General features: G+C 43.4%; 2 protein-coding genes across 5 annotated transcripts in view; one reads left to right on the top strand and one right to left on the bottom strand.

Annotated features, from left to right (window-relative positions):
- Window positions 1-7,698: 7,698 nt before the first annotated feature.
- On the bottom strand, window positions 7,699-45,393 carry LOC137005401 (NXPE family member 3-like). 4 transcript variants are annotated; one of them, XR_010892242.1, is made up of 9 exons: window positions 45,249-45,393; window positions 42,444-42,514; window positions 30,861-31,253; window positions 29,321-29,736; window positions 29,154-29,230; window positions 28,805-29,008; window positions 28,390-28,727; window positions 19,172-19,285; window positions 18,948-18,964 (listed from the first exon to the last, which is right to left on the bottom strand). XR_010892242.1 is itself a non-coding variant. In XM_067366264.1 (8 exons), the coding sequence occupies exons 1-8, from the start codon at window positions 45,289-45,291 to the stop codon at window positions 18,770-18,772; spliced, it is 1,737 nt and encodes a 578-aa protein (XP_067222365.1). In that variant the 5' UTR covers window positions 45,292-45,393; the 3' UTR covers window positions 7,699-18,769. The 4 variants fall into 4 exon arrangements, 3 of the variants coding, with proteins under 3 accessions (XP_067222365.1, XP_067222366.1, XP_067222367.1); XM_067366264.1 differs by lacking the exon at window positions 19,172-19,285 and having other exon boundaries at window positions 7,699-18,964; XM_067366265.1 differs by lacking the exons at window positions 19,172-19,285; window positions 45,249-45,393 and adding an exon at window positions 43,556-44,246 and having other exon boundaries at window positions 7,699-18,964.
- Window positions 45,394-60,091: 14,698 nt separating this feature from the next.
- Window positions 60,092-60,948, top strand: part of c4 (complement component 4) — a 26,571-nt gene continuing 25,714 nt past the window's right edge. The window contains exons 1-2 of the mRNA XM_067366424.1: window positions 60,092-60,251; window positions 60,715-60,907. Of these exons, the coding sequence (XP_067222525.1) occupies window positions 60,190-60,251; window positions 60,715-60,907 (255 nt within the window). The 5' untranslated portion in view covers window positions 60,092-60,189. The remainder of the gene's footprint in view (window positions 60,252-60,714; window positions 60,908-60,948) is intronic.

Genomic DNA, 60,948 nt, shown 5'->3' with positions numbered 1-60,948 from the left:
TCAGCCTAATACGGGTGGCCCCCTTTTGGCCAACCAGAATATGGTTCTCGGACCTAGTGTCCCTATTAGACGGCTCCCCAATGGAGCTTCCCCTCAGACAGGACCTCCTGTCACAAGCGGGCGGTCTGATAATACATCCCCGCCCAGAATTATGGAAACTATGGGCCTGGCCTCTGAGGGGGCCAGGTTCGTAGATGCTGGTCTCCCAACCGAGGTTGTGGAAACCATATTAAACTCCAGAGCTCCCGCCACGAGGAAGCTTTATTCATACAAGTGGAATCTGTTTTCTGCCTGGTGCAGACGCATTAATGTGGACCCTGTCCACGCTTCTGTTAGCCACGTGCTTACATTTCTCCAAGAAAAGTTATCGGAGGGCTTATACCCTTCAACATTGAAGGTTTACGTTGCGGCTATGTCTGCCTTTCATATTCCCCTTGTAGGTGGCCTCTCGGTGGGTCGAGACCCCCTGGTCACTCGCTTCCTCCGTGGCACACTGAGGTTGAGGCCTCCAGTGCGCACAAGGGTTCCGGTCTGGGACCTGGCCGTGGTTTTACAAGGGTTGGCTGAGGCGCCCTTTGAACCACTAGAGGAGGTCCCTGAGAGGTTCCTCACTCTAAATCTTTTTACTTGCTATCACTTCTTTGAAAAGGATAGGAGATTTACAAGCACTGTCAGTTGCTCCTTCATACCTCGAATTTGCCCCAGGAATGGTGAAAGCATTCCTGCATCCTAGACCGGCCTATGTCCCTAAGGTCCCTACCCACGTTCCAGGTCCCATTGTGCTCCAGGCTTTCTATCCTCCTCCCTTTAAATCCTTGGATCAGGAAAGACTGAATCTGCTCTGCCCTGTAAGGGCTTTGGATACTTGCGTCCACAGAGCTGCCCTGTGGCGTAAGTCTGATCAGCTTTTTGTCTGTTATGGGTCCCCTAAGAAAGGGGGCCCTGCATCTAAGCAGAGGATGAGCAAGTGGGTGGTCGAGGCCATCACACTTGCATATGATGCGGCCGGACAGCCTTCTCCTTTAAATGTTCGTGCTCATTCTACGTGGGGTATGGCGGCATCAAAAGCTTTGATGTCAGGTGTCTCCATCGGTGACTTCTGTGACGCGGCTGGCTGGTCATGCCAGCACACGTTTGTAAGGTTTTATAACCTTGATGTCGGCTCCACTCCGGGGTCATCAGTTCTGTCAAGATAACTTGGCAAGTATTTGCCGCTACGGCACAGTTGGGATAGCGTTCCCAATGCGTTACCACGCAGCGTCGACAGTTCTCACGAAAGGGAACGTCTCAGGTTACAGATGTAACCCTGGTTCCCATTCAGTCGGTCACGTTCGACGTACGTCGGACAGACCGACGAATAGGAATCTCGCTAGAGAGGCCAATCCACTTCGAGTGTAACTAAAACGAGCCAATGCACATTGGCATGCAATCATATGCATCAGCTGCTCGCCTCGCAGCGCGGGTATATAATGAGCAGCAGGTGCGTTGCATCTTCAGCTTTTCGCTTCGGATCCGAACAGTGTTTGTTCCTGTTCTCTGCAAGCGAGTGTCTGCTAGAAGACGAGTCAAGCTTTTTGGTTGAACTTCTCTTTTTTTCCGAGTGCGGGCGAACAGCACAGCAGCGGGGTCGAAGTCCTCTCTTTTTCTGTTTTTGTTTCGTTTGCCGTTTTTGAGCAAATAGCTGTTTGACAGCGTCAGAAGGCTGTTCTCACGGCCGGTACGGTGCGCTTTTGAGCGCTGAAAAGCCGTTTTTACGGCTGGTAAGAGTGAGCGCCTTCAAAGAGAGAGAAAGCACATGACAGGCTGCACAATCCCTGTCTGTGTTGCGGTGGCCGTTCCCCTGCGTGCTTCAGCACTTCTAAAAGAGTAAAGTCCCTGAAAGAGCTTACACAAGTAGATTCGCGTCTTTTTAAAGACGACATCCTACTTGTGTTTCTGGATGCGATCGTTCCTGTCCTCACTGACGGCCACGATCACCGTTTCGCATGTCTGGGCGCGTGCTGAAATGATGTTCGTGGGTGTTCATGTTTTCATATGAGAACATGATCACGTCGACACGCCGGTCGTGACTCTTCTTTCTCCGGGAAGCTTGAGTCCCCTCTGTTGTTGGCCAGCTGCCGCTTGTGTGTAATAGCACAGCCGCGGGTCTGCCGACACTCTGGGAGACCGTGGAGATCAGCGAGAGCAAACCTCTCGCTCCTCTGCGTGTCGTGTGCCGTCGAGCTGCCGGGCTGCAGTGCGGGTTGTCACGGCAACCCAGCGCTCGCTCGGCGCTCTAGATGCGCGGTTCCCTTGCGTAATCTCCATTGTAGCGCCCTCTCTGGTGCACCAGAAGAGGTCTACTTTGCTGATATGGCTTGGGTGACATGAGGTTGAGGGGTTCCTTCGGGGAACCAACCCCCTAGGGCCCCTCCCTCTCTAGCGCATTGCAAGCTGTGCAGTTTCTGGATTGGATTGCTGGTCCTTTTTCATAGGGGAACCTAGCATTTCATTCAGAGCTCCAGCTGAGGGACAGACGTCGATTGCAGCATCGGAGAGAGTGCTGTTATGCTCTGGAAATGAGGGTGACGCTGCCCACTGTAATGGTGTGTGCTTATGCTGACTCAGATTCAGAGTTTACAGCCATGCTTTCCTGGGTCTTCCAGATGTGCATGGAAAACTTGGCAGTATGGGGGTATATTGGTGCCATAAATATGGAATGCCAAAGGTGCCAATCTGCATAAGTTTTTCCTCTCTCACTACCCTCTTGGATGGGGTGGCTGTACACAGACCACACCCACCCTGCATGTGAGGCCAAGGCACTCTTTTTGCATGAGGGTAGTTCTGTGCTGGGGTTGAGCTGCGCTTGTTGACTAACCGTGATCAAAGTCACGGCGCAGGCCCTCAGCCAGACGATGTCCACCTCCGTGGTCCGGAAGTGCCCCCTGGCTTACCTTGTGAGGTGTGAGAGGTTGTCAAGCTAAATGCTTTCTCAATGCTCCCATCTTACGAGGTGGCCTTTCGGTGACACTGTCGAGGACTGAGCCCAGCAGTTCTCCTCAGTTAGTAGCGGATCGGGGAGCTTCCCATGACAAACCATTGAGTTCCTCTTGGGTCGCCCCTCAGTCTGCTCGTCGCCAAGGGTGTCGTCCCCTGCAAGAAACTCCGGCCCAGCAGGCTCTGCTGTATCCATTGCGGGGAGATGACGCCTCCCGTCTCTGCAGCTGTTTAACTGGTTGGTGAGAATCACCCCTGAGACGGGCGACCCAGAGATGGGTGGGGCTGCTCTTCCACCCCTGGAGGAGGGCCAGGTGGTAAATCCTTTATTGGGTTTGTTTCTGTTCCGCCACTGACCCAAGAGGCAGCGGTACCCAAATTTCAAAGAGCAGTTCCTCCATTTCCAGGTCTGAAGAGGGTTTGGAGAGCAGTGGGAGGAGAAAAACCTCACCACTCTCATCCCCCTCTTCTGTCGCCAGCGGACAGCAGCGAGCAGCGGGCAGCCAAAGCCTCGACTGCTCCCTCTGTCCATCCGTGGAGCCAGGTAAGTGTTGCCTAGCACACTGTGACGCCGCTTCGGGCCGCCTCACAAAGAGAGCCCCCCGAGCCGCGTCCCTGTGTTCCACCTCGCTGCCCTGCTGCGGGTACACCGGTGGTCCCTTTGGTCCTGCTTGTACGGTCTCTGCGAGCCGGGTTAGCGCTCCCCAGTCCGTCTCGCTGGCTCCTTCGGACCATCAGGGTCGGCTTTGCGATTCAGTTCGCCCGGCTCCCCCCCCAAGTTCAGGGACGTCCTCTTCACTACAGTGAAAGATGCCGATGCCCCTGTCCTGCGTGCGGAGATCGCAGTCCTACTGGCGAAGGACGCGATAGAGCCGGTCCCTCCAGCCGATTTGAGGTCGGGGTTCTACAGCCCCTACTTCATTGTACCCAAGAAAAGCGGCGGGTTACGACCGATCTTGGACCTGCGAGTTTTGAATCGGAGCCTCCACAAGCTACCATTCAAAATGCTCACGCAGAAACGCATTTTCGAGTGCATCCGTCCCCGAGATTGGTTTGCAGCGATTGACCTGAAGGACGCGTACTTCCATGTTTCAATTCTTCCGCGACACAGGCCATTCCTGAGATTCGCGTTCGAAGGTCGAGCATATCAGTACAGAGTCCTACCCTTCGGGCTGGCCCTGTCTCCCCGCGTCTTCACGAAAGTCGTGGAGGGAGCCCTTGTTCCCATGAGAGAACAGGGTGTTCGCATTCTCAACTATCTCGACGACCCGGGATCAGTTGTGCAAACACAGGGATTTGGTGCTCAGACACCTCAGCCAGTTGGGGCTTCAGGTCAACTGGGAAAAGAGCAAACTCGCCCCGGTGCAGAGGATCTCTTTTCTCGGTATGGAGTTGGATTCGGTCGAGCACATAGCACGCCTCACAGAGGAACGTGCTCGGTCGGTGTTGAACTGCCTGAATACATTCAATGGCAGGACAGCGGTCCCACTGAAGTTCTTTCAGAGGCTCCTGGGGCATATGGCGGCTGCTGCGGCTGTAACACCGCTCGGTCTGCTTCATATGAGACCGCTTCAGCACTGGCTTCACGGCCGAGTCCCGAGATGGGCGTGGCAGCACGGCACGTTCCGGGTGCCAATCACTCAGGAGTGCCGCCAAACCTTCAGTCCGTGGTCGGACCCCTTGTTTCTTCGGGCAGGAGTGCCCCTAGAACAGGTATCTCGGCATGCTGTGGTGTTCACAGATGCTTCTGCCACCGGCTGGGGTGCCACGTAATACGGGCATGCAGTCTCAGGGGTTTGGACGGGACCCCATCTGCATTGGCACATCAATTGCCTCCAGTTGCCGGCAGTACGCCTTGCTCTGAGCCGCCTCAAAGGCCTGCTTCAGGGCAAGCATGTACTGGTCCGTATGGACAACACTGCGACCGTTGCGTACATCAACCGTCAAGGTGGTCTACGCTCCCGTCGCATGTCGCAACTCGCCCGCCATCTCCTCCTGTGGAGTCGGAAGCATCTGAGGTCGCTCCGCGCCATTCATGTCTCCGGTGTGCTCAACCGTGTGGCCGACGAGCTATCACGAGCTACGCTGCCAGGAGAGTGGCGACTCCACCCCCAGGTGGTTCAGCTGATCTGGAGAGAATTCGGAGAGGCTCAGGTAGACCTGTTTGCCTCACCAGAAACCTCCCACTGCCAGTTGTTTTACTCTCTGACCGAGGGGACACTCGGGACAGATGCACTGGCTCACAGCTGGCCCCGGGGCCTGCGTAAATATGCGTTTCCCCCAGTGAGCCTACTTGCACAGACCCTGTGCAAAGTCAGGGAGGACGAGGAGCAGGTCTTGTTAGTTGCGCCTTACTGGCCCAACCGGACCTGGTTCCCAGAACTCTCACTCCTCGCGACAGCCCCTCCCTGGCCCATCCCTCTGAGGAAAGACCTTCTTTCTCAGAGACGGGGCACTCTTTGGCACCCGCGTCCAGACCTCTGGAAACTCCATGTCTGGTCCCTTGGACGGGATGCGGAGGTTCTTGGTGACTTACCCCCTGAGGTACTTAACACCATCACTTCGGCACGTGCACTGTCTATGAGACGTGCTTACGCCTCAAAGTGGAACCTGTTCGTCGAGTGGTGCTCTTCTCGACGGGAAGACCCCCGAAGATGCTCGATCAGAGTCGTGCTTTCCTTCTTACAGTAGGGTTGGAGCGTAGGCTGTCCCCCCTCCACCCTCAAAGTCCATACTGATGCTATATCCGCTTACCACGACCACTTAGATGGCAAATCTGTTGGTCAGCACGACCTGGTCATCAGGTTCCTTAGGGGGGCGAGACGGTTAAATCCTTCTCGTCCCCTCTCCATACCCTCTTGGGACCTCACTCTGGTGCTGAGAGCACTTCAGATTGCTCCCTTTGAGCCTTTGCTGTCAGCAGACTTAAAGATTCTGTCTATGAAGACTTTGCTGCTGGTGGCATTGGCCTCCATCAAGAGGGTAGGGGACCTGCAGTCATTTTCGGTCGACGAATCGTGCCTGGAGTTCGGGCCGGGTGATAGCCACGTGGTACTAAGACCCCGGCCTGGCTATGTGCCCAAGGTTCCTACCACTCCCTTCAGGGACCAGGTGGTGAGCCTGCAAGCGCTGCCCTCGGAGGAGGCAGACCCAGCCCTGGCTTTACTCTGTCCAGTCCGCGCTTTGCGACTGTACATAGACAGAACCTAAAGCCTCAGGACCTCAGACCAGCTCTTGTCTGTTATGGAGGCCAGCAGAAGGGAAAGGCTGTCTCCAAGCAGAGGATGGCCCACTGGATAGTGGATGCCATCGCCCTGGCTTACCAAGCTCAGGGCGTGCCCTGCCCGCTCAGGTTGCATGTTCACTCCACGAGAGGTGTCGCATCCTCCTGGGCGCTGGCTCGTGGCGCCTCGCTGACAGACATTTGTAGAGCTGCGGGCTGGGCGACACCTAACACGTTCGCTAGATACTATAGCCTTCGTGTTGAGCCGGTCTCCTCCCATGTTTTCGCCACAGGTCAGAGGCACGGAGAGGCCCCGGCTTAGTGGCGGCTTGCTGCGCTACATGTGCTTCTTTTCTCCAGAGAGTCCCTACAAGGCAGACCCTGTCGAGTCCTCCGATATCCCTTCGGCAGCCGACGTGGCGGAGCGTCTGGCGCCAGGCCTATACTCCGTTGTATCCTTGAGAACCGGGTTTAGGCTGGGTTCCATATGTGTGACCCTACGGGGATCCCATATGGTTGGTTCCACGGTTGCTCCTAAACGAAGCCCGTGTCTTTCCCTCTGGGAGAACCTACCCTTCATCGGGTTGGAGTCACCCCAGCTCTTCCATATGTAGCACAGCCCTACAGGGTTAGTCCATATGTACTTCTCCACATAACTCCTTCGGGGAAGGATGTGGCTTCCGCAGCGTTCCTTTCCCAGCGAAGGGTACGCTTTCCCAGCGTTATCCAATAGTCTCACTGAATGGGTTTTGGGAACAGCAGTGATCGACTCTCTCTGTGTTAGCCCTGTCCCACCATCCTCAGGCAAGGGGGTTCAGGTGGCTTACAACAGAGCGCTGGAAGGGGGCAGCTCCTGTGGCGCTTTGGTAGGGATTCCTATTCGTCGGTCTGTCCGACGTACGTCGAACGTGACCGACTGAATGGGAACGTCTCGGTTACAAAGGTAACCCTCGTTCCCTGAAGGAGGGAACGGAGACGTACGTCCCGTCGCCACAGTCGCTGTACCCCGCTGATGCTGCTGCCTATCCGGTTCGGCTCCTCAGCGAAAACCTGAAGATGCAACGCACCTGCTGCTCATTATATACCCGGGCTGCGAGGCGAGCAGCTGATGCATATGATTGCATGCCAATGTGCATTGGCTCGTTTTAGTTACACTCGAAGTAGATTGGCCTCTCTAGCGAGATTCCTATTCGTCGGTCTGTCCGACGTACGTCTCCGTTCCCTCCTTCAGGGAACGAGGGTTACCTTTGTAACCGAGACGTTCCCTGAGTAGGGAACGAGACGCTGCGTCTCCTGCCGTACCCCCTGCATACTTGCGAGCATTTGTCTCAGACTTATCCAGAAGCTAGCATGCTCTGCATCCGGGTATGCTTTATAGTTTCCTGGTCCGTGACATCACCCGTCTCTGACGTCTCGCTACGCGATTGGTTAGATACATGAGTGCTTCAGTGACGACATCACGCAGAAGGTTCCCAATGCATTACCACGCAGCGTCTCGTTCCCTACTCAGGGAACCAGGGTTACATCTGTAACCTGAGACGTTTTCAAATTTTTATTAGTAGACATTGTTTAAAAAGATGAAGTTAACAAAATGAAGTGCAAAGAAACATATTACATGTAATAAGTGGTAACAGCAGTATAAAGGTTTATTAACACAAAACTACAAACAAAACACTCTTAAGAAACATGAACAAAACAATCGGGTATAGTGCAACGATAATGGACAACCAAACTGAACAAAACACATGGCATAAATACACAGAGAAACTAACGATACCCAATGAAAAACCATGGAAACAAACTGAAAGCAAGGAAACAGAACAAAAAAACATGACAAACCCAAAACGGAAAAGAAACCCATTATTAACACACCCACCCCCTATTCTTTTCTGAACTCTTTGGAGTATATGCAGATGTGGTATGTTTTGAAGACACTTGGAGCTTTAGATTTCAGAATTTATCATTTAGAATAAATAATTTTCAGAATTAATATAATAAAATAGCTACAGCAGCTGAAGTATGGTAAAAATGGAAACAAGCAAAAAATGTTCATTAAAATAAAACAATGATTATGTTAGACGTGTGAATCTTCACTTGCCTCAATATTAGATTTGATTATGATACAGAAGGTAAGGATTTAATTATAAAACAATTCTTCTTCATCTTTTTCTCCAATTCTTTAATAATAATTACTATATTACTAATCATTTTATATTAGGTCGCATTAACTGCTAAGTACTTACATTTAAATTAATTATTTGATACAATGCACCTATTGTGTACATACATTGTACTTGTATTTTAAAAATACCTGCATGTAATTACATCTGTAATTAGAACTGTAATTACATTTATAACACCGTTGACCTATCCCTTTCACCTTAACCCACCCTTAAACCTACCCATACCACCAAACCTGTCCCTAACTTTACCCCTATCCACCTCAATAGCAGCAAAAGTGTTTTTCAATACAATATGAACACAATAAGGACATTGTACTTATTGTTTGATGTAAGTACATGGTAGTTAAGATCAGAGGTGGAAGTAACGAATTACAACTACTCACGTTGCTGTAATTAAGTAGTTTTTTCGAGTTTTTGAACTTTTTTGAGTACATTTTTTTAATCTGTAATTTTAATTGTACTTCAGTACAAATTAAGCTAAGTAATCTACTTTGCTACTTGTAAAATCACATTCCGTTACTGAGTACGCCAACAATTTGAATTAATATTGAAACCTTTGACCAGCGTATCAGTAGCCAATAAAGTTATCCGATCGTAAACAGACCAATGAAAACCCTGATATTTTATCAGCGGCGCGTGCTCATTCTCTCATCTCTCCGACAGCGAGTTTGACACACCTCCTGCTGTCACTCGTTTCAGTACAGTGCGAGATTGCAGGTATTGCGCATAATTTTAATCATACCAGCAGGTTGGTGGAGAGGGCATTATCGTAACGCGAGAGCACATTCATGTAATGGCAGAAAACGACGCGAGCTCTTAAATAAACAAGTAAACTGCCTCTCCTCAGCAGTGGCGGAGCCAGGATTTTTTTCATAGGGGTGGCCAGGCAGTGGCCAGCAACCAGTCTGGGGTGGCACAGAAATATTCATTATTTCAACATAAAAATGAGTTTGACTATAATGTACTGGACTGTGCCTACAACACAACTGAATACAGTTAATTTGTACTTAATTGTAATTGAGATAGTGAATTAGATCATGGAATGCTGAGTGCATTTGACCTTCTTTTTTTTCTTTTCTTTTTTTTTTTTTATCATTCCTCACTTGCAGGCATATTAATAAAGGGGCTCACTCTATAGCTGAATTGTTCAGTCATTTCTGGTTCTCAAAACCCCCAATAGCTTGTTATCCATTGTTGAGACATGCAGATAACTACATTCTGTAGTTCAAAGATTATTCAACCTTCAATGAATTTCAATGAAGTTAAAAAATTCTGAGTTTGTCTGTTTCAAAAACTAACCAAAAAAGTAAACACTTAATGTTTAACTTTCTATATTGTCAAAATAAATAATTGCAACAGATCTATCATACGTAAATTAAACTCAGTACAAAGAAAAAAAAATGTTCTCTTTTGAAATCTCATTTGCTGATGCGTAAGCAGAAGTCAACAGCACATAAATGCCAGAATGGAAAATTAATTATGCATTTAAATGTGATACATTTTTGTTTGTACTTTATAAATTAACGCAAAATTAGCATCTTCTAGTACAAATGCACAGTTCTCACATTTATTTATGCATTAAAAAAAACAATACATATCAGCTTGTGCCATATTGTGATTTCACATATAGCAGAATATTTTAGTCGCATATATATATATAGATCTGCATACATGCATGCACAGTTTTAACGCAGCTTTAATCGCCTTTTTGGTTATTTCATGACTTAATAGATGACAGAACTATGACGTTGCATGCTCGTAGTTACTTTTGCGCTTCATTTATAGTGAGTAATATACAGCGCGCCGTATTTGCGCGTGATTGAAAAGTGTGCGATCTTGCAAGCCACCTTGAGAAACATTTACGTAAGCTACAGTATATATTGCCGTTCACTGTTGTTCTGCTGAAGCTCATTCAGCACCTGTATCATTTCCGCGCGCGTTTGACTTGCGCCTGGCGCTAAAACGCGTAGTGCGCGTCTGAAAAATCTCCCGTTTTGTGGTCTTAAAGAGACGGTTTTGCTTTTAAATAAACTCAATTCTTGTCAACAAAAAAGTAGACAGAAACAGCAGTTGTGAGCGGGGTGGCCAAAGGGGTGGCCAAGCTTAGGCCACCCCCTGGCTCCGCCACTGCTCCTCAGATAGAGAGCGCGCTGTTTGTGTAGTGTGCAACCGCGAATATCAAACAATCAGAATACACTTCCATTGCTGGCCGATGAAACTGCTACAGGAAATCTTATTGACTATAAGTGAAATGCACCAGAAAGTCTCAACAAACAAAGGTGGATCTTTAATTTCTTTACAGTGTAGATGTATGTTTCAGAATTGGGCATTTGTATGATTTTTACATATAAATAACTTAGTCTGTCTACAGGGGCGTAAATTTCATCGGACAGTAGGGGGGACAATAAACATAAAATTTCTCAAGAGCAATTTTTGAAGGGGACACAAATAATACAGCCACAATTTTACTTATAAAGGATATATGCAGGGGTTAAATTGAGCCGGGGCCGTCTGGGGCTGAGCCCCGGCACATAGGCTTATCAGGGCTCGACATTAACGCTTAATTTTTTGAAGGGGCAAGAGAAAGAGAGCTTTACTTGTCCTGATTAAAACATCAATAACAAAAATAGTTAGGGAATCACCAAAATGCAAGCATGATTCTATTACATTTAGTGTAAGTGGCGATTGATAATGGATAATATAAATATTTAATAATAAATATTTTATTAATGAATGATTCAGCGTTTTGAACGAATCGGTTGAGTCAAAGATTCAGTAATAGCCTATTCCAAAACACCTGCCTCATTCTTGAATGAATCAGCCATTTGAACAAATCGTTTGAATGAATGACTAGGACAGTCACTTGCCGCCACCTACTGCCAGTTCAGTTTCATGTTTAAATTTTCCCAACATTTCTTATTTGTATATTCAAAAATATTTAAAGAATATCATAACATTATTTAATGCAGTTGTAATTTTTCAGTGTAAATTATTTAATTTGATTCATAACAGTCCTGCTTTATTTTTCTTATTGAATTTATTGATCAAATGTAAAAAAAAAAAAAAAAATGAAATAAGATTAGGGGAAAAAAATGCCCTTGGGGTAAATATCACAAATATGCAGATATAAATATGCAAAAGCTGACGGAACACTGTTGAGTATATAGCTTCAGAATAAATTATATTTACACCAAAAAAAAAATTTTCCAGACAACTTTTTTGGTCGGACAAGTGACCAATTTACTTGTCCAAAGGACAATACCCTGTATTTTGTATTGATATGCTCTCCTTTAGGCCTACAGAAAGATTTTGTTATCAGATGTAGCTTTGCACACTGCCAACATCTAGAATGATTTTGATCTGCATTTTAGTGTTCATAGCAGAGGGCTCTGTCGACTTAAGTCACCAAAAATACGATGAATATACTTTGAGCAAAACCCAACACACAACAGTAAATCTTCTAGCCTTATTACAGTTCACATATTCTTATCACACTGTTAATTGTTGTTGGTGTGGGTGACATAGTATCCAACAAGCTATTGTAAACAAGCTACCAAACACGCTAGGTAACATTATAATTGCTAAAATAGCAGACTCACGGAAAAAAAAAACATGTTATCATCTTGCTTTTTTTGTTATGACTAATTACTCAGCGTCGTCAGCATTAAAGCAAAAATAACAACTTCATCCGATGTTTTTGAATGAAATAGCCTTAACAGCCGACTTACTAGAGCTCCTCTCAACTAACGTTACCGTCTGTCTTCTCTCCCGCCGGCGCCGCCGGATTTCTACACGCACGAGTGTGACGTGCGCGGTGGACCAAACCACTGTGAGGCAAGGGAGGGGTGACTCAAAATGTTTCTAAACTTAAAACGCCTGTTTGCGTTTGTATTGCTTTACTTCTTACACAATTATTTTAAATATATATATTTTATTTACAATACTTAGAGTGGTATTTAATTATATATTTTTGGGGGGACAGCACTCAGATAGGGGGGGTCATGTCCCCCCCGTCCCCCCCGCGATTTACGCCCCTGTCTGTCTAACTGCATTACTACATACAGACATTACAGGTTAAACCATTCTGATGTTCTTTTTTATCTAAATAAACAACATATTATATGGCTCTTAAATTTCTGTTTTTCTCACAATTTTTTATCTAATAAATGTGCTTTAGAAACACTTTAAAGTTAAAACATCAAGGGTCAGGAGCCCAACTGAAGCAAGCGCTTACCTCCATAACAGTGGCATTTATACATTTTAATAATAAATCAACACCTCATTAATAAGTTTTGAATGAAAGAAATAAAGTCAGAGTGGTTTGTAATAAGTGAAGATGCTGAAATCTAAAGAGATCTGTTAGTGTTTAATGTTCTGTTTCTGTTATTTAAGTTTTGTGAGGTTACCATTGTGCTGGAGAGTAGAGCCTGTGATTCAGTCAGTGATGATCCAGAAACACTGATGTTCTGCTGCATATTGCTTTATATAAAGGCTGCAGTAACTGTATAGTTGCTGATGCAGTGATACAGTATTTACATAAGCTCATGCATGTGCTGTTGTCAGCTAATGACATACTTCAAGAGATTTGCATTTAAAAGAAAAAAATTCATAATAATAATCGAGGAAAGATCTGTAAAGAGCTTTTTTGTTTGTTTGTAAGACATTTAAGAAAAATTTGTTTTTGTTTGAACAGTTACATTTGTTAGTCAATTTAACTCTAATTTTCAATTCAATTTTTTGACAAGGGCAGCAGGGACGTTCTGAGAACAATTCCAAATAAAATATGGTTCCCTAAACGTCCAGTGAACGTCCTGAATGTTCTGTGAAGGTCCACCAAAAAACGTCCCCCAAACCTTAAAAGAACTCCACATCGTGACCGTCTCTGAATGTACAAGGAACGTTACTAGGCAACGTCATTAACAACAGCGGGGACTTTCTGAGAATGTTCTGGGAATGTAAAATTTCTAGCGGGGTATAGCGCGTAACCTAAAGTTCACTGGCATTTGCATCCTTTTTTTGCAAATACAAATAGCAATGTTATGTCTATGTTATGTATCTAGGATATCTGATTAATATCATAGGATTTGTCATAGAACGGGCTTCAGTTTATTGGCATAAATTCACTCTTCACCTCAGGCAGCTATTATCCTTTTAGATGCTTCTTAATAACATTGCTGCATTATAATCATAATCAAACAGTGTTCTAATCACATGTTCATGTTTTCATAGACAGGTTTCCATGTCATTTTTTTAAAATTATTTTTAACATTCAATTTCATAACAGTCTTCAGGTATTTTCAATATCTCCATGATGGCCATGCCCTGCCCCCCGAGTACTTGATTACTCATTTTTGAAACCTATCAATGATCAAAATGAAAAATTGCCAAAAATACCCATACCTATTCAGAAGGCCATGTCTTATCTCATTTCCAAACAGAAGAGCAACTGTGCATGGGATGATCCCAATCGCCTATATGACAGAGGAATGAAGGTACAACAAAAGGGCATTTTTATTTTATTTGTTCTATATTGATTGCTAACATTGACTGAAAATAGACAAATATTTGCCCTCAGGAAGGAGTTGGACAGGCCAAAGATGACGTCCCCTTAACTGCTTTTCTCCTTATATCAATGAACCATACTTTGAAAGTGTATGCGCTGGGAAGTGATACAGAACTGGTAACATATTAATAGTGGCAGAGTATTTCTTCTATTCATTAACTACTAAATAAAGTGTACAAACCTCTGTTTATTTCCAGAGAGCAGCTATAGATGAAGCAAAGTCTTATCTAGAGTGGCAGTTTGATGCTTTAGAGAGTCCCTATTCGCTTGCCATCACAGCTTATGCCTTGACCTTTCATGACCATGAAAGTGCAGAAGCCCAGCGATTGAAGCAGAAGCTAAAAGACATTTCTAATTGTGACAACAGTTAGTAATTAAATTATTACCAGCAATTTTACATCTTGAACTCTTTCTCTTAGAACCTAATTCACTTAACATAGCAGAAGATATTCTTAAAAACTGCAGAAGATGGAAAAAATGCGGTCACAATTATTTAGCTCAGTTATCATATTATCCAATCCATGCATCATCTTTTCTCACCTGTGTTTCACCTTTTCTCAAGTGTTTCTGGATTGCCAAGGGTGGCAGAGGCAAATTAGTGGGTAAAGCTGAATCTGTGGAGACCACAGCATATGCTATACTAAGTATGCTGTCTGTGCGTGTCATGCAGACTGCCAAACTCCGCAAGTGGGTTGCGGAATTATTTTAACTATAAAATATAAAAACTATATAATTTAAATGTGACTTTACTCCTAATTCTTTAATAATAATTCTTCAGTAATACTTTACATCAAGGTTCCCTTTGTAAAGCGTTTATAAAGGTGTTTGTTAATGAGTAATAAGTAATTTACAAATGCATTATCAATCATTAATAATGCAGTTATTACTGCATGAATAAAAAGGGCGACTTTAATGCAATACCTGCCGAATAGTGAGCCGTTTTTAACTCACATGTTATAAATGCTTAATAAATGTATTTACTAACACTTATTTAAGCCAAAACCAGAATTCCTAGATAAATTCCAAAATTTATCAGACTATTAGACTGAAGGATGTTGTATTTGTGGTTTTCTTATTAATATCTCATGACTGCCACATTTCTTAATATGTTTCTTGCCAGAAGTTTCTGTCTTGCTCATGATACTCTCCAAAAAGGTCATGATGCCTATCCACAGCAGTGTATAAAAACTGATTTCTTGTTTTTTTTTACGATGAAATTCCAACTTTATTTTAAAAATAAAACATAAGACAATAACCATAACTTGATGAGATATTAATAATGAAAAGTTCCAGTATTAGTTAACTGTGAACCTTAATGTAGGGTGGACACTTATGAACCATTTATTCATTAGTTATAAACATTAATAACCTATGAAAGTGAACCTTAATGTAAAGTGGAAAACTGTAAACCATTTATTGAGTATTAAACATGAATAACCTATGAAAGTGAACCTTAATGTAAAGTGATCACATGTGAACCATTTATGAACAAGTTATAAACATTAATAACCTGTGAAAGTGCACCTTAATGTAAAGTGAAAACACGTGAATCATGTATTTATTAAAGCACACACAGAAGATTTTATTTATTTTTTTCTGGTGACATATTTTATTGTTGAAATATTAATAAGCAATTTATAATTATTCTTGATATCATGATAAAGGATACTGTAACTTTAGAATTTGACCATCTGCACAGTACCTGTGTGCGACAGAAGTGGGAGCACCGGAGCAGTTATTTGTTTAAAGGTGCCCTAGAACCCTATTTCACAAGGTGTAATATAAGTCTAAGGTGTCCCCAGAATGTGTCTGTGAAGTTTCCGTGCAAAATACCCCATAGATTTTTTTATTATTACATTTTTTACCTGCCTATTTTGGGGCATAATTAAAAATGCGCCGATTCGGTGTGTCCCCTTTAAATGCTTGCACTCCCCACCCCCAAGCTCGCAACTCCATAATACATTGTATAAACAAAGTTCACACATCTAATGTGGATCTTTACAAAGTGTTCGTGGTGCAGCATATCAGATCATGTAAGTATGGTATTTATTTATAACTTCTGGTGATTCGGCTGTGCAGCTCCAGACGTTAATACTGGCTTGTCTAATGTCTTGAACATGGGCTGGCATATGCAAAAGTTGGGGGCGTACATATTAATGATCGCGACTGTTGCATTACAGTCGGTGTTATGTTGAGATTTCAGTGGTCTCTTAAATCAAATTTACATAAGAAGGAGGAAACAATGGTGTTTGAGATTCACTGTACGTCATTTCCATGTACAGAACTCTTATTATTTAACTATGCTGATATAAATTCAATTGTTATTAATTGATTCTCAAAAAAAAAAAAAAACAGGAACCAAATACTCACATTAAGGGGAACGTTCTTTTTTGCTGGGGCCCAGCTAACAGTTTTGGGTTGCAATATTAGTTGTTTTCATGCCTTTTGCACAACATTGCACCATTTCATGCTTTTCATCTTCAGAAAGATGTTTCTTCCACCCATATTGCATGAGAACTGTGTAGCGTCTGGACCAATCAGACACACAAGTATTCAGTATATTTAATGAATTATCCAGAAACTCACTCTATCATAGTTTTCTAAGAACTATCAGATTGGACTTCGTTCAGAGGGAGATGACAGATCACGCTTCAGGTTAGTTTTCTTTATTTTACAAAAAGCACAACATTTTGTTTTTACTCTGAGTGTACACACATAAAAGAAGATATTCAACAGATTAAACTCTTAACTCTTAATTGTATGTGCAACATTGACGGAGTATTTTGAGTCTCTTTTACACTGGTAAGGCGATACCTCTGACCTCAGAGTGTTAACACAATCACTTCGGCACATGCACCGTCTATGAGACGTGCTTACACCTTGAAGTGGAACCTGTTCGTCGAGTGGTGCTCTTCTTGCTGAGAAGACCCCCGAAGATGTTTGGTCGTGCCTTCCTTCTTGCAGCAAGTATTGGAGCGTATGCTGTCTCCCTCCACCCTCAAAGTTCATGCTGCCGCTATATCTGCATACCACGACCACATCGATGGCAAGTCTGTTGGTAAGCACGACCTGGTCGTCAGGTTCCTTAGGGAGGCGAGACGGTTAAATCCTCCTCAACCCCCCTCCAGAATGCTCCCTTTGATCCCTTGCAGTCAGCAGACTTAAAGATTCTGTCTATGAAGACTTTTCTGCTGGTTGCATTGGCCTCTATCAAGATGTGCAGGCATTTTTGGTTGATGAATCCTGCCTAGAGTTTGGGCCGGGCGACAGCCACGTAGTACTGAGACCCTGGCCTGGCTATGTGCCCAAGGTTCCTACCACTCCCTTTAGGGACCAGGTAGTGAGCCTGCAAGTGCTGCCCCCGGAGGAGGCAGACCCAGCCCTGGCTTTGCTCTGACAAGTTCACGCTTTGTGACTGTACATAGACAGAACTCAAAGCCTCAGGACCTCAGACCAGCTCTTGTCTGTTACGGAGGCCAGCAGAAGGTCTCCAATCAGAGGATGGCTTACTGGATAGTGGACACCATCGCCTTAGCTTACCAAGCACAAGGCATGCCCTGCCCACTCAGGTTGCATGCTCACTCTACCGAGAGGTGTTGCATCCTCCTGGGCGCTGGCTCGTGGCGCCTCGCTGACAGATATTTGTAGAGCTGCGGGCTGGGCGAAACCTAACACATTCGCTAGATTCTATAGCCTTCATGTCGAGCCGGTCTCCTCCCGTGTTCTCACCTCAGGTCAGAGGCACGGAGAGGCCTCGGCTTAGTGTCGGCTTGCTACGCTTACATGGGCTTATTACTCCAGAGAGTCCCTACAAGGCAGACCCTGTTGAGTCCTTCGATCTCCCTTTGGCAGCCGACGTGGCGGAGTCTGGCGCCAGGGCTATAGTCCGTTGTATCCTTGAGAACCAGATTTAGGCTGCGTACCATATGTGTGACCCAACAGGGAATCCATATGTGTAGTCTGTGACTGTGTCTTTCCCTCTGGGAGAACCCACCTCTCAACAGGTTGGAGTCACCCCCGTACTTCCATATGTAGTACAGGGTTAGTCAATACGTACTTCTACACATAACTCCTTCGGGGAAGGATGTGGCTTTCGCAGCGTTCCTTTCCAGTGAAAGGGTACGCTTTCCCAGTGTTATCCAATAGTCTCACTGAATGGGTTTCTTGGGGAACAGCAGTGATCGACACTCTCTGTGTTTTAGCCCTGTCCCACCATCCGTAGGCAAGGGGGTACAGGAGGCTTGCACAGAGTGCTGGAAGGGGGCAGCCCCTGTGGTGCTTTGTTAGGGATTCCTATTTGTCGGTCTGTCTGACCTATGTTGAACGTGACTGACTAAATGAGAACGCCACGGTTACAAAGGTAACCCTCGTTCCCCGAGGGAGGGAATGGAGACGTACGTCCCATCGCCACAGTCGTTAGACCCCCGCCTAACCTGTTCGGCTCCTCAGCGAAAACCTGAAGATGCAAGGCACCAGCTGCTTATTATATACCTGCGCTGTGAGGCGAGCAGCTGCTGCATATGATTGCATGCCAATGTGCATTGGCTTGTTTTAGTTACACTCGAAGAAGATTGGCCTCTGTAGCGAGATTCCTATTCGTCGGTTTGTCCGATGTACGTCTCCGTTCCCTCCCTCAGGAAACGAGGGTTACCTTTGTAACCGAGACGTTCCCGGTGTATTCCAGGTGGTGTAGTTGAGCATTAGTTTCTGGTGTCTGTCTATTTTTTATGTTTCAAATTTAAGGATGATATAAAATAAAATGAGGTCTTTGACACAAATTTGTCAACACAAAACACAAAATTGTCAAGATAATTTAATTTAAATTTATTTAGGACAAATAAAAGAGAGTAAAATGTCAATCTCATTTTTAATGATGACAGGGCCTGGGTGAATGTTCTCTTTGTTGTAGTGGCATGCAGTCATTTGCCACACATCTAGAATATAAACACCAACATCCTGAAAAGCCCAGCGCAGAGCTCTGTCCAACTGCAGTGAATACCAGTCACTGCCAAATATATCCTATTATAAAGACAGAAAAACAATATTATCCATAAACTTGACCTTTCTCACAGTCCACATGTTGTCACATCCAGTTCCAATTAGTAGCATAATTGATTTTCCACCTGCATTATTCTCAATGGAAGTTGCCAAAATTAGATTAGGCTGAATTTGATAATAAAGATCAATATTTCAAATGGTTTATTCAGCCTTCACACGATACCCTACCATGTATGCAATCTTCCATTGTAATATCCAACATTATGTGAGTGAGGCATTTGTCAGCACTGACTATGTTGAAACAGTCAAGAGATGAGGATTTGCACACTGCTGAAGTTACTGCTGGAAGAATCATTGGAAAACACTACAATATAATTCTATCCCTTCATTGCATTCAAACTTGGATGATATGACTCATTTAAAACAATCAAACTAGTTATTTTTTAATAATTCACTCTGGGCTGGAAATATTCCTTTATTTGAATGACTAAAATTTGGTCTAGTACTTAATGACTGTATTGTAAAGTAGAGTGCATGAAAGCAATGTAATCAGTGTTTTATGGGATGTATAACATTGTCTAATTCTAATGCTCTTCAATGTGATAAATGTTGTTTGTATTCTATCCTTGCATTTATTAAAAAAAAAAAATAATAAGACTCTGAAGTCTTGCACATACACATACATTAGGCTTGTGCGCTCCCCTTTAAAGGTGCTAAAGAGGATGTTTTGTTTTATAATTTTTTTGATAACTGATAAAAGACTATTTATTAGGTACACTGAAAGGAATAATATTATATATAAGTGAAGTTCCTAAACGTAATTTAGGGAGGAGCGAGCCCATCTAATCTTTCAATCAACAGCCAGAGTATATAAGCAGCTGCTTACCTCTCTTCAGTCTCAGCTGTTTCAGCATCCAGTAGTGCCGTACTGAACAATGTCTGACACCACGGAAATTCCACCATCCCCCTTCAGATGACGAACTTTCCCCAAGACACCAACAGTCACATCTCACGTAAGATCGGATCTCACAGATCCAAACATGGATGCTCTTTCTGAGCGCTCACACAGACTATGCTCCGGATAACCACTCTCTCCTCCACCCTCAAGATCGCCCGTTTAACTGCGCCTCATCAGTCTTCTACACACTCTTCATTCTACCGCCACTAATACACTGGTTCTACCCATTTCAAATGGTCCGCCAACAGGCTACGTCAAGTCCTCTCCAGCTCTGGAATTAATTTCTCCCGCAGATCATCAAAAGCTAAACTCTCCGATCTTCTTTAGTTCTAACAACAGTTCCAGCATGCCAACAAACATTTCAACATCATAAAAGCAAGACTCAGAAGTTTCTCTTCTGACCTGATGTCCTGAACATAAACATTTACAGCACGCTAATCCACAGGCTGCCGCCGCCGCCGCCGCACGCACTTCCTCGTCCGCCGTTTTTCCGCCCGATCAACAACAGCGCCCGCAAAAACAGTCCTGCTGCTTTTCCAGCTCTTCCCATTTACAGCTCCACTCCTCAGGCAAGAACTATCCAAACTTACTCCTGTCTCCCGTACTTTACTTCCTTCTATGGATTATGAAATTAAGCCTCTTGAATTGAATCTTTAAAAAAAAAAAATAATAAATTTACAGCAGCCATAAACCAGCCAGTGCAGCCAAAGAATATAGATGTACAGCTCAGTCATTCCATTAAGCAAATAAAAGCCTGGCAATGTTAAACGTGTAGTTTTCTGATAATATAATTTCCATACTAATGTGTTGCAATAAATTAAATATAACAATAATAATACTAACAGAGTTGTTTGATGCAAGTAAATCATGCTCTGATTGTGATATGGTTTTATACTGTCTTTATGGCAGAATGTACAATCATGTAACTTAATATATATTAGTAAATGGACTTTAAATTCCATAAACCTGTAGAGTAGTGGTCTGGGTTCAACATTCTGAATCGCACAGCATTCATGTGACTGGTAAGATAGTTGAGACGTCTTTCATTTATCACTGCTCCTCTGAAAACATATGCATTCGGATGTCGATCGCTGCATCGGGGAGTGGGTTGAACGGCTCAGAGTCCGACGATGACTCCGAGCTTCCGCCCTCAGGGGCGGTTGCTCAGTCGGAGGCAGACTCTGAGTTAACAGCCGTGCTTGCCCGGGCCGCCACGGGCATCGGGCTCGAGTGGAACCCTCCACCGTGTCCCGAGCGCTCGCGGCTGGATGACTGGTGTCTGGGGTCGGGCCGTAGCGCTCAGCCGCGTCCTGCCCCAGTGCCGTTCTTCCCGGAGGTGCATGAAGAGCTCCAGAAGACCTGGTTGGCACCTCACACTGCCAGACTGCGGTCTTCTGCCTCCTCCACTCTCACTACCCTCGATGGAGGAGCCGCCAAGGGATACGTGGACATCCCGCAGGTGGAACGTGCGATTGCGGTGCACTTGTGCCCGCAGTCCGCGGCCACCTGGCGGAATCGTCCGCGGTTACCGTCCAAGGCGGGTAAGACCACGGCCGCTCTCGCTGCCAAGGCTTACTCCGCTGCTGGACAGGCGGCTTCTGCCCTGCACGCCATGACTATTCTGCAGGTCCATCAGGCTAAAGTCCAGGGTTGCTTCAAGAGCTGCGCGCCGCGACCGTCCTCGCCCTCCGGGCGACGAAGGTCACGGCACGCGCCCTGGGTCAAACGATGTCCACTCTGGTGGTCCAGGAACGGCATCTTTGGTTGGACCTGGCTGAGATGAGGGAAGTCGACAAAGCTCGCTTTCTTAACGCCCCCATCTCCCAGGCCGGCCTCTTCGGCGACACCGTCGAGGATTTTGCCCAGCAGTTCTCGGCGGTGCAGAAACAGACGGAGGCCATCAAACACATCTTGCCCAGGCGTGATGATGCCACCAATCCGCCTCGGGCCGTGCCTCCGTCTGCTCCTCGCCGAGGGCGTCCCCCTGCAGCTCAGGCTCCTGTGAGGTTGGAACCCTCCCATCCTCCTCGAGTCACCCGCAGGAAGGCCACGCCCCCCGCCCAGACCGCCAAGCCTCCTTCTAAAAAGAAGAAGGCTAAGAAGCGGCCCTGAGACGGGAGACCCGGAGGTTTCGGAGGCTGCTCAGGAGACGGGGACCACTCCGCTCCTTCCCCCGGGCCCTGTGTTGTTTTTTTCTGTTCCGCTCTATCAGCCATTCCTTCCTTCGCCACGGGCAGGGTCTTGGCACCCCGGGAACGCAATGCCTTCCCACGCCACCCTGCCCACTCGGAGCCATGTGAGTGGACCCCACTCACAGCCTCGACTTCGGGACGCACTGCCTCCCGAGTTGGGCCACAGTGCTCCATGCTGCCCCCCCGTGGGTACTTCTGTTGTCCGAATGGTTCCACTCGTACGGAGCTTGGGGGCGTGGCTACGCCTTCCCAACCCGTCCCGTTGGCTCATTCGGACAATCAGACTCGGCTATGCGATTCAGTTCGCCAGGCGTCCCCCCAGGTTCAGCGGCATTCTGTTCACCTCGGTGACAGGTCCCAACGCCTCTGTCCTGCGGGCGGAGATTGCGGTTCTTTTGGCGAAGGACGCAATAGAGCCTGTCCCTCCAGCCGAGATGAAGTCTGGGTTTTACAGCCCTTACTTCATAGTACCCAAGAAAGGCGGGGGGTTACTACCAATCCTGGACCTGCGTGTCTTGAATCGGGCCCTTCACAGGCTCCCGTTCAAGATGCTCACGGTGAAACGCATTCTCACGTGCGTTCGCGCCCAGGATTGGTTTGCAGCTATCGACCTGAAGGACGCGTACTTTCATGTCTCGATCCTTCCTCGACACAGACCGTTCCTACGGTTTGCGTTCGAGGGGCGGGCATATCAGTACAGGGTCCTACCCTTCGGGCTGTCCCTGTCTCCTCGCGTCTTTACCAAAGTCGCAGAGGGGGCCCTTGCCCCGCTCAGGGAAGTGGGCGTTCGCATCCTCAACTACCTCGACGACTGGCTCATTTTGGCCCAGTCGCGAGAGCAGTTGTGCGAACACAGGGACCTGGTGCTCAGGCACCTCAGCCAGATGGGGCTTCGGGTCAACCGGGAGAAGAGCAAGCTCTGCCCCGTGCAGAGCATCTCTTTTCTCGGTGTGGAGCTGGACTCGGTCAATATGACAGCGCGTCTCACCAACGAGCGTGCACAGTCAGTGCTGAACTGCCTGAACTCGTTCTCGCGGAAAACAGCGGTCCCACTGAAACAATTTCAGAGGCTCCTGGGGCATATGGCATCCGCAGCCGCGGTCACGCCGCTCGGATTGCTTCATATGAGACCGCTTCAGCACTGGCTTCACGACCGGGTCCCGAGGTGGGCATGGCACCGTGGCTCACTCCGTGTGGTCATCACACCGGAGTGTCGCCGCACATTCAGCCCGTGGTCGGACCTTGCTTTTCTACGGGCCGGGGTGCCCCTAGTACAAGTGTCCAGGCATTTTGTTGTTACAACAGATGCCTCCACCACCGGCTGGGGTGCCATATGCAGTGGCCAGTCGGCGTCGGGCTCCTGGACAGGACCCCATCGCCATTGGCATATCAACTGCCTCGAGTTGCTGGCAGTACTCCTTGCGCTGCGCCGGTTTCGACCGTTGCTGCAAGGCAAGCATGTACTGTTCCGGACGGTCGGTGTTGTGATTTCCTTCCTTCAAGAGGGTTTGGAACGGAGGCTGTCCCCTTCCACCCTGAAGGTCTATGTGGCCGCCATCGCAGCACATCACGATGTGCTCGACGGCAAGCCACTAGGAAAGCACGACCTGATCATCAGGTTCCTCAGAGGCGCCAGGAGGTTAAATCCCCCTAGGCCTCGCCTCATTCCCTCCTGGGACCTCTCCGTTGCCCTGAGGGGCTTACGGGGAGCTCCCTTCGAGCCCCTAGAGTCAGTCGAGCTGAAACATCTGTCTCTCAAGACAGTGCTCCTGACCGCGCTCGCCTCCTTCAAGAGGGTTGGGGACCTGCAAGCATTTTCGGTCAGCGATTCGTGCCTGGAATTCGGGCCGGACTACTCTCAGGTTATCCTGAGACCCCGGCCGGGATATGTGCCCAAGGTTCCCACCACTCCCTTCAGGGACCAGGTGGTGAACCTGCAAGCACTGCCCCCGGAGGAGGCAGACCCAGCCCTTGCGTTGCTGTGTCCCGTTCGTGCTCTGCGCGTTTACGTGGACCGCACGCAGAGCTTCAGAAGCTCTGAGCAGCTCTTTGTCTGTTTTGGAGGTCAGCAGAAGGGAAAGGCTGTCTCCAAACAGAGGTTGGCCCACTGGATAGTGGATGCCGTCGCCTTGGCGTACCAGTCCCAAGGCGAGCCGTGCCCTCTCGGGTTGCGAGCTCACTCCACTCGGGGTGTTGCTTCTTCCTGGGCGTTGGCGCACGGCGCCTCTGTTGCAGACATTTGCAGAGCTGCAGGCTGGGCGACACCGAACACATTTGCGAGGTATTATAACCTCCGAGTGGAACCGGTGTCCACCCGTGTGCTTTCTACTCGTAGTTAGCCATGGGTGTTCGCTTGCTGTGCTATTTCCCTCGGGAGAGGGAATGCGAGCACTTTTTCCGCTCCTCAGTTCAGTTCCCCGTAACGGCGAACCCTGTGGAGTTCCTCCTGCATCTTGCGGCGGCCAGACGTGGCGGAGGCGTCCGGCGCTAGGTCCAGTACTCGTGTGTATGCCCAGTTGGTCTGCCCTTGTACTGGGCTAGATGCCCATATGTCGTGATTCCCCTCGGGTAATCCCATATGTGTTTGTCCACGGTAAGGTTTCCCTGACGGTAAACCCGTGTCTTTCCCTGGGCGGCTTCGTTTTGCCCCGTCTCTGATTGCTAGTCGTTCCTCCCGAAAGGTAGGACCTACATCAGAGATCTTCCATATGCGTAACTGTTCTCAGACCAGTCCATATGTGTCTTCCACACGTTACCTCTCTTCGGGCAGGGTGTGGTCTCCGTAGCTTTCCCCTCCTTGGGGAAAGCTTTCCTGGCGTTTTTGTCGTTGCTGAAAAACGAGGGATTGAGTTCCGAAGCACTCTTCCCCGTGGGGTAGGAACAGCAGCTTCGACTTCTCCACGGTAACGCCCTGTCCTCTCCATCCCACCGGTATGGAAGACATTCCGGGGCTTGCTCTGGGCGCTGGAGGGTTGCGAGTATGGGCCGCATTTGCATTTGGCACACCTTAGCCTGCCAGCACCTGCCTCCCTAACACTCGTAACGTGGTTCAGTTGCTATGGCGTTTTCCACGGGACCCCATTACGTCAGTATCGACGTAACGTTGAACGTGACTGACTGAATGGGAACATCTAGGTTACTATTGTAACCCCCGTTCCCAGAAGGAGGGAACGGAGACGTTATGTTCCCCTGCCATAGCTTGGAGCCACCGCTGAGCGGCCAGGTACCTATCTCGGCTCCTCAGCACAAATATGAATGAAGGTGAGTATGCCGGCCCTATTTATACCCGGATTGTAAGAGGAAAAAATAAATAATAAATCAGCTCCATTGCGGATTCCAAGTGATCAAGGGCTTAGGACGTTCCAGTTCAGCCCATTGCAAAGGTTCCGCCAGAAGTGGGCACTCGTGCAACGTAAGCAATGACATACATCCGAGTCAACGAGACCGAGGGAAGTTATCGAGGGAAGGGCATTTAAAAAACGAACTGGAACGCAGCCCTGGATTCCGGATTCATGATCGGCCCCTTTTGATTCTCCACCTTATTCCGCATAAGCCCAATTGGAGTAGCCAAATTAGATGAATTCTCCACCACCACGACATAGACCAAGCAATCATTCTCATAAACCTGTATCACATACTAGTAACAGCCAATCTATGGGGTTCCGAAATGTTAATTGCCCCTTAGAATTTCCGCCTGTTACCAGTTCATCATCAGAGATTAACACATCCCAGGTCACAGACTCCAATCCAACTTCAATTCCTCCTGATTCAGACCTTGCATTCGTCTGGTCCATTCCCTCAAGACATCTTCATACCACATCCACAAATACCATACTGCAAGCCGTTTCTCCCAGAACACTCCAAACCTACTGGACAGCTTGGAGTTCCTTCAAAAAACTTCCACAGAGCTTTCCAGGAGTTTTCCCTCCTTTCAATATCCTTCATCTCTTACCTCCATCATACCAATTTAATTCAGCCAGGAACAATCAAAATCTACCTCAGTGGCATACATTGCTCTCCAAGTTCATCCATGGCCAACAGTGCCCCGACTCTTCAAGTCCCCAGATATCCCTCCTCATCAAACGTTTACAAAACCAATCCCCCTCAGCCAAACACCAGACAACCTTTTAACCATCCATTTTTCTTATCTTTCTGCATAGGTGCATCCATCATAGCAGCCCAAAGGGGCCTATCCGAACACAAAATTAAAATGACGGGTCGATGCCACGGATTTAAAACAACATGTTCGATCGGTTCTACATCACAAAGACTAGCATCTTTTTGAGTCTGGACCGCTTCTCCCTACTATTTTTGCATCTCCCCGCTTACCAAGCCCCACAGGGCTCATATTCATCTGGATGCAGTGAGAGTTCTCCCTTTTCGGATGTGTGTTAGCTACCACTTCTGGAGTGGGCTTTCCCATTCGAATTGCTGTGTGGGCTCCCCCGTCCAGATACTGTGCAGGCTCTCCCGTTCGACTTGCAGAGTGATCTTCCCGTTTATTTTATCGGGGGCTCTCTCCTTCGAAACGCAGCGGGAGCTCTCCCAGTCGAATCGCAGTGTGAGCTCCCATTCAGGCGCCGTGGGGGCTCTCCCTTTCTGAATCGCACTGTGATTCTTCATATTCTTAACCATGGAGGCTCTCCCGTTTGGATCGCAGTGTGGGCCCTCCTATCTGAACAAGCTGACTGGAGGTACCAAGGATCGTATGTCCCATAAGGATTGCAGCGGGCCCTCATGTCCTTATGTGATCCAAACCCCCTTGGAAGGACTGTAGCTCTGCGTTTTATCTATATACTGTAGGCTCCCTTTTTCTGCGGCAGGCAGGTTTGCTCTGGATATTAGTGGCCCGTTTTCCCTTTAGGGAAGAGGACCTCCTTCCCCTCTGTTGGCAGCTGGGGGCCCCATGTACTTCTGAATTCATGGGCCCCCATGTTGCAGACGCTGTGGCGGGACGTTCTCCAACCACATACTCAAACATCCAGTCCCAAAAAACACTCCTGCAGGAGTAATTTTAGAAGTCACTGCCGCAGCAGTGCAGCGGCAAGATGCATCCTAGTCAAACTTCTACAAGCCTCATGCTGTTCACACAGCAGCAATGAACGCAAGCTCCCGACGGAGTCTTTTAAATTATACTGCCACAGCAGAAGCCCGCTCATAGCTCCACATGTTGGACATAGTAGGGCGACGCGTTCCAGCCCAGCCTCCGCAGGAGCCTCGTTAAATATCGCTGCCGCAGCAGTGTTCATTCATGACTTTTTAATGACCAATTAATCACAGCTTCCTTGTGGTCCGGCGTAGGAAAGACTAGTGCCACTCGACATCTCAACTCTATTCTTCATACCGCTTTAATCTTTCGCTCCTTTTGGGGGGGTAACAAGCATTAAGCATCTGGGTATCCCGTATACTTTAAATCCTTAAGCATTTTCAACCATGCTAAATCCAACTTGCTGTTCCAAATTTATTCTGCACTCTTTGGGGGGTATATCAGAGCTCGAGTTGAAGATGCTTCATCGAGCCCCTCCTCAGTGGACAGCAAGCCAAATTAGCTAACTTAATACCCTAAAGATTATATGGGCAAACAAACTCGTTAATATACATCATCTGTGCACGAGGTAGGGCCTTAAAAACATCAGCCAATCGTTTACACGATCATCGGATAAACGATTGGCCCTCTGGCTTGTCAATCACTGACGTGACGTTCTTTGTGAAAGACGTGTGCGATGATTGGCCCTCTGGCTTGTCAATCACTGCCATGACGTTCCTTGCGAGAGACGAGCACAGCTGCGCGCTCCAGTAACTTTCCACACTCCACAGGCGCCGCATGCTATGTTTTTGTCAGGAGACAGGAGTAACAACTGCAGATTATGAGTTACCTGCGGTGAGTCCGACATAATGAATCCACTAACACGATACAGAGAATGCCGGTGGTAAACACTTGTGTTCCAATACTCGTGCACAAGTTTTGGGAGGCGTTCCCTTGAAATGAGCTGTGAAGGAGGGGAGTTGTTCTTACGCAGTAACAGTCTTTGGTTTCTCAGTCGACGAAAAGATCCGCTTTAGCACCTTTAAATCATGACATATGTGCTGGAATAACATGATACCATTTTTCTTTTTCATAATTCCCAATTAATGATAGTAAACTGAGGTGATATGTTTAGATGAAGTATATGTGATTAACTGTACATCAATAAATCACAACAATCCTATGCTACAGGTACAGCAATTTATACAGAAGTTTTTTTAAACTACTTTTTGAAGCTTCCGCTTTTAGAGATAAAGGCATATAACGTTACCTTATAGCCAGTGTTGACAGTCTTGATTATAACAGTTGTATCAGGTGCCCGCTGTAACAATGCTAGAACAGCTTTGCGGATCCTCAGCACTCTATGGGTGAAGAAATCCAGAGGGTACGTCGTGAAATGGGGCCCTAGATTGAACATAATGATTGTGTGGGGTCCTCCAGCCAGATCATCAATCTCATTACTGACGTAGTGCAGATTAGCAATTTCTGTTTTCAGAGTGCGCAGAGGAACTCCGTGAGCCCTCCAGTGCAAGTCAATGTTGTTCTCCACATCCACTGCCATGAGCGGCCCTGCCTGATATTGGACATGCAGGTTCATCTGCTTCAGAGCTGAAAAACAGACCCACAATTACTGAATTTATATACTGTATATATTTATGCTTTAAAAAAAAAAGCAATTATCTCACTTGGTACTGCTTTAGTAAAGAATTCAAACCACTGTCTCATAGTCGAGTCTCCCATCATGTAGATGTGTTTGTCTTTCAGGCAATCTGTTGTCATTTGGACTGTAAAATGGCGGGTGCTACAGACAAATGACATCCACACATCATTCAGGTAAAAGCCAGCTGGAACTGGAGTGTGCAAACCAGGACGACATTTCTTTGTAACATCTGCAGGATAAGTAAATGTGTTTTCAAAAATTGGTCTTTGCATTATCTGTCAGAATGTCAGAATAATCTAATTAATTAATTAATTAATAATCTTTGCATCCTTGTACTGCATTATTCTGCTGGGTTAAATTATTGACCAACATACCAATAGTTTCATTTCCATCAGAATGAAAAATTTTGATAATCCTTTTATCTCCTTTGATAAATTTGTTAGTTTGTTTCCTGCCAAAGAGAACATGTTTGTTATACTGCCTTCCATCAATGCCTCAGATAGATTAAATAAACAGTCGATCAAGAGTTTTTAAATCTCACATAAACATCTTCTCCATATTAGTCAGACGGTTTCTATAGCCACCCATAGAGTGGTACACAAGGGCACTGCATGGCAGCGATTTGGGTCTCTGACAGCGCCAAGTTTCTCCAGTGCGGGGATCGTTGTATTCACAGCAGCAATCTCCTGTTCCCATGTGCTCCAGTCCATTCTTGTCCCACTTTACATTACATTTCACTGTTTCACTCAACCTGGTTTTATTTGGTCCTGGTCCCTCATAATATCCATAAAAGAAGACTCTGTCAGAGTCAGTATCTCTGTGATGCTTCAGGACCTGCACAGCTTCACTGGAGTGAATTAGACGCACAGCCACCCGTGCCTCGCCGACCCACGGCAGGAGGAAACGTACAGAGTAGGAGCCATTAAGCAGGTCCATCACCTCCCCAAAAACACTGGCCTGTGACAGAAGAACATTCTCAGTACAACTCTCTCTGACCCAGGGAGATAGTATAACAAGCAGTTTTAATTAAAGGTGCAATATGTAAGAATTTTGCAGTAAAATATACAAAAACCACTAGGCCAGTGTTATATATTTTGTTCACTTGAGTTCTTAAAATATCCCAAATTTTTTTCAACTATTTGTAAATCATGAGAAAATTGCAATTTTAACCAAGGCTCCATGACGTGTGAGGAGTCGCCTGTCAACTGTGTCATACCCGCGTTACCCTTGGTTTCTGGTTTTATTTTGTAGAAACCATGGAAACACCAAAGATGCTTTATATATATCACATGTTTTAATAGACAAAGGAACAACTGTTTTGATATATTCATAGACAGAAAATTAATAGCTCAACACGTTTAGTCTTATTGTTTAAATCTAATTTTCTTGATTTTTTTTTTGCCAGTACCATGCTTTACCATGCCTCAGAGAAAAACACTATTTTGTGAAGTAGCTAACATAGCATAATCAGATGCAGCTTTATTTTTAGTAACAGTAAAGTACAGCATTTTCTCCATCATACAATATGTTTTAAAATTAATTGCCTGCCATTTATCAACACAAGCCATCCAGCATTTAATATGATATTCTAAAATAGATCTAGCTTACCGCAGTGTGTCTCAAACAAGTGCCTCACCGCAGCCACCGAGCGAACACACAGAGTAAGGTTATAACATAATTTTCAACAGACTCAAATGTATCTAATATGATAAACAGCTGCATTACCTCATATTCATGACCAGAAAAGCGGAAGCGGCGCTGGCGACTGTATCATAATAAAAGTTCCGCTGCTTGCGGCGTGTGTTGCGCAATCGCTCCAGCGGCCTCGTTCAGCTCCCACAATACTCGGTCCTGCTCTGCTTCATACTACAATAACATTAATAATCACATCCATGTTGTTCCCGAGTCCTATCCCAATTCTTTTCCACCGACTGATGAGATGAATACCATATATCCCAAGATTCCGCGCTTAAACTTCCTGTCATCAAGCTACGCCTTTGTTTTGAATAGGCCTCTAGCGACCTCTAGCGGCAGAAAATATTACATAGTGCACCTTTAATCTAATGTGGTCAATAACTGACCTTAGTTTTAGACCAGAATAGCTTGGCTTGAAAAAAGTCCCCTCCATAACACTTGGATTTGTTGTCAAAATCCTTCGCGTGCACAATAACATAAAGCTCCTCACCAATTTGATAGCTCTCTTTCAGGTCCTGAATGATGAATTTGGTGTGGTCTGGACTAGTAGTCATGGACATATTTGTTATTTTTCTGTTAGGCCCAGCCCAGTAAACAGCCTGCTGTAACCTGGAGTAGTCATCTAAATTGATTCCTAATTCAGAGTAAAATGAGCTTGACTCTTCTGAACTGAGTACTGAAGGAGAAGTGGAGTTTGTATAGAATCCTGCAAGGTGCTCATACAAAAAGCTGGGTGGAGGGTGTTTCTTCAATTCATTACCTGTATAAGACCATAAAACCTACAAACACAGAAAAGACTGTTATTAATCAAACGTTTTGTCTTTGTACGAATCATGCTTGTTGACTACTAAACTAAAAAAGTCTAGGGTTATGTATATAACCCCGGTTTCCTGATAAGGGAACGAGACCCTGCGTCATAACGTAGATGCTATGGGAACGCCATCAGGCATGACTGAAGTAAACATGGTACTCACCAATTGATAGACAGATGGCAGTTCTATAAGAGAAATGGTTCTAAACAGTACCAAATTAGGGTTTTCCATTTCAGAATGGGTGGTGGTTTGATTTAACTTCGTCCGGAATGCATGTCTGTCTTGTTTGTCCAGTCACGTGCTTCGGCGTGTGGTGTTATGTTGTTTGCGCCATGTGTTCAACTGTCTATTGTTGCCTCGCCCTCTTGTTACCCTGTTAACTCATTATTAATCTCACATGTTAGCTTTGTGTTTTTTGTTACGTGCCAGATCGTGTTAATGCGTTTTGTTTTCATGTTTTTTTTTTTTTTTTTTTTTTTTTGCCGTTCCTAGTTCCCTTTCATGGGAACATCTACGCTGCGTTGCCGCTTTGGGAACGCCTCTACATGATTATGTCTTGAAGCACTTGTGAAATCGAACCAATAGTGTGACGGGACATCAGAGTGGATGACGTCATGGACCAGGAAACTATAAAGCACTCCTGAGAACAAAGAACGCCATCTTCTGTGTCTTCAGCAGTGCTCTGTGTTATCATGTGTCTTATTTGGTGTTGTCTGTCCATTACATATACAGCAAAAACAAAATATCTCTTTGTCTGAGAGCAAAAATATTTCACCAAGCACATTATATATATATATATATATATATATATATATATTATTATTATTATTATTAGCAAAAAAAGACACGTATTATGGTGACAATCAAGCAACAGTTTGTCAAGTGTGTTCCTCCCTGCCCTCGCTTCATCACGGGCAGGGATACACACAAGATGTGTGTTGCTTGCTTGGGAGTGGAGCATGCCCAGGCAGCTCTCGAGAGAGCTTTCTGAGTCTATTGTGAGAAACTTACGCTCCGTACACTCCGTTCACGGCAGGCGTTCTTCGACGAAGAGAAAGAAGGCGCCGTGGCTAGTGTTCCCCAGGGATCGGGTCCCGCTGCTGCCGAGGCACAGCATCGGCTTCATTCCTGGGGTTCACAAATGGATCTGGTGGAGGGGTTAGAGATGCGCCCAGCCCTATCTCGGCCCTCACCCGCCAGACCCAGTGTCTCTTCCTTGGTTGCGGAAGTACACGCTGCGGTTTCTTCACCGAGGTGTGGAGATCGTGACAGAAGCCGGCTCAATTCAAAGTGTACAACCCACAAAACATCTATATATTCCAACATAGTAGGGTTGAAACAGTATGGTTATGGGACGATGCCTCTGGTTGAAGAGACACTTGCGAGCTATCTCTCGCCCGAGTCAGCATCGTCCCTTAAATCCCAGACGCTGCCCACCAGACCATTACGAACAACATCAACACTGGTGGGCAAAGCATATGCCTCAGCAGGTCAGGCTGCCGCATGTTTACATACTATGTCGATCCTGCAAGCCTATCAGGCCGACCTGCTGGGGGAAATTGATGAGAGCGGTGAGGCGAGTTTTGAAATTATTCAGGAGTTACCCAAAGCCACCAATCTATCTCTCCATGCCACCAAGGAGACGGCAAAAACTATTGGACATTCTATGGCAGCCCTGGTAGCCACGGAGAGGCACTTATGGTCAAATCTTTCTGATATCCGCGAAAGAGATAAAAGTGTGCTCTTAGACTCGCCATTGTCTCCCCTGGGCCTCTTCGGTGACTCAGAGGTTCCAGGAAGCCAAAAAATAGTCGGCAGCCTTTCAACGGTTCCTCCCTCTCCGCTCTCTCCCCGCCGAGACTGCTGAGCGGGAGCAGCCTCGGCCATCTACCAGCTCCTCATCTGCGCATAGAGCGCAGCAAAAACAGAGATCTTGGGGACTGGGACGGGCGACACAATTGAAGCCTTCCAAGGGTAAGACACATCTGCGGACTTTCATTATCGCGAGGAAGGCTTCGAAGGCGTCCTGACGCCAGTGGCTCAGGACATCCAAAGGCAGCCCCCTCCGAAGAGGGTCCTGTATTAAAGTCATAAAATGAACCCTTCTTCGGTGCCCTCAGGGGGCCGTTTTGCCAATCCTGCCACCTCGTGTGCTTCAGGGCACAGCGGTCCCCACCGACCCTCCCAGTTCAACGGGGTCCTCCCTACGGTGGTGGGCCCCCAGCAGTCTCTGGTTATGGAACAAGAAGTTATAAGTTATTGTCTTTCTACCTGAGGCCATCATTGACTATGGACATTATCCAGTCTGCTGCTATTTTGTTACTCTTTGATCTTTTTCCCTAATAAACTGTGTATTACGCTGCAAATTGAATTCTTCTTCCGGACGATACAGTCCTATATAGAATTGTTGCTATGTGTAAATAACCTTTAAAGAACCATCTTTTTGCATGATGCCACATGGAGCGCCTGTATGTATAAAAGGATGCCTGCATTAGACAGCATCAGCTTCATAATCTGAAGGAGATGCACAGACATGCCTGAAGCATGACAATGAGACCCAGTGTCTTTTTTCCCTTCTCGGGGAACCGGGTTTATATACATAACCCTAGACGTTCCCTTACGAGGGAACCCTACACTGCGTCATAACATTGACGCTATGGGAACAATATGGATCATAAATTCAGTATCTCTGTTACTCATTTTGTGGAGAAGAGAGCGAGACATGTTCACAAATCCATAAACTCCAAGTCAAGTCTGAAATCTTTCTTCTATTTTTAACAATAGTTCTTTCAGCAATTGTAACTATAGGTGTTTTGAAATATCAAAATGGATTTCTACTTCAAAAATAATAATAAAGCATACAAAGGATGTCGTCATCAGTTCTTCCTCAGTTACGCAAAGCAGAATAATGGTCTCTGGTCATTTGACCAGTTTAATATATTGTCAGGTTAATATATTTTCCATTAAATACAGTATAAAAGGGTTTCAGCACTTTAACCCATTGGAAAGTTGCAGTTAAAGTTAAGATACAGTATTATAGTATACAATTAATCTTTATATCTAAGACACCTTTAGTTTTTTTTTTTTTTATATATAACATGTTCAGATGTGGTCAGGTGTACTCATTTATACTGTGCACTGTACTTATTTTGAACTCAAAGGGGTTAGTTCACCCAAAAATGAAAATAATGTAATTTATTACTCCTCATGTCATTCCACACCCGTAAGACCTTCATTCATCTTCAGAACACAAATTAAGATATTTTTGTTGAAATCCAATGGCTCAGTGAGGTCTGCATAGCCAGCAATGACATTTCCTCTCTCAAGATCCATTAATGTACTAAAGACATATTTAAATCAGTTCATGTGAGTACAGTGGTTCAATATTAATATTATAAAGCGACGAGAATAATTTTGGTGAGCCAAAAAATGATATAACGACTTTCAAAACACCGCTTCATGAAGCTTCGGAGTGTTATGAATCTTTTGTGTTGAATCATGATTCGGATCACATGTCAAACTGCCAAACTGCTGAAACAAGACTTTATCACTCAGAACCGCTGATTTGAAAGATTCACTTTCACGGGTATAAGGTTGGAAAAACACGGGTTACGGGTTGCCTGGAACGTGGCATTAATGGAATTATACCGCCATACTGGAAGTGGGCGGAGTAACCGTCTCACTCGGATGTGGGTGGAGTTAGTGACAAACAAACAATCATGGCAGAAGAAGACAACATCAGGAAAAGTTTCTTTGTGTTTTGTTTTTAATCAATCAAGTTTATTTGTTGTGTATTTAATCGATCGGTAACAGTTAACATGACATTAACATTTTTGTAAATGGGCTTTGCTATGAAGTCACTTTATTGCATCTTTTGATATTTAACAACTTCAGACTTGTTTCACGCTGTTTGGTTACATATTCATGGTTTGTGGTTTTACTTTGTTGTGGCAACTGTATTTTATTCCATTGGTTACATTTTACAATACTGACCAATGTTTATGTGGATTTTTAGAGGCATATTAGGATTCGGAGACGCTCAGCTTTACTTCATTTACAGCGATGCAAAACATGCTGCAACAATTTCCACTGCCCGGTGTTCTTAAACCGACCACGTCAAAAAATTCACATCAAAAAGGCTGTTGTCCATGGAGGTATGAACTTTTCATTTATATTGTGAATTTATAATGTTGCTTTTGCAATGCAGTAAATGGTAATTTTAATTTTAGAGCTTGTTTCTCTTATGCAACTTTTATGGTTATACATTCAAGTTTTTCTGTTTGATTTTACAATGCAGTAAATCGTTTTTAAAAATGTATGAACTTCTCTTTTAGAATGAAAAACAAACATGAGGGCTTTTCATACTTCAAATAGTTTACCGTGGGGAATTGTTAACCCCAGGTAAACAGAATCCTGGGTTCCCTTTCAGTCGGTCACGTTCGACGTACGTCAGTAGTGACCGACGAATTGGGATATCGCTTAGAGAGCCCTATCATCTTCGTGTAAACTAAAACAAGCCAATGGAATTGCCGTGCGATATTTGCATAATGCGCACCGCCCCCGACAGGTGTATATAAATAGGAAGCAGATGCATATCGCACTCTGTCTTTCGCTTCGGAGCCATTCACTGGTGTCCTGTTTAGAAGACTCCTTTCTTCGTTGTTTTTGTTCTAAAACACTGCCTCAGAAGAGGATCTGCAGCGAGCTTTCGGTGCTGGTGAAGAGGGCACGTTCAGCGAGGTCGCGAGTGTCCGAGGAACTGAGCTATAAGCTCTAAACTGCTGTTTTCACAGCAACACAAAGAGTGTGTGTGAGGTAGCGATTTGGGCCGTCGCGGTGCTGAGGTCGAGGCTCTCCTTCCTGAAGTCTCAGGAAGCGGGGGTCCCCTCTCCTATGCCGCGTTCGACCGTTTTTTCCGGCCCCGGGAACCGGAATGACGGTACGGCACTGTATAGAAAGGGCGACCTGAGGATAACGGTCAGAGCTTCCCCGCCGAGCGGAAATGCTCCTCGGGCCCCTGCCGCCTCAGCAGCACCGCAGCCCATCTTGCCGCCGTTGGTTTCCGCTGGGCCCTCTTCGGACTGTCCAGCCGTTACCTTTGGTGCGCCGGCAGCGGATCGGATGTCGATCACAGCATCGGAAGGTGAGCCAGAGTCCTCGGGGGAAGACCCAGACGCGCTGCCGCCCTCCGGGACGGTAGCGTGGTCCGAGTCGGATCCTGAGTTGATGGCTGTGCTCTCCCGGGCCGCCTTGTGTGTCGGGCTCGAGTGGAACCCTCCACCCTGTCCCGGCCCATCTCGGTTGGATGATTGGTACTTGGGGGGGGGGTCGCGCTGGCCAAACCCAGCGTCCCGCCCCAATGCCTTTCTTCCTGGAAGTGCATGACGAGGTGACCAGGTCTTGGCAAACACCGTATAGTGTTCGTTCGAGGCCTGGCCCCACGTCCGCCTTCACCTCCCTGGACGGCGGGGCAGCCAGGGGATACGCGAGGATCCCGCCAGTCGAGCGGTCTGTTGCAATGCAACTGTGTCCAACGGCCGCTGGCTGGCGTGATGAGCCGCGTCTCCCGTCCCGGGCCTGTAAATTCTCAGCCGGTCTGACTGAGAAAGCTTACAGTTCCTGTGGACAGGCTGCCTCTGCCCTGCATTCAATGGCGCTTTTGCAGGTCTACCAGGCAAAAGCACTGTCAGAAATGCCCCAGGAAGGTCCTGACCAATAGCTGCTGGGGGAGCTGCGCGCTGCCACCGACCTCGCCCTCCGGGCGACGAAGGTGACAACACGCGCTGTTGGTCATGCGATGTCTACCTTGGTAGTCCAGCAACGCCATCTCTGGCTGACCTTGGTGAACATGCGGGATGCCGATAAGCAAAGGTTCCTAAATTCCCCCGTGTCCCCGGTCGGCCTATTCGGCGACGCGGTGGAGAGCTTCGCCCATCAGTTCTCCGCCGCACAGAAGCAGGCTGAGGCTATCAGTCACGTCATGCCACGGCGGTCCGCTGCTGCCTCCACCCAGCCGCCCGTGGCTCAGCCTCAGCCCGCTCGTCGCCGAGGGCGCCCGCCTGCATCGTCCTCCGCCCCTGCTAAGACGGCAAAGCAGCAGCCTACACCAGCCAGACAGCAGGGTGTCGGTCGCGGGCGTGGTGCCCAGCCCATCTCCGCTAAGCCCGGTGGTAAATGCAAGAGCAAAACACGGCACTGAGACGGGCAACCTGGAGGGGAAGGATCTTGCTCTTCGGGAGAGTTTTCCACCATCTCTCCCACCCCCGGAGGAGGGCCGGGGGGAATTTGTGTTTGTCTGTCCTCCGCCGCTGGCTCTCCGGAGTCCAGCGGTACCCACTTTTTCACAAAAAGAGCAGTTTCCTCAAACTCCAGGTCACAACAAGGTGTGTCTGCCAGTGTGCCAGGCCCCGCCTCGCCGCTGGCAGCTCCCTCCCCATTCGCCAGCAGGCGGCAGTGTGATGGCGCAGACCGCATCCCGTGCGCTGTCTCCCATGCACACTGCTGCCTCGCAGAGTCCGACCCCACTCCGGGCCGCCCCCAAGCCGTCCGAGTCGGGTCCCTCTCTGCCTTGCTGCCCCACCCCCGGTGCGTCTGTGGTGCCTTTGGTCCCGCTGGCTCAGTGTCTGGAAGCGTGGATCACGCTCCCCAGCCTGTCCAGTTGGTTCATTCGTACTATCAGACTCGGCTATGCGATTCAGTTCGCCCGGCGTCCCCCGGTCTTCAGGGCTGTCCACTTCACTCCGGTGTCGTTGGACAGTGCACCTGTTCTCCGGGTGGAGATTGCTGTCCTCCTGGCGAAGGATACAATCAAGCCGGTCCCTCCAGCCGATATGAAGTTGGGGTTCTACAGCCCCTACTTCATTGTACCGAAAAAGGGTGGTGGGCTACGGCCAATCCTAGACCGTCCCCAGGATTGGTTTGCAGCAATAGACCTGAAGGACGCGTACTTTCATGTCTCGATTCTGCCTCGACACAGACCCTTCCTAGGTCGGTCTGCGTTCGAGGGTCAGGCATGTCAGTACAAAGTCCTACCCGACATGGTTGTAGCTCCCAGCCGGTTGGGTCTTCAGGTCAACTGGGACAAGAGCAAACTCGCCCCCGGGTAGAGGATCTCTTGTCTCGGTCTCGAGCTAGACTCGGTCGCAGTTGGTGTTGAACTGCCTGAGCTCGCTCAAGTGCAGGACAGCGGCTCCACTGAAGGTTTTTCAGAGGTTCCTGGGGCATATGGCATCTGCAGCCGCGGTAACGCCGCTCGGATTGCTTCATGTGAGACCGCTTCAACACTGGCTCCGCGGCCGGGTCCCGAGATGGGCGTGGCAGTGCGGCACGCTCTGTGTCCCCGTGACACCGAGCTGCCGTCGCACCCTTGTCCGGTGGTTGGACCCTTCGTTCCTGTGGGCCGGAGTACCCCTCGAACGAGTGTCCAGGCACGCTGTGGTCTCCACAGATGCCTCTGCCACGGGATGGGGGGCCACGTACAACGGGCATGCAGTGACAGGTCTTTGGACGGGGCCTCAGCTGCATTGGCATACCAATTGCCTCGAGTTGCTAGCGGTACGTCTTGCGCTGGCCCGCTTCAAGAAGCGGTTGTCAGGCAAGCACGTTCTAGTCCGCTCACACAGCACTGCGGCCGTTGCGTACACCAACCGTCAAGGTGGTCTACGCTTCCGTCGCATGTCGCAACTCGCCCGCCATCTCTTGTTGTGGAGTCAGAAGGATCTGAGGTCCCTTCGGGCCACTCGTGTCTCAGGTGTGCTCAACCGTACAGCCGACGAGCTGTCACGGCAGCATCCACTTGCGGGCGAGTGGCGGCTCCACCCCCAGGCGGTCCAGCTGATGTGGCAGCATTTCGGCGAGGCCCAGGTAGACCTGTTTGCCTCCCTGGAAACTGCCCACTGCCAATGGTTTTACTCCCTGACCGGCGGCACGCTCGGCACGGATGCCCTGGCACACAGCTGGCCCCCGGGTCTGCGCAAATATGCGTTTTCCCCAGTGAGTCTTCTCGCACAACTCCTGTGCAAGGTCAGGGAGGACGGGGAGCAGGTTCTGTTAGTGGCTCCGTACTGGCCCACTCGGACCTGGTTCTCAGACCTCATTCTCCTCGAGACAGCCCCTCCCTGGCCGATTCCTCTGAGGAAGGACCCCCTGACTCAGAGACGGGGCACCCTGTGGCACCCGCGTCCCGATCTATGGAACCTCCACGTGTGGCCCCTGGACGTGATGCGGAGGTTCTGAGTGATCTCCCGCAAGCGGTCGTAGACACCATCACTTCCGCTAGAGCTCCTTCCACTAGGAGTCTCTATGCGTTGAAGTGGAACCTGTTCGTCGAATGGTGCGCCTCTCGCCGAGAGGACCCCTGATCATGTTCGGTCGGATCCGTGCTTTCCTTTCTGCAAGATGGGTTGGAGCGAAGGCTGTCTCCCTCCACTCTCAAGGTGTATGTTGCCGCTATTGCCGCACATCACCATGCAGTTGAGGGTAAGTCCCTGGGGAAACACGATCTGATCGTCAGATTCCTGAGGGGGGCCAGGAGACTGAATCCTCCTCGCCCTTCCTCCGTACCCTCTTGGGATCTGACCCTGGTTCTCACAGCTCTCCGGGGTCATCCCTTTGAACCTTTGCAATCAGTCGACCTGAAACTAATGTCTCTTAAGACGGTTCTTCTGGTTGCATTGGCTTCCCTGAAGAGGGTAGGGGATCTGCATGCATTTTCGGTCGACGAAACGTGCCTAGAATTCGGGCCCGGTGATTCTCACGTCATCCTGAGACCCCGGCCTGGATACGTGCCCAAGGTTCCTACCACTCCCTTCAGAGATCAGGTAGTGAACCTGCAAGCGCTGCCCTCGGAGGAGGCAGACCCAGCCCTAGCTTTGCTCTGTCCCGTCCGCGCTCTGCGCGTTTACGTGGATAAAACGCGAAGCTTCAGGACCTCAGATCAGCTCTTCATCTGTTACGGAGGCCAGCAGAAGGGAAAGGCTGTCTCCAAGCAGAGGATGGCCCACTGGATAGTGGATGCCATCGCCTTGGCGTACGAATCCCAGGGCGTGCCTTGCCCGCTCGGGTTGAGAGCCCACTCCACCAGAGGGGTGGCCTCTTCCTGGGCGCTGGCTCATGGCGCCTCGCTGACAGATATCTGTAGAGCTGCGGGCTGGGCGACACCAAACACGTTCGCTAGGTTTTATAGCCTACGTGTAGAGCCGGTATCCTCACGTGTACTCGCATCCACTAGTCGGTAGACGTGTTGTACCCACTCTAAGTGTCGGCTTGCAATGCCATTCCCGCCACTGGCCGGATACGTGCATACTTTCACTCCAGTCGTGTTCCCCGCTTGGCGAACCCTGTCGAGTTCCTCCGCCTCCCCCTTCGGCTCGGACATTGCGGAGTGTCTGATGCCAGGCCTACATCCGTCGCTGACGCTGTCTGTTGGCTGGGGCCCATATGTCGTGACCCCTCTACGTGAGCGGTCCCATATGTGTAATTTTCCACGGTTTAAAACTCCCTACGGGCCGAGTCCGTGTCTTTCCCTTAGCAGAGCCAGCTCTGCTGTCACCTGTCAGATGAGTCTCCCCCTACCAGGTGGAGCCATCCCAGGGACTCCATATGCGTACTGCCCCCCGGGCCAGTCCATATGTGTATTTCCCACGTAAACTCCTCCCCCATTGGGTAGGTAGTGGTCTCCGCAGCGTCCCTTACGAGTTCGCTTCCCCAGTGTGTCTAGTTTACTTAGTGGGTATTGGTTAGACAGCAGTAGACTCTCTCGGTGTAAGCTCGCCCCCTTCACCGCCAGCCGGTGCTATGGGCGGCTGAGCTTGCGCTGGGCACTGGAAGGGGTTTCGTAACTGTGGCGCTTTAGTTGGGATCCCAATTCGTCGGTCACTACTAACGTACGCCGAACGTGACCGACTGAAAGGGAATGTCTCGGTCACGTGTGTAACCCTCGTTCCCTGAAGGAGGGAACGGAGACGTACGTCCCGTCGCCACAGTTTCTGTACCCTCGCTGTAGCACGGACACCAGTTGTCTCCTCAGCGAAAAACAGAGTGCGATTGCATCTGCTTCCAATTTATATACACCTGTCGGGGGCGGTGCGCATTATTCAAATATCGCACGCCAATTCCATTGGCTTGTTTTAGTTTACACGAAGATGATAGGGCTCTCTAAGCGATATCCCAATTCGTCGGTCACTACTGACGTACGTCTCCGTTCCCTCCTTCAGGGAACAAGGGTTACACACGTAACCGAGACGTTATCTTGATTCACAGTTCACACTGATCATCATTTACCTGGGGTTAACAATTAATCCTGAGTATTCATACGAAGAATTTCACACTGTACATTACTAAACCCTGGGTTAACGTCCTTATTTGCAGTGTCAGTGTCACTGATTTAATGAGAAAGCACACAGTATGTTGTTTACATAAATGCTCCGGCACATCCTCATTATACATATAGCCAACTTCACTATCAAGTTTATCCTGAATGGACATTTTATACTATAAAAGAATTAAACAGTATTTTCTGCAAAGTTGTGGCATTTTCTGTCAGCATTTGTTGTTTTTTTCTCTCCAACACTGAATTTTCTATTTATATACAATGCTTGGAACGTTACTTTACCCACGGTTCTGGGTTAAGTGCAGTGTGAAAAAACATATGAATTGCTTGCCTTTTTAAAAAAAATTAAACTGAACATGATTGATTAATTTCATTAGTGACAAGGTATGATTTATGTCTCCGATATGTAAACATGAGAAAACAAGAGTGACAAAACTTTATTATACATGCTATGCTACATCCTGACGATAACACAAAGTATTGTTAAATACACTTCCAACATTTCATGCCATTTGTTTGTATCCTTCTCTCATGAAGGAGCCATAGATCACAGAAGACCAGTGCGCTGCACTTGAATGGCTGCACAACAATGGAGAGTAAATGGAGATCAGCTCAGTGCAAGTGACAAGGATTATGTAAGCTATATATAGGCTACAGTGCAAACTATATGCATTATTTATAACAAGCAAATAGTAAAGTGCTACAATAGCCGTTGGAGCAACACAGAAAAAGGTTTACAGTGCTTTAACAGCAGCTATAGCCTAACTAATGTTAACAAATGAAACCTTATTATAAAGTGTTAGCAAAACATTGTTTCATGAACTTACCAGAAAACACACCATTGCCAGTAGATACAGCCCAATAAAGAACTTCAGTAAACGAGATCTTTCCCTGTGAACTATAAAAGCAATATTACAAAATATACTTTGGTTATGAACAAATTAATGTATTTTCCACTGGTGCAATAATTATATAGCTACACATTTGTTAAATAAAAATAAAGAGTCAGCAGAAATACTACTGTATAGTATACTTAAAATTAACGCTGTAAAGTGAAAGTAATTTACTGTACCAATGTAACACAACAATCACAACTAATCTGATGCTTAACCCTCTGGTTCTTCAGTCATTTTTGGCCAAACAAATTTACGTTTTGATTTAATTGTTTCACGCACACAAATTATGGACATTATTTAAAAAGGTTAAATGGTCCTGAAAAAAATAGGCTTTTGTATTGTTCGATATCAAAAATGACCACATTAGAAATTAATGGGAGATGAATTTCATCTATTGGAAATGTTTGTGTACAATTCTTACTGAAAGCTTATTTATTTTTAGAACAATTTTGGAACAAAACTACATTTAGATTTATGGCTTTGATTTTCTCTCTGTCTTAGAGTAAAATGTATTTGGGAAAATATAGTCTATATTTCATATACAAATTGAAAATGATATTTTTGGGCTTTTTTTCATAACAATATGTAAAATTTTATAGCTTTTTTCGAGTTCACTTAAAAAAAAAATCACTTAGCAATAATCTGCTGAGTGGTATCTTTAAAATGTACGGAGCCTAGGAAGCATTTTATGGGAGAGAACAGCATCAATAATTTTTTGCACCAGCCGCCACTGATATATGCTCCAGGGTAAAAAAAATAGGATAAATGCTCCTCTGCCGCCATGTCCTTCATTTAAAAAAAAAAAAAAAAGTTTTGTTTGCATTGAACGTTTTCCTTCATCTTTAACCTTTTAGTTTTACGAATCATCACATTAAAAATAATATTAAAATTGAATAATATTTAGAGCTTATACGTGCTGGAAAAAGTGTACTTTAAAAAGTCCTTGAAAAGTGCTTGAATTTCACTCTTAAAAGTTTGCATGAACCCTGAAATTAAAGGAACTCATTTTCCAGCTCCCCTAGAGTTAAACAGTTGAGTTTTACCATTTTCAAATCCATTCAGCTGATCTCCGGGTCTGGCGGTGCACTTTTAGCATAGCTTAGCATAGTTCATTTGAATCTGATTAGACCGTTAGCATCTCGCTCAAAAAAGAGTTTAAAACTATTAAAACTTGACTCTTCTGTAGTTACATCGTGTACTAAAACTGACGGAAAATGAAAAGTTGCGATCATTTTCTAGGCCAATATGGCTAGGTAGCCTACTATATTCTCATTCCGACGTAATAATCAAGGAACTTTGCTGCCGTACCATGGGTGCAGCAGTGCAATTATAGCTTTTACGCAGCGTCTCTCACAAATGTCTCCATGGTTGCAAGGCAAGCTCCTTGTGCAAGCGTAATATACGCCGGAACGAGAGTACAGTTAGCCATATCGGCCTAGAAAATTTTAGTCACTACTATTATGAAATAATGTCACTGATTGAACCCACTCCCTATCACTCCTTTCACATAGCTGTGTGTTTTTGAAAATGTTGGTTTAATTATTAACTCACTCGGCTTGTGAACGAACTTAGGTGTGATTTAGGTTGTCATTTGTTGAAATAAATACAAAAAAATACAAAAAATAAAACAAAAAATACAGTGTGTCGGTGTCTTGTCATAGACTGTAAAAAACGGTGTCTGTCCACTGCCCCATTCTCCTCCGTGCCCATGGGAAAGTGAATATTTACCAAGACAACATTAAAACTACAGTTATATTTACACCCTTCCAACAAAGAAATCGACTTCTGTCAGCTTGTTAAACACATTTATTTATTTGGAAATTTTCTACCATAAAGCTGAAGCAGTGTAGGCTACACTGTTTTCAGTAGAGATCAACATTGTAAACAGAATTCTACAAAACTGAAGTAAAAACACCAAATGATCCATTCAATGGGATAAAATATATCCTCTTCCTTGCAAAAGATGCCATGAAGAATGTGAATATTTAACCAAGTCAAAAACAAAAAAGGTAAGCAGGTATATCCATATTCATTTCAGTCTCAGCAGACGCAAAACGCTATAAAAGGTGACAACATAAACGATACAAGTTACCTAAACGATAAAAGCTCATTGTGATAGCTCGGTTTGATAGAGTTGAGCAACCATAAATGACTCAAAACATGAATTTAGAATTTGTGATAGGAAATAGAGAAATCACTGCTTGCCCTCCGGCCGCATTTCGCGTGCAGCAATGACGTCATGTGCAAACAACCTATTAACAAAATATTTTAGTTTGTCATATATATATATGTATTAGATCTGATTTATTTGTATATATATATATATATATATATATATATATATATATATATATATATATATATATATATATATATATATACAAATCAGATCTAATCATAATATATATATAGGCCTATATATATATATATATATATATATATATATATATATATATATATATATATATATATATATATATATATATATTATGATTAGATCTGATTTTACCAAGATTTTTCCTTCTTTCGGGGTAAATAAAGAAAGAAGTAGGCTATACACTGTATATACAAAGCCACATATTTGTACCAGCCATGTATGAAATTAACGTAGAACAAAGAAATTCTCTGAACCCTAGATTTACACAAACTGAGAAAGTCATAAACGGAAAGTCAACCTAACGGTTGTGCCCCGCTCTCCTCTATCCCTTGGGCTATGAAGTATCAGAAATAACTTACAGTGTTCTTCCTGAGTTTCACGGTCCGTTTTAATTGAAGGCATATTTTTAAAGCATGTAATTGTAAAGTCCAAAGACGATGTTTTGAGTCTATCTGTCGTCTTCTGTTTTTTAAGGCTGTTCCACCTATGGGCTACACGTGTCGCACCGCCACATATTTACTCTGATTGGCTCGGTTGTCTTTCATAGGCATAGCCTACATAATAGGAAATGTTTTCGGAGCAGAGCTGTCAAGACTTTTCTTTCTTTCTATCTTTCTTTCTTTCTTTCTTTCTTTCTTTAATTAATTAAATTTTCAAGTAAAAACAATTAACATTCAATCCATCAACACATTGAAAGTTGAATTTAACAATTAAAAGAGAACAATATAGAGTATTGACAAAGTAAACAGATAATAATTAAATAAATAAATTACACAAAATTACACACACGCACAAACACACAAAAAAACTTTACTTTCGCTATGACTCAGGTAGGGGATAGAAAGATCTCATTTAAACATTGTATGTCTATTCACATGTGACTTTATAATCATATTTAATATCTGGAATGTTTTAATTGCTATTTTGTTTCTTTTAAATTTACATAGGGAATGTTTTAATTCAGAGCAAAACACAATAAAATTTGGTTTCGAAGCTGTAAATTTAGACTAGTGGATAGGGCCATTTCCTAGCATGCACAGGATTTTGACTGCATTATCTAAAGGAACAGAACCAGTGAAAGCAGAAATAAGACCATTTCTTCTGTAATATCAAAAAGGGTATTAAATGATGTAAAAATCAAAACTGAAATCTCTGTCCAAAATGATATTGTGATGGATTAATTTTCAGATCCACAAAAAGAACATTCTGGTTGAATATCCATAAACTTACATAAAAAAATTACTTACTGGGGTAGAAATTGTGAAGGATTTTAAAGTGAATTTCTTTAACCTTATTAGGTATTACAAAGTTCTTATGAGGAAGGATAAACCTGTTTCCATAAAGCAATTGCTTTAGGAGCAATACTGCTTGTAGAGATTAATATTTTTCTTATATGAACATTACATTTTTTTATCTAACAAATCAACTCTGCCTATCATTAAACAAGGAGTTTCTTCCTTTAAAGCAGTGTAATGTAAGGATGATTTAATAAGATGTAAAAGATGTGATATACCATTAATTATCCTCTAAAACTCTATACGAGTAATATTAATATCGTTTTCCTTAATGAATTTTTCATAACTAATCAGATTTCCACAGGTCTCTATGAATTTGGAGATAAAGATAATATTCTTTTCAAAACATTCTTTGTTAAATAGGGTCCTATTTTTATACAAAACATATTTATTCCATACAATACATTTATGCAGTGAAAAATTATGCTTAAAAGCCAATTTCCATGAATCCAGTGGCTGAAAATTTGCTAACTTGATTGGCAATTTGTTACAGTTAAAGTTACAACTCAGCAGAAACTTTAAACCACCACAATGGTCAAATAATAAGTTTGGAATGAAAAACAGGGAGCATTTCCTCCCAGCATACATTGTTTGAGCCAGTTGACTTTAAACACCTGGTTGAGAGTTGTGAAATCAATAGCATTGAAGCCTCCATTCGCATATAGTCCCTAATCAATGTTTTCCTTTTAATGTATTCAGTTCAATAAATTTGAACAAAAGAGAGTCAATTGAAGACATTGTTTTTTTTTGTTTGTTTGGTTTTTTTTGTCCACATATAATGATAAGGCAGGGTAAACCATCTTTGAAATTCCTTCCACCTTTGAAAGCAATGTCCTTCAAAGTCCCTTTGAAGCCATCCATTGAAAATAGTTTTTTTGTAGTTTAGGGGTAAAATTGTCATTCGGTCTTTCTCTTGCCAATTTGTTAATTGTTATTCCGAGATATTTCACTGACTGTTTGACCTTAATTCCATTGATAAGGTTTTTGTTAGAGTCATGAACAGTTAGTATTTCACTTTTATCTTTGTTGATTAGGAAGCCTGAAGCCTTTGAAAAAAGTTCCAGTTCTTCTAAAACACTCAAAACCTGGTTTTCATCTTTAAGAAAAATACTTGTGTCATCTGCTAGCTGGGAAATTAAAATAACATTATCACCAATTATTATGCTTTCAGCATTGATGCAATTTACAGTATAAAGATTCAATAATTCTGCTGCAATCAAAAATAAAAAGGGGAAAATGGGCAACCATGACGAATACCTCTAGTAAGTGCAAAATGATTAGATGTTCCTTATGCCAGAGAAACACTGCTGTTTATACCTTTAGTTCTGACCATATTTTTAAATTTGAATCCAAATTTATCTAAGGCTGTATATATAAATTCATGCTCAATAGAGTCAAATGCCTTATAAAAGTCTAAGAACAGAATGATGGCTCATTCTTCAATAAGATCAGAATAATCAATCATATCCAATACAAAACGTATGTTATTAGATACAGTTGAGGTCAAAAGTTTACATACCCCTTGCAGAATCCGCAAAAAAATGTTAATCATTTTAACAAAATAAGAAGGATCATGAAAATTGCATGTTATTTTTTTATGTAGTACTGTCCTTAATAAACTATTTCACATAACAGTTGTTTACATAAAGTCCACAAGAGAAACATACCCTTGATTTTTTTTATTGCATAACAAGAACAAGAACAACATACATACAGAGGATCACAGTGTATTTATCTATTATCTATTACATGCATATAGCATCAAAGGAAACAACAGAAAGAAAAAGGAAAAGAAATAAAAACTATACAGGGTGAAAAGAAAAAAAAAAAAGGGGGGGGGGGGGTCCAAGAAGAAAAGGATTCAAAAATTGTATACATCTGTTTTGCCTTTTTATTTCTTGCATCTTTTGCATCTCAATATAATGCTTAAGTTCAATTTTAAATAATATAATGTTCGGTTTATAATTATTCCATTTCTGTTTGTGCATGTGGTATTTTCCATACATAATTATTAAGTTAATCACCACATTATGCTCCAAAATCTTATTTTTATTTTTAAAAGTTATGCTTAAAAATGAGCATCCATAATGAAATAAAACCCTGTTTGTGAAAAGAAGAAAGCTTTATTGGAACCTTGTTTACATCAAAATTCTAAACCCCCCAACTTATCAAAAATGAATTCAGGGATGATATTCCAAATCTTTTCTTTAGAGTTCAAGTAGTTCTTTATCCATTTGTTTTTAAATACACAGTTAGCAGTATTAAAGTCAAGTACATTTAGACCACCATCTTCAACTGGGTTACATGTAGGCTAATTGTTCTTTTTAAATAATGTGGTCTGTTCTTCCGTTCTTCCAGATGAATTTGAACAAAATAGTATCTACCTCTTTTATAACAGATTGTGGAACATCTAATGCAAGAGATGTATACACTAAGCATGACCACCCTTCAGTTTTAGATAATAATATTCTTCCTTTTAATGATAGATCTCTCGATTTTTGTTTAACTTTCTTATTAATTGGTGAAAATTTTTTTGATTATTTCTCTCCTTTTGGTCCTTACAGATCTTAATACCTAAATAATCAACTATCTGTTTTACTGGAATTATTATGAATACATGTTTTCAAAGGAAACAACACACTTTTGTTAATGTTTAAACATAAATCGGATACAGACGAGAAAATATTAAGGCACTCAATAGTTTTTTTTTTTTATTTCAGTTTCATTTTTTTTTTTTTTATCCACTAATTGAGAACACTTTAACTCTTTCTCCAAAATTCTAATACCAAAATGTATCTCTTTTAATATGAATGGCCATGGTTTGTGTTACAAGTAAGAAAAGAAACGGAGAAATGGAGCAGCCCTGACGTATACCTCTCTACTGATTTTAAACCTGGATGACGTTCCATATGATAATTTAATTGAGCTGTTACAGCCATAGTGTTTGAATAGCTTTTTTTTTTTTTTTTATATTCTCCAAAACCAAACAAATTTAAGGTCTCTAACATAAATTTATGATCGATTGTTTCAAACGCTTTTGAAAAATCAACAAATAAAACAAAACTATTATATGTAATAAATTCGTTATAGTCAATTAAATCTAAAATGAGCCTAATATTATTACAAATGTGCCAACCTTTCATAAATCCTGTTTGACAATCATCAATTATAGGATCAAGACATTTCTCCAAATCTTTCGGCAAATATGCGTGCAAAAATGTTTGCATCATTATTAATTAGTGTAATTGGACGCCAATTTTCTAGAAATAATAAATCCCTTTTGGGCTTTGGTAATAAAGTTATTAAGCCTTGTTTCAGTGAATTGGGTAAATAACCTTGTTGTATAGCTTCATTGAATACAGCTAACAAAAAAGGTGACAATTCTTCTTGAAAATATTTATAAAATTCACTAATAGTGACTTATTATCTTTTAGTTTGTTATTACAGTGAAATACTTAATTTAAAGAAATATCTTGGTCGCACATTCTTTTCAGAATCCCATATTGTATTGAAATCCCCTATATCGCTATATTATGCTATATCGTTCACCCGTTTTTTCAATTTGTTCTTCAATGTTCAAAAATATTTTTTTTATTTTGTGTGGTAAAATTACTTGCATAGATATTCCCCAAAATAAACAATTCAGTATTCTTTTCAATTACCAGTATTATCGACCCGAATCGTGCATTTTAGTTTGAATTATTTTCACCTTAAATGTAGCCTACCTTTTAAGATTGCAACACCAGCTGCTCGATTACTCCCATATGACATCCATAAATCATTGAAAATAATAATAATAATAATAATAAACATTCTGTCATAACTCCAATAACGACTGCATTGGCACCGACATAGCCTATATTTATGTCCGTATGCAGTTCTTGATCAAGATCGTATTTAGTCTTCAGGAGGTATTTCCTTTCCATCAACGAAGGCTCGTACGCCTACGAAGTAGGTAACGTTAAGCCTTCTTTCCTACCTGCCGAAACTTTTGCGTTCCCTTGCTGTTAGCTCGGACAAACACTTTAATGTCCCGCCGGCTGGCAGTTTTAGTTCAGTTTGTTCCATACGTTAATAATGCACACAAATAATGCACAGCTGTTAGAGTTTGAACTTGTTGGACTCAAATATAACGAAATGCAGTCAGTGCTTAAGTCAAGCAGTTCAGTAAAGTTGGCAATATATTCACAGATTCGAGCTTCCCGGATCAACAACTCGTGAGCTAAACGTTGTTAAAACACAAATGCAGCTATTTCCAATCATAGTAACCTAGACAACGAGCTATAACAACCCAGTTTTCCTCAAATGTGCTTTATAATAAATTGGTCTCTATGAGCGGGCGGCGGAGACTGAAGGGACCGTCTGAAAAGTGCAGAACCCAAAACCCTTTTATATTATGAAAAACCCTCAATAACTTCACTGTAACACACTGTACTGTCACCAAACTCGTCTCACATGTCACTTCCGTGACGCCGCCTGCTCATAGAAACCAATTTATATTAGCCCACATTTGAGGAAAATTGGGTTGTTGTAGCTCATTGTCTAGGTTACTGTGATTGGAAGAAGCTGCATTTGTGTTTTAACAACGTTTAGCTCGAATCTGTGAATATATTGCCAACTTTACTGAACTGATTGACTTAAGCACTGACTGCATTTCTTTATATTTGAGTCCAACAAGTTCAAACTCTAAGAGCTGCACATTATTTTTGTGTATTATACTGAAACACTACTGCCAGCCAGCGGGACATTAAGTTTGTCTGAGCTCACTGTGAGGGAACGCAAATATCTTTGAAAAACAAATTCCTCCCATCCCAATTTTTTTTCCCACCAGCACATCCCTTAAGGGGCTCCGTGACTTTGTTTCTTTACATTTAGGGTATCTGTTTTCTCCAATAAATTGATTGACACTGTCTGCACACAGCTAATAGCCAATCAGTGCTCCTGAAATTGCATTGACGTGCAAGCATGTGACGTTAAAGACCCCCTGTGATGAAAATCAAGTTTTTAATGTTGTTTATATGTCTATTGTGTTTTTAATATGCTTTAAGACAAACCATGTGCAAATCCATAACACTATTGCTGAGTATTTTATGTTTAAAACTGCAGTAAACCAAAATCCCGCAGTTTGAAATCGTGGGTGTTTGTGACGTCACAGACTAACTTGTAACCAATCACAACAATGTGCTGGCAGGCTTTAGCATATCATTAACTATGACTGCTCTGAAGCAGGAAAGTCTCAAGAGAAGCCAGGTTATCCCAGTAAATTTTCTGTTGATATGAAAAATTTCAGCAGAATTAGCAATATTTTGAGTCTATTACAATGTTATGATGAACTACATGTTTTTCTTAGTTAGAAGGCAGCTGTCTGACTCTCAGATGAAGAACAGGAACATGGTTTGTGTAACATTAGCAACACATTATTAACTGTTTGATTAATCATAAATTCTTATAAATTAATGACAGAACCGTCGCAAGGGCTGTGCCAAGCGTGTGAACATATAGGGGATCACACTAAGTAAAGTGACAGCCGAATTAAAGTACAGCCAATAAAGTTCATGTTTTTGTCCTTCGAAATATTTTATCACCATAAAACATTGCTAAAACAATATTGCTCTGAGCGTGTGACCGTGATTCGTGTTCATATGTCAGTCAGTGTGTCCTCGCACGTCAAGTTCTGAGAGAGCTATTCAGTGAATTTCAGTCTATTATAAATTCTTTGGCCACCTCTGGAATGGATCAAACCATAGATATTAACCCTACCTGATAAGTTCAAGTAAATACGCTGGAAATCCGCGTTCATTCAAGGATTCAAGGACAAATTGAGCGTCACTACAGCAACAGTAGCCTCTACTCTCCGAGCTGGCGTGAGTGAGTGGAGGCAGAGCCAATTTGCATATTCATTGATCCGTGTATATTAAATTACAGTGTAAAGCATGTCATTTCCTGTTTCCAGCTGGTGGCGCTATGACTAACTGAATATTGACATGTAGATGTCTTCAGGCCAGGACTCTTATCACACTTGTGAAGTTTGGGGTAGATCGGACACTGTATGCCTGAGTTACAACAGCTTCTTCTTTCATGGCGAAACATCAGACTTTGTCAGGCTGACACAGACACACCCTTCACCGAAAACTCAAGATCTTTGCAATTTAAAGTCACTAAGTCCTTAAGATTATACTGACCAAATATGATGTTGTTCTAGTTAAATCTCTACGACTAGTTAATCACATTGTAAAATGACATTTCCTGTAACCCCCAGTTGGCGCTATGACTGTAACTGAATATTGCCATAGAGATGTCTTCAGGTCAGGACTCGCAATAAAACATGTGAAGTTTGGGGCAGATCAGACATTGTATGCCCGAGTTACAACAACTTCCTTTTTCATGGCGAAACATCGAACTTTGCCAGGCCGCCACGGACACGCCCTTCAGTGAAAACTCTAGATCTTCACAATTTAACATCTCAAAGGCCTTTAGATTAGACTGACCAAATATGATGTTGATCTGATTAAAGTTCTAGGAGGAGTTCGTTAAAGTACAACGTCTGGAAATGGCAAAAACTGCACAAATTTTGCAAAAAAAAAAAAAAATCTGACTTCCTGTTGGTTCACCTTACATGGCGAAACATCAGACTTTGTCAGTCCGCCACGGACACGCCCTTCAACGAAAACTCAAGATCTTTGCAATTTAACATCTCAAAGGCCTTAAGATTAGACTGATATCTTAATAACTTTATTATAAATCATTCAAAAGATTGAATATGGGTTCGGAACGACGTGAGGGCAAGTGATTAATGACAGAATTTTCATTTGTGGGTGAACTAACCCTTTAAACACATTAATATTCATTTGTGTGTGAGTGTGATTGAAAATCTTCTGCCACATGATCTTCAGAGAAAGTTGTACTAACATTAATACACTCAAAAAAATAACTCTTTGAACGAACATAAAAAAAATCATGGAAAGGATTTCCACATGATTAAGTTGCTTTATTTCAGCATTATGCAATTCTGTTATTCCAATTTAATGTACTTACGTTGGGTCAACTTAATTTATTAAGGTTGATTCAACGTATTTACTATGGTTGGGCACAGCTTAATTTATTAGTGTCAGCCCAACTAATTTGCAATGTTTTGGACCAACTCATTTACTTAAGTGGATCCAACCTATGCAATTTAAGTTAGCCTAACAAAAGTGCTTAATGCTGAAAGAAAGCCATTTAATCACGAGGAAATCCTTTCCATGATTTAATTACATTAATTCAAAGAATAGCTTTTGAGTGTTAATAAATTTAAAACCTTTTTACCATACACTCAATTATGGACAGTGTTTCTGCACAACCAACTTAGTTTTTATTACATTATAACTTTAGTTTTTATTTACATTAAAGGTTTATTTTTACTCTATGCAAAATCCATGAGTTGTGACAAAACAACTAAGGAAGAATCTATGTAAAATAGTTATGTCCAACTTACTCAATTCAATCATGGACAGTGGTTCCACATGATTGAGACAAGTAAAATCAACCATGATAGAATCAACCATGTTAAATCAACTAGAATCAATTGTGTTTGTTTAAAATAAAATAAATAAAAACCAATAAATAAATAAATAAATAATAAATTGTTTTCATATACATTGATTTTTACAATTAATTATTCTTGTTTAATTTTGTGATTTACATAACTTTTGTGATGTTCTGTGTTAGAAATCTAGATGTGATACTGGATTCATCCTAAATTTCCTTAACCAAAAACATTGTAAATCTTAAATTGATCATAAATCAATTTTGGGAAATGCAACCCAGAGCACTACCATAGTGAAGTTTGTTAGCAGGTGCTCAACCCAAGCACAAGTGCAACAATTCACCACAATGGTAACCCTAAAACTATTAATTAACAGAAACTTTTAAATACCAACATAATAGAACAGTAAGCATTAAAAAGTCTTTGCATTTTCTCATCATCCTAAAAACTGCTTAAAATAACACTTTATTTCTACATTTACACTCCTAGTTCAGCCTCTTTGCAAAGCATGATGGGAAGTGAAAATCCTGTTTGAGTCCTGGTTGGGTTTACTTAATTTAAACATGTTATTTCAATATGAAAACATCAAGTTAAGTCAAAACGTAATTGTTTCAACTTAATTTAACATGAAGCAATTGAATTTGAACCAGAAACCTAATACAATGGTGTTGAATCAAAATAAGTAGTTTAAATAAAGTGAACAGCATCAAAAAAAATCTTTTTTTTATTTTTTTCAATGTACATTAATAAATAATACTGTGACCCTTATGGTAGAGAAAATGCAAACATAGGCAAAGAATGCAAACTCTGCACCAAGGCACCACTCTGGTTCATACTTACCTTCTTGAGTTTAAAAGCATAGGTCACTCAAAATGAAAACTCCCTCGCCATTTTCTCACCCTTGTGTCTTTTCAAACTTGTATGATTTACTTTCTTCTGTGAAACACAAAATATTTTGAAGAATGTTGGTAACCAAACAAAATTGGACCAAGTTTTGTGGACAAAAATCACCAAGACATCTCTCAAAATATTTTCTTTTGTGTTCCACAGAAGAAAGTCAGTTATACACATTGGAAAAGAGGGCGAGTAAATGATGGTAGAATTTTCATCCTATGATATCTTGAGTAATTTATTGATCTCATCAAGTACATTTGTAAGAAATTTCACCCACTTGTGATAGAAAACTGCTGCAATTAATACAAATATTAGTTGGTTGGTTTTATTTTGGTGTAACACATTAAATTCAGTCACTCCTTTGCGTTTAAAAAAGATTAAGGAATTTAATCCAACACTATGGTACAGTGAGCAGACTCGGGCCCTAAAAACTGCAGCCAGAAAAATGGAGCGTAGCTGGAAGAAAACAAAACTAGAAGTATTTCGCATTTCGTGGAGAGAGAAAATGATTGAGTACAGAAAGGCCTTAAAAACTGCTAGATCTGCCTAAAAAACTCTTAGAAGAAAATAAACACAACCCTGGGTATTTATTTGATACAGTGGCTAAATTAACAAGAAATAAAGCCTCAACTTCTGATGTTTCCAAACACCACAGCAGTAACGACTTTATGAACTTCTTTACTTGCAAGATTGATAATATTAGAGAGAAAATTATAACCATGCAACCGTCTACTACAGTATCGTGTCAGACATTGCATTGTAGTATCCCTGAGGAAAATTTCATTTCATTTACTGCTTTAGGAGAGGAATAATTGTCTAAACTTGTTAAATCATCAAATCAATAACATGTTTGTTAGACCCTATACCAACTAAGCTATTGAAAGAGATGCTTCCAGAAGTCATAGATCCCCTTCTTAATATTGTTAATTCATCTTTGTCATTAGGATACGTACCAAAAACTTTTAAGCTGGCTATTATTAAACCTCTTATTAAAAAACCACAACTAGATCCTAAAGAATTAGTCAATTATAGGCTAATCTCAAATCTTACTTTTCTGTCAAAAATACTAGAAAAGGCAGTTTCATCACAACTGTGTTCCTTTTTAGAAAGAAATAGTATCTGTGAGGATTTCCAGTCAGGATTTAGACCGTACCATAGTACGGAGACTGCTCTCATTAGAGTTACTAATGATTTGCTCTTATCATCAGATCATGGTTGTATCTCTCTATTAGTGTTACTGGATCTTAGTGCTGCATTTGACACTATCGATCACAATATTCTCTTAAATAGACTTGAAAATTATGTTGGCATTAGTGGAATTGCATTGGCATGGTTCAAATCATACTTATCTGACCGTTATCAGTTAGTAGTTAACGATGAGATGTCATATTGATCACAAGTTAAATATGGAGTAGCGCAAGGCTCAGTACTAGGACCTTTGCTTTTCACTCTGTACATGCTACCCTTGGGAGATATCATTAGGAGGCATGGCATTAGTTTTCATTGTTACGCTGATGATACTCAGCTCTATATTTCTTCACGCCCTGACGAAACTTACCAATTCGCTAAATTAACAGAATGCATAGCTGATATAAAAAACTGGATGACCAGTAATTTCCTACTACTAAATTCAGAAAAAACAGAGATTCTAATTTTTGGACCAAAAACTTCTTCACGTAATAACCTAGAATACTGTCTAACACTTGATAGCTGCTCTGTTAAGTCTTCGTCGTCAGTTAGGAACCTGGCTATGCTCTTTGATCTTTCATTTGAAGGCCATGTTACTAGCATATGTAAAACCGCATTCTTCCATCTTAAAAATATATCTAAACTACGACATATGCTCTCAATGAAGAATGCAGAACAGTTAGTTCATGCGTTCATGACCTCAAGGCTAGATCACTGAAACGCTCTACTGGGTGGTTGTTCCTCCCGCTTGATAAATAAACTACAGCTCGTACAAAATGCAGCAGCTAGAGTTCTTACTAGAACTAGGAAGTATGACCATATTAGCCCAGTTCTGTCGTCACTGCATTGGCTTCCTGTTAAACATCGTATAGATTTTAAAATCTTGGTAATTACCTACAAAGCACTAAATGGTTTAGCTCCCCAGTACCTAAGTGAGCTCTTAATGCATTATAGTCCTTCACGTTCATTGCGATCTCAGAATTCCGGCCAGCTGATAATACCTAGAATATCAAAATCAACCGCAGGCGGTAGATCCTTCTCCTATTTGGCACCTAAACTGTGGAACAACCTTCCTAGCATTGTTCGGGATGCATACACACTCTGTCAGTTTAAATCTAGACTAAAAACACGTCTCTTTAACCTGGCATACACATAACACATTATATATTTATATTTTCAAATCCGTTAAAGGATTATTAGGCTGCATAAATTAGTTCAGCCGGAACCGGGAACACTTCCTATAACACCAGATGTACTTGTTACATCAGAAAAAGAATGCCATCTATGCTAATATTAGTCTTTCTGTTTATCCCGAGGTTTACCATAGTCAACCGGATTCGGGGCCGTTTCCAGATGAGACCGAGGACCGGTGCCTTGACACAACCACAACGCAGCCCTGTATCAGCAGAGATCGAGTCGAATAGATCATCCATTGTGAAGACATCATCAACACGACAGCCAGTGCCACAGTTTCCTCAAAATTATAATCACGATTATTAATCATGTTTATTCTATCAAAAGAGTAATGTAACTATGGCTATTTTGCAAGTTCTTTACCAACCTACACTTCACCCAAAAGGCCTGTACGTGGCACAAAGACTGAAATTTAACCAACTATGATAACTTCGTTAGATGGTAAATCAATACAAAACATGGTATTGGTGAGCGCTTTGTAATATGTATTCACATTAGATTTTAAAGCAACACAATTCGTTTGCAATAAGACAAACCAGATTCAAATTGCCCGGCAAATTCGTAAAGCAAAGAAAAATCATTTCTAGCTGATCAACATTATGAAAACTGGTAAAACCTTTAGGAACTTCAAAAGATAAAACAGAAATTCCTAATATTACTTCCAATATTTCCAAATTATGTTCATTTTCATAGAGAGGGCCAATATCGTGACGATTATTTAAAATCAATCGAGAGAAGCAGATATCGTTATCGTGATAAAATACAATTAATCGTGCAGCCCTAATTTAATTTAATTTGACTTGACATTTGATATTCAACAGTATCCTTGACATTTATTCAACAGTGCTTTTGATCTGCCTGCATTGACACTATTCTTTAAAAGGAAAAATTATATACCAATTATCAATGTAAAGCTGCTTTGACACAATCTGCATTGTAAAAAGCGCTATATAAATGAAGGTGACTTGACTTGACTAATTGGCATTTTTCTGGATACAAAAATTGGAACTGTGTTCACCTTGCTACATTTGAGAAAAGGTGTCCATTGCTGTGAATCCTCTTATTCCTTATAACTAACATCTCAAACCTAAGAGTGAAATTTGTGCTCTGCATTTCACCCATCAAGTGCACACACACGGCACTGAGTATTGAACACTGTAACCCTGAGTCAACAGAGCGTTCATGTGCAGCTTTAACAGATATTCGTAGAACAAACAGGCAGGGGTCAATCACCAGCATCAGGTACAAATAGGGCAAAGCAGAGACATAATCGTTAACCAGGCAGGGAACAGGACAGGCAGCAAACAGTATGAACGTAATCCAGGCAAACAAAGCACAGTAATCAAGGCAGGCAGCAAGGTATCGTCACAAGGTAAACAGTCCAGGGAAATACACAGGATTATCATAAACAGGCATAACAGAGTGTAATCACCGCCAGGTATGGGATGATGGGAAATTAAGTCCATAAGAGAGATCAATTCTCAGGCAATGGCGCCCTCTGGCAGTGATCGGAGGGAGCCACAGAGGCTTGATTTTTGACCAACACACACACCCTGAGCAGTGGGCAGCCATTTTTGCTGCGGCGCCCGGGGAGCGATTGGGGGTCAGGTGCCTTGCTCAAGGACAGCTCAGTTTGGGTAATGAGAGTGCTGTTCATTCACTCCCTCCACCTACATTGCCTGCTGGAACCAAGACTTGAACCCAGGACCTTTGGGTTACAAGTCCAACCATTAGCCCATAATTAAATTAGCCAAAATGTCTCAATGTCAAATGCTGTTTAAAGGAAAGGAACAAAAATGTACTCCTCCTTTTTAAGGACTTTTCAGTGAATGTCTTCTTTTCTTTCCTTTTTAACCCCAGATGCACCAAGGATTCAGCTGATTACTTCAGATTTGAAGAATTGCTCTTTATCTGTTGTGTTTGTCACTTCTGCCACAGAACATTGGACCTTTTGTTGTATGTTTCCATTTTACTTACTATACCTATATAGCTATAGGATTCTGAATTAAAAGACAATTTAGCGTTTGTTCACATATTATCAGAGCTAAAACTGATTTGGAAAATACAAGCTAAAATATTCAACCACACAATATGAAATTCTAACATCATTTGACACTGATTTTTTTGTTGGTTTAAAGTTGTGTTGTAAAAATGCCTTAAATACAGGATGATTCTTTGTTAATGTCAAGCCCTGTTTGCAAATATGTGATTATGTTGCTAATTCCTGGTGCAATTTTATAGACTGGTGATATCACTGAATTCATAGTGTGAAATATCCCAAAACATTTCTCTTGGTCTCTAGTCATATATTGCTCAGTCAGTTGTTGTTTTTTTTTTTTGTTGTTTTTTTTTTCTCTCTCTTTCACAACAGACCCAAGAAAATGTTTAGAGATTTTTCTTCATGTTCACATCCTTACTGGCCTTTAGCATCAACACCAGGAAGGTTTTAGACTTTGAAATTGCATGACATCATTTGTGTTGCAAGAAGATAAAAATCTGGCAGTATGGGCCCATGACCTTTTATCTAGCACCACAGTAGAAACAGTGTGACATCTGTATTAGATATGATAAACCTAACACAAACTTTAACAACCGGTTCATAGTGTGTTATGTATAATTAATTATTTGGACATTTAAATCCTCTTCCTTTTGTATTCGCATTTATGAGTTTATATCTCACAATTATAAGAAAATGGGAGATATAAACTCAAAATTGTGAGGGGAGACAGAACTGCAAGATATAAACTTACAATTGTGAGAAGTGTAAGATAAAAAGTCACAAGCTTCCATACCCAACCATGTACATGGTGGAGTAGCTAAGAAAAAAATCCATCTAATCACATTACTAAAATTAATACAGAGACATACAATTTAGAATGTACTCTATTAATTAGACTGGTGTTTTCTTTCTCATTGCCTTTGCTCCAGACAGCTGCCTGCTGTGTTCTGTTACAAACAAGATTTCTTGTAAATCACATGACCATACATTTTTTTGCCAAGATTTTTCCTTTTGTGTGTGTGTGTGTGTGTGTGTGTGTGTGTGTGTGTGTGTGTGTGTGTGTGTGTGTGTGTGTGTGTGTGAGTCAAAGCACAATTTGATGAAGTTGGGAAATAGCCTTCGTAGTCTTTTCTCAGTTAGTAGCTAGATGATGTTAGTAGCTGTCCTACTGGAATAATCACATATGAGCAAGGTATAACAGCAAGATGATCTGCCCTCTGTTTTTTGCATTTTTGTTTTTTCTTGTAGCGGATGCACAGGGACCCACGTAAGTACTAGAATTATTGACTAGTTTTCCAAATTTAAACAATTTTTGTTTTCTCATAATTACACATTTCTTGCATTTTGTTCTATCTTATCAGTAGCTTTGCTGTTGTATGGTCACCGTGATTTTGCCAAGTAAGACATGTTCCTGGATCAACATATTTTGTTGATCCTGGAACAACAAAAATTTTGTCCTAGCCTTTTCCAAACCTCTAAACCTACCCATAACTTATTTCTAAAATTAGAGGGGAATGATAGTTGAATAACACTGATGTGGAAGCACCTAACCCTGGTTGTAAGCCTAAACTTGACAAAAACAGTAAACTTGTCCAAATCTGATTGGTTGATTGGAATGTTGTTCCAGGATCAACAAAGATGTTGATCCAGGAACATGTTGTACTTAGTGAAATCACATTCACTGCTGTGGTCAATGTGTTTATATACATGTTTATGCATTTATTCTGCAGATGCCTAATTGTTGCTCCAAATACAATTCACCTGGGAGTGGAGGAGACTGTGAGTGTGCAGCTTCATGGAGCAACTAAAGCAACGAGTATGGATCTATACTTCGAAAACCAGATTCCTTTAAAAATTCTGTCAGAAAAGAAATCTATAATCCTCAATAACGACAATAACTACCAGGCTGTGGTAAAACTTAAGGTGAGTCTGTACACTTCAGATTTTTAAAGATTTTTTTTTAA

The sequence above is a fragment of the Chanodichthys erythropterus genome, chromosome 17 (assembly GCF_024489055.1).
Source record: "Chanodichthys erythropterus isolate Z2021 chromosome 17, ASM2448905v1, whole genome shotgun sequence".
NCBI lineage: Eukaryota > Metazoa > Chordata > Actinopteri > Cypriniformes > Xenocyprididae > Chanodichthys > Chanodichthys erythropterus.
This window is presented reverse-complemented; position numbering and strand designations above follow the sequence as displayed.

Coding starts and splice junctions, on each gene's coding strand:
- LOC137005401 (XM_067366264.1), bottom strand. CDS start 45,291: ATGCCTTCAATTAAAACGGACCGTGAAACTCAGGAAGAACACT. Junction 29,231..29,320: donor AATATGGAGAAGATGTTTAT/GTGAGATTTAAA, acceptor TCTCTTTGGCAG/GAAACAAACTAACAAATTTA. Junction 28,728..28,804: donor CTTTACTAAAGCAGTACCAA/GTGAGATAATTG, acceptor TCTGTTTTTCAG/CTCTGAAGCAGATGAACCTG.